We start from the raw sequence: 72,089 nt of genomic DNA on the forward strand, positions 1-72,089 counted from the left end.
TAAGTGGAAGAGAGATAGTAGAGTCACAGTCCGAGAAGGAGATGGAATGAGGGAAACAGAGGCTGGAGGGGTGATTGCTGGCTTTGAAGCTGGGAAGGTGCCATGAGCCAAGGAATGTGAGGGACCTCTAGAAGCTGGAGAAGGCAAGGAACAGATTCTTCCCTGAAGCCCCCATGGGAGGCTTCCCTGTAGCCCTGCAGCCCTACAGACACCTTGCTTTTAGCCCAGTGAGATCCATTTTGGACTTCTGACCTCCGGAATTAGAACAATTTTTTATCCTTTTAAGCCACTGTGCTTGTGGTAACTTGTTACAGCAGCAATAAGAAATTAATTCACATAATTTTTTGATAATTGTTTATCCACATATGTATAATAAGTGTACATTCATGTTTGAAATTAAAATTAAATCATTATAGTGTGTATGTATCACTTTTTAACAATTTCCAATTTACCCAACTTTTTGCTTAATTGATCAACCACAGGCTCCAATTTTTTTTTTTTTTTTTGAGTGACAGGACTATTATTCTATGTGGTAACTCATTTTATCCACAGTTTTGTGAAGTCCATATCACAATTGCTTTCAAAGTTCTAGTTTTGTCTTTGTCTCTGGCTTTCTGATTGGGGTGGAGGAAGTCATTTAATTTTCTTCTTATTTTCATTTATGAAAACTGGGGGCTTGGACTTTTACACTCAAACAGTGTATGATTTAAAAACTTTCATCAAATAATCTCACTTATCTTCTCTCACCTGTTTAATTTGTAGCTGAAACCCTTGGGTTTATCTGTGCTTTAGCTCTGATTTAACTTGAAATTAAAGTCTGTGTGCTTCACAGCTGCTGGCTGCCCTTAACCAGGGACTTACAACTGAAATGTTTGAAGAACAGTGGAGTCAAGAGACCAGGATTTCAGATCTGATTGACACTAACTAGCTGGGTGTCCTTTGACAAATCTTTTAATCTCTCTGGGCCTTAGTTTTCTCATTTATAAATTATGAAGTTGGAGTCAATAATTTTTAAAGTCTTTTTTAGCTTTACAATTCTATGACTCCATAATTTAATTCTAGAAAAATTCAGCTGTAAGAAATGCTAAATTTCTCATCAAGGTGGGAAGAAAAATATTGTGGTTTGTAGGATATGCATGCATGTTCCTGTATATTCCTATGAATATCTTTTCCAAGAAGTTGAAAACATGTATTTACATTCTGTAATTTACCTAATTTCCCCCCCTCCCCTTATCATACAAACCTAAAAACTACATTTAGACACAAATGCCTTTTTGTTGGAATGACCTTGTCTTAGCCATGGATACATGCTGCAAGACACAGCAAGTTCCCACTCGGTTATGGACATTGAGCTCAGTGCTAGAGAAGCTCCAACATGTCACATAGGAGGAATCAGACTTCAAGACAGATCCATTCTAGTATTACCTGGTAAGTGCTGTCACAGAAGGTAGTACAAAATGCAGAATGTGGGCAAGGGAAGAAGTGGTTAATCTCGTCTGTAGTAGTGACAAAAAAGGTTTTTGCACCTTTTTGAACAAAGGCTTTTTGACCCACAAGATGCATCCTGAAGGTTCTAAAAAATAAAAAGCAAGTTTGGGGGTTGGGAGAGTATTTCAGTCATAGAAAATAGCCTGTTCCAAATGCAGGGGTGTGAAAGGCATGGCATAATTGGAAAAAAAGGTGAAAATTTCATCATGTTTAAATAGAGAGCAAGTGTGATAAAGGACTGGGAAAGTGCATAGAAGATAAGACAGAAAAAGTGTAAGCTGTTTTCCACCAAGCTAGAGGTGACAAGAAATCAGCAAGTGTCTTCCTGGTGAAATGACATGATCAGGTGTTATTTATAAAGGGATAATTCTAGGGACGCCTGGTGTCTCGGCCGGTTAAGTGTCTGACTTTGGCTCAGATCATGATCTCACCGTTCATGAGTTCGAGCCCTGCATCAGGCTCTGTGCTGACAGCTCAGAGCCTGGAGCCTGCTTCAGGTTCTGTGTCTCCCTCTCTCTCTGCCCCTCCCCTGCTCACGCTCTGTCTCTCTCTGTCTCAAAAATAAATAGTAAACATTAAACAATTTTAAAAAAATAAAGGGATAATTCTAGCAGGTATTGGGCAGGTGCAGACTCAGTGCGGGAGGCTTTGTAGAAGGAAAGGGGAGAGGAAACTTCAAGAGATAGTGAACATTGAATTAAAGCAATGCTAGCAGCCATTTCAGAAAAAGAAGCCATTGGCTTTTATAAACGGGTATTCTTTCCCAAAGCACTGCCCCCTACCCCAGCAAGGGCTTTCGGGTCACAGAGCAAGTCTTAGTTTATTCTCCAGAACGGTACATGAAGAATATTTTACAATACAGAGCTCCTGACCATCAACACCGATAACACAAAACACATGTATTTTAAAAACACATGTAAACAGAATTTACAAGGATCAATGGATTATAAAGTGGTTTCTTATTCCCTCTCAAGGCTATGAATACATTGTGAAATCTAGGGCAGTTAAATACTGTATTTAAATTCGGATATGGTATTTACATATGTTACTTATTCTTTTTATAAAGATATGCCCTAGCGAAATTTAATCAGCCTTTGCAAGTTTATATACTGTGTCTGTTGGAAAAATATTTTAAATTAAGCTGTTGCTTTAACCTGACTAAATTGTCCAACCGACCTTACTGGCAAAGGGCTGTATTAGAATCAGGTTTCACTACAAGTGACAGAAAATTCAAATAACAATGGCTAAAACAGATGGAATTTCGTCTCCTAGATAAATAAATAGGATGTGTTAACACAAAACTGGGAGTAGATAGAGCAGTCATCAGAAACTGAGGCTCCTTCTATCTTACTGCTCTGCCATCCTTAGTCCATGACGTCCACTACATGATTCAAGATAGCTGCTAGTGCTCCAAGTATCATTTTCTCCTTTACCAGTAGGAAGGAGGAAAGAATGTAGACAAATGTACCTCTTGAAGGACTTCTCAGATCTCATGTGTGTAGCAAGGTTGGTGAAAAATATAATCATTATTCTAGATTGCATCGTTTTGACTAAAAATTGGAGAGTCTATAAGGAAGATGAGACAATATGTATTAAAAGATAACTAGCAGTCTCTGCTGGAAAGGGACATAGGACCGAGTGTGAAAACAAAGCAGGGTCAAAATTAATTGCTTTAGTAATCCAAATGATCATTTGGTGACCAGTTCCATAATTACAAAAAAAAAAAAATTCTTGGTAGTTTGGATACAAACTGCCTAGGAGATACATCAGCTGGGAGATTGGGAACTGAATGGTTTAACTGTTCCAACTTTCTCATCTTGCTTATATATATGGCATATATTTTTCTAAAAAAATGACAGTGGGTTGGTATGGCAGTTTGTCTCCAAGATGGCTGCCATAAATTCCTTCCTTCTATATATATATACAGATGGAGAACTCTTAAATTATTTGTGTTCTTTGGGGAAAAGAGAGATGATTGGTGATTTATATTCTTTTGGTGTTAAATATTTTATATTATTACATCACCTAACACCCTTGCCAACACTCACTCACCAACCACCACCCTCCGTGGCACCCCTCCTTCTTCTAGACTGATGAACATCATGCCCTGATGCTATCCCAGGTGCCTGGTGTCACCAAGCTCTGCTCACTTCAAAGGACAATTGCTGTTCCAACACCATTTTCTTCCACTTCATACTCTCTGTTTCCCCCCCGGGGAAAAACCAAACATCTTATAAATAAATTGGCAATTCTGGATAAAGAAGTACTCATGTTTGATCGGTCATATCTCTCTCTCTCAGGTCATGTGTAAGCTTGTGCCTAGGCTTGTGCCCACCAGAAAGGTGTTAGTGACTCAAATCAGAGACTGGGGAGGCTGGTTATGGGACATGACTTTGGAGTGTCAGGGCCTCATAGTGCCCTTAAATAGTTTTTCATGAGGTAAGGTGGGGGTCACTTTCCTGCTTGAACATAGCGTTGGCACATATGTAACACCCTACAGATTAGGTAAGCGCTATTAGAATTTTCAAATGGGGAAGAAAAGTAAAACATTAAAATGAGAATTGTAGGTGTGGCAGTTTGTCTTCCAGATGGCTGCTGCCATCAATTCCTTCCCTCCCTGTAGGATCAAACCATCCCTTCATGGAGGGGTGGAGTCTGTTCCTCCCTCCCCATTGGATCTGGGCTGGACTTAGGGACCTGCTTGATCACTGAACGAAACCTGGCAGGTTCTACCTGGGCCTTGGGAATGCTTGCTTTTGAAAGGCTTATTAGGAGGAGAACAGATGTAAGAAGTGTGACTGTCCTGTGACCACCATGCTGTGAAAAGCCCAAGCTATGTGCAGAGGTCCTGGAGGAGGAGATTCTGGGTGGGGGATGAGGGACTGACTATGTGCATGAGGAAGCCTTCTTAGAAATGGATCCTCCAGACCACCCACCCCAGCTGAGACCACATGGATCAAGATAAACCATCCAGCCACACCCTTCTCACATTCCTGACCCACAAAATTGTTGAGTAAAATAAAATTAGTGTCTTAATCCCTTAAATTAATCCTTAAATCCCTTAAATCCCTAAGTGGCATAAATAGATAACTGAAAAAGTAGGTTAAAGAAAGAATATAATACGGGGAAAGGGGGATGGAAGACAAGCAAGAGGTAAAATAAGGTTGAAGGATTCAAAAGAATGTAGAAAGCTGTGAAGTCTTTGGTATGAAGCTGAATTTCAATAAACGAGAAGGCCAGGTGATAGAGAGCCGGATCCATAAAGACAAAGTAGAAGAACTGTCTAAGAAAAGTACGTTAACATAAAGAAAGACACTCCCAAAAGGAAAATAAGAGTCTCAGGAAGAGGGAGAATTCGACTTGCATTGCAAAAAATCTGGTCATACTCACCCCAGAAGAATTGTGTAAAAACCAAAAATGTGTAATATGAAAGGGAAGCTAGGAGAAAGAAAGAAAAATCTCATTGACACCAACGTTCACATTCAATAAGTAACGTCTATCTATTGAAGGTGCATATGCGCTAGAAGTTGGTGGTTTATAGGTGGAGGAGACATAATTCTTGCCTTCATAGAGCTCACAAACATATTACATCAAATTTTTGTCCTAAATGACAACACAGTAACCCCTCCCATTATGAAGAAATATTGGAACCTCTAGTTGGTAGAGAATAGTAACATTTCTGCATGGTTAATATGAAGCCATATCCTTAAGAAGACTGACCTATGAGGGAGCTGTAGAAAAGCCAAGCCTGGAAGCTAAATCCTGACAATTGGAATGATCCTAATACAGGGTCATGGCTTTTAGGAAACCTAAGTTAAAGTTTGTTGGTAATTGATGATGAGAGTTCAACACTGGATACTATCATAAGGAAGTTACTCAATGAGCTGAAGGGGAGCCTGGTATTACTTTTTTTAAAAAAGAGAAGAGAGGATTAAATAAGAAATACAGAAATTTCCTGATTCCTTGATTCCTGTATTTCTGAAGGAATACAGGGCTCTGTATGTCCTGTATATATCCTCTGTATATCCTGGGCTCTATCTTAAAAAACTTAGGATATCTCTTGTCAAGAATCTCATAGTAAATATTATAGTGTATTGCTAGGAGCGCAAAAGCTACCCAGACATACCTTCCTTCATTTAAAAACAAAATGGATTTGGATTTTCCCATTCACGGTTGAATTTACTGAAAGTGGGGTCTTTCCATTTTGCAATGTAATGGGGGAGTAGATTTTTTAAACAGTCAAGATTTACACCACCAGTAAAGAACAAAAAAAGATACAGTCTCTGATGCTCCTAATCATTTGGCAGTTTTAGCCAGTTTCTTGCAGTGACCATATTTTTGCTTCCCTGTAACTCAGCCTAATCTGTTTTACAAACTTTTGTTCACTCCCACCTTCCCCCCTTCACTCCACCCATGGCCAATGTCCCTTTACCTGTGGCATTTTACACTTGAGGAGAGCTGCTAACAGTTGACAACAAAAGGACCGCTAATCGCACCAATTAAGAGGTGTGAATGTCACCCGTTACCTACCAGCTTTGTTACTGAACATGTTAATTAGTAATTGTACAGGTGCAGACTTTTAAGTTTACAAGGTTAACACTGATGCACAGCTTTGTTTTGGCTGTTTGTTTAAATATTGAAAAATCATGGGTAAAGGGCTGGTCTGTGTTGAAGAATGAACAGATGTCATTGGTGTACTTTCTCAGACAGAAAATCTTTAGACAGACTTAAAGCAATAAAAGTGACCTTCCAAGAAGTGATTCTTTGTGGTCAGTCTATCAGAGAGTACGTGTTATTGGTTTTCTTGCCCCCCGTGGAAGAGCAAGGAACTTGCCTTCACAGGACTGTGGAACTCTACTGGAATGTCATTTGAAGGCACTATACTAGAAGCATGTAGAGTTCATTAAGATAAAATCCCCTAAAGGTGTTTTCAGTAAGCCCAAAGTTTCTATATATTGATCTTTCTGAAGGCTTTACTCATTCATTGAGTCAGTGTTATAGATATATCTTGTAGACTTCTTTTTAAAAAAGTTTTGACTAATAAAACACCTGGATGAGGGAATCTGTCTCAGAATCACATACCATCAATTTGATAAGAACCAAGGGATCACCCTGACTAGCCTCTGATTAGGGAAAGTAACAGAAATTCATTTTACAGGGAGGAAAACTGAGGTCCTAGACATTACATGACTTGCCTGAGTCCATTAAACCAAGATCAACCTCAGTTTGCAGAGTGAGGTAGATATTTGGGAAGAGCTAACCTTCAATTGTTCTCTAGCAGAATGAGTAATTCCTGAGGAACTGGTAATTTTTAGCTTGTCCTCAAGCCTACTGAAATATCTTTGCTCTTTCCATGCATCTGTAAGAGCAACTGTTGTTTTCAGTCATTCAACGGGAAAGTGTGCGGTAAGGGCCTCTTCTATTTTTGTGGTAGACTCCACAACAAATAAAGAACGTCTCTCTGGCTCCTTGGAACCAAAACTGCAAGGTTTTGAGAACTGCTGTGCAATGGCAAAACTAGTTGATTGGTTTGGGACCAGTGCCCAGACCACATTTAAGGGAGTTGATGCAGGTCCTGGGTGACCAGGATCTCCTTGCCCCCTAGTGATGTGTCTCACTAGTTATCTGCCTTACATCGAGGGGGAAAGTGAAGGTATGAATAGCAGGATGTCCAGGCATATGGGCTGCCCTTCTCTGTGAACACAGGGCATAAATCTAACTTTTTATCCATGATTAAACAAACGAACACACTCCAAATTTTTAGCATGTGCCTGGCTCATTGTAAATGCTCAAGAAATGGTAGCCATTATTGTTAGCAGTTTATTAGCCTCTGAGGACATTTGCATCTTACATTTAATAACTATAAAAATAACTAACATTTGCATTGGACGTTAGCCTTTTCTTTTCATGAAGCTGGGACTCTTTTCTTCCCTTCATTTTGCATTTAAAATTCAATTTTAGGTTCTGGTTGTTTTGCAAAGACATGAAATGTATAGTGTAGAAAACTGTAAAAATTTATGTCTTATAATTAAAAATCTATAATCCTGCCTCTCGAGGATAACTGTTATTAACACCTGGGTATGTTACTTTAAGCACTATATTCTATACATGCATAAACATTTAAAAAATTAAAGTGGGAATTGATTATGCAAGCTGGTTTAGAAGCTATATTTTCATTTATAGCTGTATTTAAAACATTTTTCTTTAAAAATATGTTTTTATTTCCATTGCAGTTTTTGTTAGCTGAATATTTCTTTGTGTGGCTTTTCAATAATTTAACAGATTTTCTATTTTTGCATATATTGTTTGTTTCTAATTTTTCATAACTATAAGATACTGTAATGAGTAACATCCTTGTGGCTAAGTTTCTTTAGATAAAATTAAAAAAAATTTTTAATGTTTTATTTATTTTTGAGACAGAGACAGAGCATGAGCGGGGGAGGGCAGAGAGAGAGGGAGACACAGAATCCTAAGCAGGCTCCAGGCTCTGAGCTGTCACCACAGAGCCTGACGCAGGGCTGGAACTCACAAACCGCGAGATCATGACCTGAGCTGGAGTCGGACGCCCAACTGACTGAGCCACCCAGGCGCCCCTAGATAAAATTTTAAATGTAGAATTTTTAGGTTAATATACACATATTAGTATCAATTGCTGCATAACGAATTATCTCAGACTTAGCTCAAAACAACACACTTTCATGAGCTCAGTTGCTATGGGTCAACAGTTTGGATGTGACTCAGCTAGTGTATCTTCAAGGCACCAGTGAAGGTGTCAGTCATCAGTGCGGGTTGTGGTCTCACCAGAGGCTGTGCTTGGAAGTATCCACTTCCAAACTCACTCAGATTGTTGGAAGAATCCATTTCCTTACTGTTTTAGGACCCAAAGCCCCTGTTGGCTATGGGGTAGAGGATGCCTTCAGCTCCTAGAGATAGCTGAAAGTTCATTGTCATTTGGCCTCCTGACAGAGGCAGCCCCCAGCATGGCAGTTTGCTTCTTCAAGCCAACAAGAGAAACATACTCCAGCAAGACACATGTGAAAATCTTATGTAACATAATCATGTAATCACATGTATCCTCCCCCTCTTTTTTTTTCTGTATTCATTCTATTGGCTGGACATAAATTACAGGTTCCATGATACTCTGGGGGAAGGCATGACATAAGGGCATGAACACCCAGAAGCAGGGTCATGGGGGTCATCCTAACTATTTGTCCACTATACTACATGTTTAAAACTTTTGTTGAATATAACCAAACTGAAATATATCTGTATTAGCACAGAATTAGTGTGACCTTTTTTCTATCACTTTGGTTAATTTCTATATCATCATTAAAAAAAAAGAAATTACCAATTTGATAGAAATTGTGATACATTTTTATTTGAATATATTTGTTTATAATTGAAAATAAATGTATAGTCCTACATTCTTTGGTTATGTGTACATTTCTGTTTTGAGAATTGCCTTCCATGTCCCCTGGGTAGAATATTAACATTGTTTATTGTTATACTTGTGGCAAGTATTTTTCTCCCATATGTCTGTTGATCTTTGTTTTTTGGGGAGGGAATATTTAGGAATATGACTTATTGCATTGTAGTTAAATCAGACATTCTTTACCTTCTTGGTATTTCATTACCACCACATAGAGTGTTTTCCTGCCCCAGGATTACAGAAATATTCTAAAATATTAAAAACAAAGTTGTAAGGTAATCTCATGATTATTTTTTCATTTACATTTAATCTATCTGATATATGAAATAAATTCATTATTATTATTATTATTATTTATCACAAATGGTTGGTAAATTTCTAGAAGCTTATAAAAGACTAAAAATCCCAAAGGACCTTAAGCTTAAAGAATTTTTAGCATCCTGAGGGGCATATGGAATAGATATTTATTTAGAAATGGGAGCTTAGGGGCGCCTGAGTGGCTCAGTTGGTTGAGCATCCAATTCTTGATTTTGGCTCAGGTCATGATCCCAGGATTGTAGGATTGAGCCCCGCATTGGGCTCTTCACTGAGCATGGAGTCTGCTTAAGATTCTCTCTCTCTCTTGCTCTCTTTCTCCTCCCCCTGCCTTCCTCCTCTCCCCCCTCTCCCCCAGGCTTGTACGCTCTCTCTCTCTCAAATAATAATAATAATAATAATAAAATATGAGCTTAATCCTCCTTGTGGTACCTGCCTGCTCTATATGCTTTAAGGCCCCTCTGATATGCCATGAGTTTAGTTTTTGTCTGTGAATGTAGCAGAGGGGTGCTGCAATAAACCTCAGAGTGGTCACTGTGAGGTCAATCTGACAAAGTGTGGATGACTTTCCACTGGTCCCTCCTATTCTAGTATGGCAGAATCTGCTAACTATTCTACGAAGTGACTTATTCCTCTTTTTAAAAAAATTTTTTAATGTTTTTTATTTATTTTTGAGAGAGAAAGAGAGAGAGAGAGCATGAATGGGGGTAGGAGGCAGAGAGAGAGGGAGACACAGAATTTGAAGCAGGCTCTAGGCCCTGAGACTCAGCACAGAGCCTGACGTGGGGCTTGAACTCACAAGCTGTGAGATCATGACCTGAGTCAAAGTCGCATGTTTAACCAAAGTTGAATGTTCAACCGACTGAGCACCCAGGCGCCCCTCTCCCCTCCTTCCTCTTAACAACAAAACCTCTTGAGTTGTAGCAGGATTCATGAACAACCATTTATAGTCTACATTTCCCAACTTCCCTTGCAGCCATTCATGGCCATATGACTAAGATTAGGCCAAGGGATGCGAGTGAAAGTTATGTGTACAATTTCCTGCTTACATACTTAAAGCGACTTTTTCTTGATGCTTTTTTCATTTTCTTTTGTGCCGGAACACGCATGTGCAAGAGATTCACTTTGCCCATAAAGGCAAAGGCAACACTGTAGGGCTTTGGATCTCATTGTGCTGTCTCCAAACCATCAGCATAAACATCCCATGAGAACTTGTTAGAAATGCAGGGTTTTTTAATGTTTATTTTTGAGAGACAGAGTGTGAGTGGGGGAGGGGCAGAAAGACAGGAAAACACAGAATCTGAAGCAGGCTCCAGGCTCTGAGCTCTCAGCACAGAGCCCGATGTGGGGCTCAAACTTGTGAACCGAGAAATCATGACCTGAGCCGAAGTTGGACACTTAACTGACTGAGCCACCCAGGAGCCCCAGAAGTGCAGATTCTTGGGTCAAACCTTTACCTAATGAATCAGAAATTCAGGTGGGCTCAGAAAGCCCTCCAGGTGATTCTGATGTCCTAAAGCAGGGACTGACAAACTATGGCCTGTGGGCCAAAATCACTGGGGCAGCCTGATTTGGTACAGCTGGTGAGCTAAGAATGGTTTCCATATTTTTGAAGAGTTGCCACAAGAAGAGCGACAAATAAAAACAAGGAATCTTTAATTGAGACTACATGTGGGCTGCAAAAACTACGATATTTACTCTGTGGTCCCTTACAGAAAAATGTTACCAACCTCTACATGGAAGTGTCAGAACTACTGTCAGAGGAGCTGCTAAATCAATGAGATGGGAGGAACTTAGATTCAAATAGTTTTGTGGAGTAGACTTGCTCGTCAGTATGGCCAGTTTATCTCAGGACTGCTAGGCAAAGGAAGAATTAGCTGTGTCCTAAGTGACCCACATGTATGTGGGGTCTCGTTGTTACAGCAGCCGAGCCCGTACCCTAACTAATGGTTATTTTACCATTTGTTTTTACCCTAACAGGTAAGAAGCTGCTAGGTAATACGCTGATCTCCCTTTCCACACCTGTTAGCCAGTGGTCTGCAATTTGTTTTTAGTCTCCCACATTACGTCTTTCCTAGTGGCTGTTTAAAGATTCAGATGTTAGGTTCACCTAACAATCTTCCACATAACTTGAGCCCCAGAGGCTTCAGAAAAGTTCAAGGTCAAATTCAGTCTACCTGGCTGATGATACAAATGTTTTCTATTACGATAATTTCTTCAGAATAATCAGTAATCTCATAATCAGTAATCTTGTCTTTACATATCCTTATTCTGATATATTGGTTTAGAATGGTTGGTGTATCAGCGCTGAACAAACCATCATGACCTGTTTTCTGGCTGATGCAAACAGATTCACCCTTGTAAAAAATACACTGAGTGGCATTAGCTCTTAATAGATAGGATTTAATGGTAGTATCTGCAGCTGTCGGCTGTGGGATTTCTTTTTAAGAGCGCAGTTATGATTTAGGCCAGACACATAAGACTATTGCAATTAGGGAGGTAACTAAAAAGGTTTAAATGACCTTGTAGGGAGAGGGGTCTCTATTCCCAGCTGCACTCCCAATGCCGGCTAAGCATCCTGTCTAGATCCGGAGATGGTGCAACACCCCAGCCTTGGAAAGCATATCAGAGGGGAAGGAAGGGAAAGGGTGGTTTGAACTACAAAGTTCAGTTGGCAAACACAGCTCTTCTCTGTCTCTCTGGAAATTTATAAGCCAGCCAGCAAGCAAGGTGGCAAAGCCGGATTTCCAGTGGGAGCAATGTGTCCCCAGGTAAGACACTGCACACAGAAACTGAGCTCAGGTTTGGGGCAACCAGTGGGTGAGTGGGCAGAAGAAGAGGGTTGGGTTTGCAGGGACAGGCAATGGCTTCGCAGCACTTCATAAGCGCAGTTGTGGCCACAGGCTCGCTCGTGTCATTTTGTAGGCAGTAATGAAGCCTGACGAGAGGTCTCCTGCTTGCCGATAGCCGGCTGTTGTCCTAAAAATGCAAACCATCGCCTCAGGCCATGGAATCGGGAACAGGCAGAGGACAGAGGCTCCGGCTGGGCCTCCCACTGCTAGCTCTCCCTTCAGCACTCCCGACTTGGACAGAGAAAGCTGGTCTTTACCCTTGTACATAAGGACACAGAAGAAAGGGATTTTTTAAGGTGTCCCAGAGGCTGATGGTTTTAATCCAGACTTTTTGCTGAGCAGATATTAAAGATGGGGGCGGGGGGATGGCTACCACCAATCCTCACGTCCCCATGTGTTTTCTCATGCAAAATAAGCTTTTTGAACTTGCAAGCTGCATTTTCGCTTAGTTCCCCAGTGCCCCCCTCTCCCCCCTCCACCTCTATCCTCTTTGTTTTCTCTATAGAGTAGGCAAGTAAATCGGACCCTCCCTCAGCAAGTCTTTTAACGACGGCTCATTAATAATCGATGGGCCTGGCGAACGCAGGGGTTCACAGCTCCGGGGCGAGGCAGCCGCAGACCCCGCACCACGTGGGAGACCCCGGCCTGAAGGAAGCCCCCGGGCCGAGGCTGGCGCGGCGGGGCCGCTGATCTGGAGGCTGCGCCTAGACCCGCAGATCCACGGAAAGCAGGCCAGGTCCGGGGCTGCCTGCCTGGACCGAGCTTAGCCATGCAAACCGAGTCGTCCCTTTCCGCAGTGTTTGTTGTTTGTTTTTGTTTTGAAATGCTGCCTTCCTGCTTCCCCAGCAGCCTGCCGGTCCTAAGACTGCAAAGACTTCCTTGACTTGGGGAAAGGCAAATTTTGAGTGGTAACTTGTCCCCCATTGGCTCTGAGGGTCTTTGTTGCCCACTGCTCGTATTTCAGAAGCCCTCCTCCTCTCTTGTCAGTCTCCTTGGAAGCAAACCCTGAAGTTGGAAAAAAAAAAAAAATGCATGCTGTTTCCTTGTGTTTTTAGGCATCTATTATTTCTATGGAATTCTTGACAGACAACAAAAGATTAAAAAAAAAAAAACTGTCGATTTTTGCTGTCAAGGAAACAAGCTGTTCTCCCCATTTAAGGCTCCCTTGGTAAACCTGGTTAGAAACTTTATTAAGAATTGATGAATATAGTCAGTCTCTCACAGAAGTCACCTGGAGCTGTTTCTAGATCTACACTATACGGAGAGCTTGATGAATCCCTGAAAGTGAATCCCGGCTGGATGAATGACCCTGGTTTTCTGAAAGGCCTGGTGGAAAGGGGCTGACCCAGGTGGGCCTTTCACGTGGTGGATGCCCTTGTGCTGCTCTGGAATAGGAACAAGAGCACTAGCCCCTCACACCTGTGTAGCGTTTCCTGGTTCAAGAGCCCTTTCAAAGGAACTATCAACTTTGCTCCCCTGTAACCTGGCGGGAAGGTAGAACATGCCGATCAGGTGGGCCACAAGGAAGTGATAGGGAGACCTCCAACTTGCTGCCCCCTTAGGGTTGCAAGTAATGGTAGCATGTAACCCCTTCTCTATATGTTTCCATCTTCCTTTGACACATTTTTCTCTTTATTCACCATTACGTATTTGTTAATTACTTTCCTTAAAATGCTACTTTCCAGGGAAATGAGGCAGGTATTCTGGGTCATTCTCCTTGCTGTGTTCATATCCCTATTGATTCTATCTCTTCTTGGTTAAGAGCCAATCGGTCCCACGAACCCCTGTGATGTCAGTAGGACTTAATGAACTTGAATTGTGACCACAATTCAATTGGTAGGACTCTGTTTATGTTTACACAGTGGTTTTAACTTTGTTGTCTTAATAGACCCTGACAGCAGTAATTTGTATATCTGGACCCACAAAACGGAGGCCACCCCAGTAGCCTGGCCCATGTCACACATCTAAACCTAAGTCAGCCTGCACTTATGGGAAATATTTTGCTCTTGGGGAAACCTACCACCCACCAATCACAATTCTCCAACTCAGTTCTAGCTAGTTTAACTTACCCTAGAAAGTGGGCCCTCATGGGGTGCCTGGGTGTCTCAGTTGGTTGGGTATCCATGACTGATGACTGAGGTCATGATCACTCAGTGGGTTCAAGCCCTGAGTCGAGCTCTGTGCTGATAGCTCAGAGCCTGGAGCCTGCTTCAGATTCTGTATCTCCTTCTCTCTCTGCCCCTCCCCCACTCACATTCTGTCTCTCTCTCAAAAAATAAATAAACCTTTAAAAAAATAAATAAAAAAGAAAAAGAAAGTAGGCCCTGCTGGCTCTATAAGGAAATCCCCGGCCGCCTAGCCAATTCCGCCTTGTATCCGTGTTCTGCTTCTGATGCTCTTTGAAACTTGCTCTTGCCCAAAGTCCCTCGAGAAGAGTGGCCCACCATTTATGAGGCATGTACTACTCCAATTCATTAATTATTTTCCCTTGGATAACGAGTATCAAACTTGTTATTAAATTGTATTACTTTTGTTATTTGACAACCTTCATAGCAATCCCATGAAGTAGGGATTTTCAACATCCTTCTCAGATGAGGCAGCTAAAGCTCAAGAAAGTTACGAATTTTCTCTTCCCCCCATTGTCATGCTGCTACTTGCCTGGCAACTAGGGCATGTTCACAGATGTACAAAGCTTATCGTCTATTTGGGGGAAGCCTGTAAGCCAGCAGTTAAGCTGTGGTATGTACCCCCAGAATCATAATTCAAGGTAGAATTGTAGTCCTCTGAAAAGAATATGAGCTAAGTACTGTATCATTTCAGAGTAGGGAGAGATTCCTTTTAATGGAAGGAACATATAGAGTGGTTGGTCAAAGTCATGGTCCTTGGTATCACAGGGACTTGAGCTGAATCAGCTTCATTATTTGGTGGCTGTTGATATTGGACAAATTATTTAACCTAAGTTAATAATTAAAACTTAATCTAAGTTTTAGATTCCTCATCTGTAAAACTAAGTTTGTTATACTTACTGCATTTCCATGGGGATTAAATGAGATAATCCATGTAACTCATGGGGACTAGACAGAGTGAGGACTCAAAAAATGGTGGCAATTGTTGGAATACTCTGCTTGCTTGGGATTTTGACAGCTAGAGATGGGGCAGATGATGACATTTCTGTCTTTCTTTTCTTTTCTTTTCCTTTTTTTTTCTTCCAAGTGTGATGGAAAGAATTTTAAGAAGGGGTAAGCAGGTTGTATTTACATTTTATATAAATCACTTTCTGACATTTTCTGCTTCATAGTCCTAAAATTGCACTGTGGTACAAGTCGCTTGCAAAGAAGGTAATTACCAAGATAGTTTACAATTTGACCAGTACATTACAAAGCACTATTACCTCTTCTCTACAACAGTTTCAATAGATATTGTTGTCTCCTATTAATAGAGGAGAAAATAGAAGCCCAAGAAGAAAAATAACTTGTTTCCGGTCACACTTTTAGTAGCCGGACCAGATTCCTTCCTTTTTCTGATTCTTGTTCACGACTTCTTTCCTTGAAACTATTCTATGTCTCTTTTGCCTAACATTTTCAGTATACTAGGCATTGCTTCAAGTACATTATACATTTTAAGTCAACTAACCTGTACTGCATTTCCTTGAAGTTGGTACTTTTGTTAACCTACAGGTAAGCGGGTGGGGACAGGGAAGGCAAGTGACTTGCCCAAGGTTTCTTAGCATGTGCTGGACCTCTGCTTGGCACTGTTCCCATGAAATTATGCATCCCCTGGTTGCGTGCTCCGTGACCTCCAGTTTCTCTTCTATGATTCCTTCCACCTTGTTCCAAACCGAATAAGAACCAGCCTGAGGTGAACAGGTCGTCAATAGGTGTCTGCGACACCGGGCAGCTCACCTTGCAAGGAGACAACAGCCACGAGTATTTGAATTGCTCTGTTGCACACTTTCCAGGCTCCCTGTGACCAGGAGAGACATGGCTTAGCAGAGAGGCTGCACACGTGCAGGTGCTGGGGCAGCTGGGGTGGGGAGATCATGGGATTTGAAGTAAATAGAGCTGGGATGAAGACCAGTGCAGCCATGGGCACTTGCTCTTCCGGAACCCTAAGCAAATCGTTGACATTTTGAGGGGGGTCTATGCTATGTCTGAATTGCTATGTCTGAAAAAAACTGGGAGTAATATGAGCATTTTCCCACCTGCCTCACACATTGTTCTCAGGATAAAATAAAGCAGTGTATGAATATGCAATGTGAAGACTCTACATTGTATATAAATAGGAAGCACCAAAGGCCTCCAACCATTTTTAATATCAAATAAAATCCTGATTTGTCTAGTTGTCTAGAATGACGAGTGGAAATAATTTGTTTCTGTAACTGAACCCAGATTAGATCTCTGGACACCACCCTTCTATTAACGCACCTTGATTTTTGAATCCATGGAATTATTTTCACTTCCACGTCTTTTAATGATTGCATCACATTCCTTATTTTAGGAGAGAATCTGAACCCACAGGTCTCATCAGCTTAACACCTTTGTCCAAAGAAAAAAGAGGGGACACTTTCCTGGTTTGTAACATTAACTGATAACTTTAGTCAATGTGGCCCCCTCACCAGGGTATAGGATATAGGATAAGGTCACATTCATTTTGTTATTCAAATTATAGTAGCTGTGTTTCATCCAGTTTCCTCTTTCCCCATGGGGTTCCATGAAAAAACCAAGACCCTTAGAAATTTACTCAGTCCAAAGAGCTTAGTCTCCATAGATACATCACTTGACAAAGGAAGAAAGTAGAACATCTGGTCAAATGGCAGAAGAGCCCCTTTCTCTGCTGCTGTTGTTGCCATCCACAGCAAACCCTGCAAGTTGAGGAGCCGATATACTGCCTATTGACAAGCTGCTCTGTCAAGATTGTAATGGGGTCATGGTGGTTTGTCAGCATGAGGATCCGGGAAGGGAGGAGAGCCCCTTCCTGCCCCAGGATTCCTGAGCCTCCAGGGTGAGAGCCCCACGTGAGCAGCAATCTCAGTCCTCACGCCCACAGCACTGCCCTGGGGCTGCAATAGTTCCAGAGCCACCATCAGAAGGGAGTTGAGCCTTGGCCACTTTGGGGGGCCTAGGACCAGTCCTCCTCTCCAGCAATCCTGGTACCAGGGTTTAGTCACCGCTTTGGGACTCTCCTTTCCTTCTAATGACTTTCCTCCTCAGGGTCCTTTTGTTTCTCCTGCAGCCTAGTGCAAGGGTCGTCAAACTACAGCCTGTGGGCCACATCAGCCTGCTGCTGTTTTTGTAAATAAAGTTTTATTGGAACACAGCTATGCTCATTTGCTTACATATCTTCTATGGCTGCTTTCATACCGCGGAGTGGAGGACCTATGGTGACACGCTGTGGCCTACAAAGCCTAAAATGTCCACTACCTGGCCCTTTGTGGAAAAAATGTGTTCAGACACCCGTGACCATCAAAAGTGTCACAGTGACATTGATTATGGCAGTAAAATGTTCTTCTACAAGGTTCTGTAGTCAAATAAATGGAAGGATGTAAATGAGTGCATGTGTGAGGGATAGCGCCAATCATCAAAGCAGCTACACTCCAGGTTCTTGTCAAACCACCATCGGCAATTCTTTTATACTCTGTCCCCAGCCGCAATGATTTTTTCCCCCAGAACAAAGAAGATGAGCTCTAAGTTGATTTGAGATCTCCACTTCCAGAAATAGAAATAGGTACCAAGTTTTAAATAGAGAACAGCCTGACTCATCAGTATCCCAAACACACGCCCAGGGATAGGAAATGCTATCATAGGGAACAGCCAATGGCTTCTCAAAATAAATAAGTGCTCGTACTCAGAGTAGTAGTAGTCACGTCAGGTGCCTTTTGGACTACTAAAAGATAAAGAGACATGAAATCAAACTTTTTTGGAAGATTTTGTGAACAGTAATCTTTATATTGAAAAACATTCACGAGAAAAGCACTAGAGTCATGTTGACCCAACTAATTAAAAATGAGAAAATTCACAATGTAGTTGGCTTTTCCTCTCTTGCTTCATGAGCCTTGTTGTCCAACAGCCTGAGCTAAACATGCTGTGTCAATCTTCTCTTTTACATTTCCTGGGTGTTTTCTTCTGAGATTCTGCAACAACCCTGTCATTATTTTAAATATTTTTGCCTGTAAATTTCAGAATACTTGATCTGATTTTAATAGGATCCATGTGTGAAATCCTTTATTTTTTTTTTCATCTATCGTTCTGATTCTTTCTGCTCTTTAGTACAGCACAGCTTGGTAGCACTAGGTACGTCTTGTTGAAAGTATGTCCATAAATATGTCCCTTGCAGCATGGAACAGCTTGTTAAATTGGCAGTCCTCAGCAGTTTGCCTAGAAAAGTTTGCCTCACTTGCGATAGTCCAAATGTAGGGCAGAACACAGCGTAACTTTTTATCTAATTTTACCAATTGACATATTCTTCAAATTTTTAACTACCTCGTGTCTTTTCCTTACAGTGCCGACACCTGACTTTAAAGTGGCTGAATGTTCTCCCAATTGCCAAATGTGGATAGGGAAATTACCTTTTATTACTGGATATTAATCTGGGGAGAAATTAAAGAAAATAATACAATAATTTAAAACAGGATGCTAAATACACTGTGGGAAATGCATCCCAAATGGCTGGGGCCACTGATTTCTATTCCTTAGGTGGGATTAGTGTTGTTCTTCTTTATGGCAAGGGTGGGGCTCACTAATTTTAATTTTTCAAGTTTTGTTGATATCCTTTAGTGGTATACAGTACTTAATAATACCCCCTCCCCTCCTTGTTTTGGAGAAAGAGAGGGCGAGTGGAGGAGAGGGGCACAGAGAGAGAGAGAGTAGAGAGAGAGAGAGAGAGAGAGAGAGGGAAAATCTTAAACAGGCTCCATGCTCAGTGCAGAGCCTGATACAGGGCTTGATCCCACGACCCTGGGATCACAGCCTGAGCCAAAATCAAGAGTCAGACACTCAACCAACTGAGACACTCAGGCACCCCTAAGATACACCATTATTGAGACTGATACACTTTGGGATTTTATTGGTATGCTCTGATTTTCATCTCTCGCTGGTTAGGATCCTGTTTAGAACTAGGAGTGACAAATATAGAAGGACTTTCAATCCATAATTTAATGTCACAAGGATGAGCCTTCAATGCCACAGCCCTTTGCCCTCACCTCTGTGAGAGGAGGCCAGGTTCTCTCCCTCCCTATGTCTATAGAACATGGTCAGGCAGCACGTATGTCTTCAGGCCTCAGAACACCAGAAAAACTCCTTGTCAGCCTGTAATTACACTATTTACAATGTACCAAACCTTTTCCTGGGGGGAAACCGAACAACGAAACAAGACAAAACAAAGCACATATCTGAATGTGGCATCGGTGAAGGGACCCATAGCTTTGTGTTCAGTAACCCTGTTTTGGTGGCCACACCCTCCAGATGGCCCTAAGTGCTTTCAGGAAGTTGCCTGAAGAGAATGCATTTTCCATGCTTACTCCCTGTCTTCAGATTTTATCACTCAGCAGAGTATTTGCCTGTTTATGAAGAATTTATTAGAAAATATCATTGCTGGAACAATTCTTGAAGAAAGCCTTCTTAGAAATCCAAAGTGGACTTTTTAGCAAAATGACACATACTTTTCCACCTTCTTCTTCTTTTTTTTTTAATGTTTATTTATTTTTGAGAGAGAGAGAGTAAGCAGGGGAGGGGCAGAGAGAAAGGGGAGCAGAGGATCTGAAGCAGGCTCCACATGACAGTAGAGAGCCCAACACAGGGCTCAAACTCACTAACTGTGAGATCATGACCTGAGTCCAAGTTGGATGCTTAACCGACTGAGCCACCAGGTGCCCCTCCACCTTTTAAACATGCTTTCCCAGCTGCAGGTGAGTAAGGACCACTGCATTTAGATCATTTTAGTTTTACTGAAATTATGTGAGACATAGACTCGCCTTTGATTTTCAGAGGTGAACATTTATATTCCACACCTCTCTCAAGGGTAAGAGACAGAATCTGAATCTCTTAGTATTTCTTAAAAGTGGGGGGTTGGAGTTTTACTGACTTCAGAATCATCTTGGGTAGAAGTTACAAGTGCACATTGCTGGGATTCACTTCTAACTCACTGAATCAGAGCCACTAAGGTAGTATTGGGGTAATTCTGATGCATATGAAAAATTTGAGAGCATCACATCCATTGCCCTGTACATAGCTGGTGTTCAATATATTTGTGTGTGTGTGTGTGTGTGTGTGTGTGTGTGTGTGTGAAGGGAATAAAAATATTCCAAGGAAATTTAAAAAATTATTCAAATATAGTCCTGTTTAAAAAAGAATTAAATGTCCTTCAGGCTTTATGTTGATTTAACCATGTTAAAACTGTGACCAAAGACATTCTAAATTGTGGAACTGTGGTTGATAATTGAAAGAGAAAATCTCTTGGCATCTTGAAGAGTATTTTCTAATACTCTTAGAGGGGTCTGTAAAGCACATTTAAAATAACTATCCTGGATCACTTTACTATTTTTTTAATTAGAAAAATTTAATTATTGCCAAAAGCTATTTGCTGGAATTATATAAAAATGTTTACAGATGCCTTAGGAAGAAAACAGCAGAATGTGGAACTAATTGTGTTGATTCAAGATAATTATGAAACACAAATGACCATTACTTACAACAAGTCCCCTGACAACTAAGGGTTGACTCCAGGGATCAGGCTCAAATGAAGGAAATAATAATAATAATAATAAAAGAGCGGTGATATACTTATGTGGTAATAATCAAAGTAGAAAATGTGCCCTATTCCCAAGTTAATAAAGGCCTTTAGCGACATTTCAGTTTTTCAGTTATACAAGCTATATTTTCACTAAGTAAAGCTTCTTCCCCCACCCCCTAACTTCAAAGGAGTGTCTTGTTTTCAAAAATCTTGAATTCCTATCGCATTGACTCTTGGGAATATGAGGTGAATGAATTACGTTTCCTGACTTTCCCTTATGGTGGAGAGAGACATATTTGGGTATGAATTATTTTTATTTCTTTTCCATCCTAGATTTTCAGTGAGATTTCATGCCAGGGTTGCAGGTAAGAGCCCAGAAGAGACTTTCTGGGTGCTATAAGATGTCTTGGCACAAAAGACCTGAGCAACTATCATCGGGGTGTTTGCAGGTGGTCCCCAACCTGTGTGGACTTCTTGTTCTATTGTGATTTGATCATGCTCTATTTAGACTAAAAGGTAGAATCAAAAACACAGAAAAGGCCAGAAACTTCTATTGGGAATCACCACCAATAAGAAATGTTAGAGGACCAAACATGATTTTGAGTCTTCTATTGAACAATAACATCTTGGAGACAGACTCTAACACCTTTGTAGGAAAACAGTTAGGTTTCAATTTCACATTACTTAACTGAAAGACAAGCTGTAAATCAACATGTAAGTCACCAGATCAACAATGTCTAATAGAAATAGAAGGTGAGCCACAGATACAATTTAAAATGTACTGCTAGCTACTTCAAAAAAAGTAGAGAGAGACAGGTGAGAGTAATTTAATATTTTATTTAACCCATTATTTCCAGAATATCATTTTAACATTTAATGACTATAAAGATCATTAATGAGATATTTGATATTCTTTCATCATACTAGGTCTTCACATGTCACTTTGAATTAGCCAAATTTCAAGTGTTCAATGGCCACATGTGGGTAGTGGCTGCCATATTGGACAATTTAGCCCTGGACTGTTAATCTTCCATCCATGTATTAGTTCTCTAAGAGGGACTCTTTTGAAGGATGAATTATTTCAAAGGCTGTAAAATGTTGTCATTTCCATGTGATCTTAAGATGAGTATGTGTCAGTGAATGACCAGGAGTGACAGTGGGAAATGTGCTTTCTGTTGATGTATTTGAAAGTTACTCTTGGGTTTTCCCAGGCTGCAGAGGCTGACCTTTTCCAGCACTGTTACTTGTTCAGTTGCTGCACTTACTAGGTTGGGCTATCAGACAGACACTGCAATTTGCAATGTGCTATGGCTGTGCTGGACTGTTGGACTGTTGGATGATACTTTAAGATGTCTTTACTCTCTGTTAGTGGCTGTCTCACTGCAGCTTGCTATCTAGCAACTGCTTATGCCTCCTCTGCCAAAGATGCTGAGCCAGTGGACTGGTCTCATTCTAGGCTTTCACTATTGGCTAGTAACTGGACAGAGATCTCAAGGAGCCAGACATGGTGTTCATGGCAAATGTGAGTCTCATAGGCAGAGTGAAGGTTGAGCAATGCCATGACTCAGTGTTTAGACTTAATCTCAATCTGGAGTGTTACACATCAATAATATACTATTGACTTAGAAACATATCAGCTTTCTTGAACTGTTTTCATTTGTTTCTGGATTTCAAGTTCAGAAAGTTGATAATTATATATCATATAATTCATGACACCATATCATTGGTTTGCACAGGTTTCTGTCAACCAACTGACTGATTCACTTATATGTCACCTATCTCTCTATCAACTGTCCATCCATCTTTTTATCAGTCCATCTCATTTGATTCCCATTTTTCAACTTCTGTCATTCTGGTTCTTTCTCCTATCACAAACAGTCATATTAATATGTTTAATGATATCTTTTTGTTTTCATGTTTTTATAAGACATTTGTTCATGCATTCTAGTTTATACAAGTGTCATTATGTTACACAGATCATTCTATTTTCTTTTTATCATTATAGCCTATTGATTCTAAGACCTATCCATATAGCTATGTAAACATTCAGCTATTTGTTTCTAATTACTGTAGAATACTTCATAGTTGGTATCTACCATGTTTTACCTGTCCACCAGCAATAGACTCCATGATTACCTCACACCATGACAAACAGCACTGTGATAAATATCATGGAGGATGCCCCCCTTCCCCGCCCTTCCCCCCCCTGCCCCCACTGTATGAGAATATTTTTGAGAATTGTATCCAGGAAGAGTACTATTTGTCATAGGGAATATTTAATTTAACTAAGTACTACCAAGTTGCTTCCAGAATGTCTGCACTGGTCTATGCTTAAATAATCAGGCATATGAAGGTTTTCATATAGCCATATGCTCAACAATAATGGCATTATTCAGCTTTTCAATTTTAATCAACCTAATGAATTTCTTAAACTTTTTTATGCTATCATGTCAAAGTGTATGGTAAAACATAAAATTGGGAAGCAAACCGAGGTGATAAAATCCAGTTTTCTATTCTTTTTGAAAAACATTTGACCATGTGCTGGTTGATACAGGCCTAGAGACAAGTCACTATGCTTAATAAAAGTAGTGAGAGTGGGAATCCTTGTTTTGTTTCTGATCTTAGAGGAAAAGCTTGAAGCTTTTCACCGTTAACTATGGTATTAGCTGTGGGTATGTCATAAATGGGCTTTATTATGCTGTGGTACATTCTGTTTATACCTACTTTGTTGAGAATTTTTGATCACAAATAGGTACTGAATATTGTCTAATGCTTTTTCTGCATCTACTGAGATGATCATATGATTTTTATCTTTCATTTTGTTAATTTGGTGTATTGTGTTGATTGATTTGCAGATGTTAAACCATCCTTGTATCTCTGAATTAAGTTCCACTTGATCATACTGTATGATCGTTTTAATTTAATGTATTATTGAATTCAGTTTGCTAATATTTTGTTGAGGATTTTTGCATCTGTGTTCATCAGGGATATTGGCCTGTAATTTTTGTGGTGTTTTGTCTGGTTTTGGTATCAGGGTAATGGTGGCCTTGTAAAATGAATTTGGAAGTGTCCCCTCCTCTTTAATTTTTTGGCAGATTTTGAAAAGGGTAGGTGTTAAATCTTTGAATGTTTGGTAGAATTCACTAGTCTGATCCTGGACTTTGTTTCTTGGGAGGTTTTTAATGACTAATTCGATCTCTTACTAGTAATCAGTCTATTTAAATTTTCTATTTCTTCCTGACTCAGTCCTGGAATATTGTATATTTCTAGGAATTTATCCATTTTTTCTAGGCTGTTCAGTTTGTTGGCATAAAATTGTTTGCTTATGATCCTTTGCATGTCTGTGATATCAATTGTAACTTCTCCGCTTTCATTTTGATTTTATTTGAGCCTTCTCTCTCTCTTTTTTTCTCCCCCTTGGTGAGTCTACCTAAAAGTTTGTCATTTTGGTTGATCTATTCAAAGAACCAGCTTTTAGTTTCATTGATCTTTTCTATTGTCTTTTTAGTCTCTTATTTCTATTCTGATCTGTATTGTTTCCTTTCTTCTACTAACTTTGGGCTTCATTTATTCCTTTTCTAGTTCCTTTAGGTGTAAATTTGGATTATTTGTTTTGGATTTCTCTTATTTATTGAGTTATTTAGATTTCTCTTATTTATTGCTCTGAACGTCCCTCTTAGAATGGCCTTTGCTGTATCCCACAGATTTTGGTATGTCATATTTCTGTTTCTAAATATTTTTAAATTTCTCCTTTTATTTACTTGATGATCGAGTGGCTGTGCAGTTGCATGTTGTTTAATATTCAGGTTTTTGTGTTTTTTCCAGTTTTCTTCTGTCCCCATTTAGGTCTGTTAATATTTGCTTTCTAATTTTGATGGTTCTATGTTGGGTGAATATATATTTATAAATGTGTATCTTCTTGCTAGATTGGCCCCTTTATCATTATTTAATGCCATCCATTGTCTTTTATTACAGTCTTTGTTTTAAAGTTTATTTTGTCTGATATAAGTACGGCTACATCAGCTTTCTTTTAATTTTCTTTGCATGGAATATATTTTTTTCATCCCTTAACTTTCAGTCTCTGTGTGTCTTTAAATCTGAAGTGAGTCTCTTGTAGGCAGAAGTCTCTTTTTTTATCCATTCAGTCACAGCCTTTGACTGGAAAATTTAGTCCATTTACATTTAAAGTAGTTAGTAGTTAGTGGTAGGTATGTCATTTAACTTAACTTATTAACTTAACATTAACTTATTGACATTACAAAAATTTTTTTAATGTTTATTTATTTTTGAGAGAGAGAGAGAGAGAGAGAGATCAGGCGAGGGGTAGAGAGAGACACACACACAGAATCTGAAGCAGGCTCCAGGCTCTGAGCTGTCAGCACAGATTCTGATGCAGGGCTCAAACTCATGAGCCATGAGATCATGACCTGAGCCAAAGATGGATGCTTAACTGACTGAGCCACCCAGGTGCCCTGTACTTACTGACATTTTTAAAAATTGTTTTATGGCTGTTTTTGTAGTTCCTCTCTGTTCCTTTCTTCTTCTCTCTCTTCCCTTGTGGTATGATGAGTTTGTTCAGTGTTTTGTTAAGATTCCTTTCTCAATTTCTTTTGCGCATTTACTATATGTTTTTGATTTGTGGCTACTGTGAGGTTCACATGTAACATCCTATGTATATAACAGTCTATTTAAATTGATAGCAACTTAAATTTGAACACATTCCAAACTCTACATTTTTACTCACCCCATCCTCATATTTTATATTTTTGATGTCACATTTTACCTCTTAATCAACAGCCTGGTTTGTTCTTGATGTGTCCCTGTTGTTGAGGGTATGCCAAGACCTGTCTGTGTTCCTAGGGGAGGAATCTCATTTAGCACCTAGTTTCAGGCTGATGAGAAGCCAGAGCCTCAGGCAGCAGCTTTTAGAATATGCAAATATACACAGTCCTGTGGGCCCACAACTGTAAACCCTGTTGGCCTCCAGACCAGGAGATCTGGAGGTTGCCCATGGGTGATGGTTGCAAAAATTGGAACTCCAGATGTGTGTGTAAGCTCCTTTCTGAGAGGTATTCGCCAAGGGAGTGTGCCATGATGGTGTCACTCTGCTCACATTCCTAGGAGTACCTCCATAACCTCTAGATGTGTGAGAAAACGGAATCCTTGCTCCTTAGGCTGAAGGTACAGGATAAAAGAATAGGCCTTTTTCAAGGGAAGACTGGGGTTGTGTTTCAGTTTGCTGTCTGTGCAGAGCCCTGGGCAGGGGGGAGGGGCTGCCAAGACTATCCTTCTGATTGTTACAATCTCTTGGAGCTCAGGAACTCCAGCCCCCTTGGCCACAAGGGCCAGGCAAACATGGCATCCCCTGTGTGGTTTATGTGGACCAGCCATCTTCAGTAGGGCAGCTGGAAATATAGGGGCTGGGGCACATTCACCGGCTTCAGAAAAGGCAGTGGGAAAATGTCTTGACTGTTTGGCTTCAGCAATGCTGGAGGAGAATGCCTTGACTATGGGTATATGCTTGCCCCAGGATAGAGGTTGAAGAATGCCATGACTGCTCCTATTTGCCAGCCCAAGCCAGGGTGCAGGGTGAGTGTTGCAACTGCCCATGCTCACCAATGTTAGCAAGGGACTGGAAGAATGCTATTACAATCATTGGTGCTCACTTGCCCCAGCCAGGGAGCAGGGCATCACTGCAGCTGCCTCCACTCTCTGGCCTTGGCAAGGCAGCGAGACAGTGTCATGACCACTTACCCCTTCCTGACTCAGCGAGGCAGCGGGAGGATGCCGTGCCTGAATATACCACCAGCACTAGTGGGATAGGTGGAGAGCACACAAATGGAATCCACCAGTACTTCCATCTCTGGAGAGCACTCCCAACTGCCCCCTGCCCCTCCAGCAGATTCCCCCAGGCCAGAAAATGAATCTCCTTTATATACAGTTGAGGCACTTTTCAAATCAGTGCTTTTTCACCAGATCCTAGGGTGAGAGAGACTGCCCACGAGCTATTTAACAAGAGAATCTGTTTTTATAGCATTTTGCATCCCTTGGACATTAGCCCCATTGATTTTCTAAGCCAGACATTTTTGGGGGCTTCTATCTCTGATGTAGATCCCAAGGGTTCTGGTGTCTGATTTGGGGGACCAATCCCTCACTCCCCTGGAAGAAGTGCCAGACATGTGAGATCCCTCTTTACTCTGCATCGAGGCACAGGGGTAGGGTTTTTGGTGGAACTGTGTCTCTACCTCTCCTACTCATCTCGATGTAGTAGTCCTTTTATCCTCTTGTGGCGAAGCAGTTGAATTAGTTTTCAGAGGGAAATGATCAGTATGTAGCTGTAGATTTGATATGTCCATGGGAGGAAATGAGTTCAGAATCTTCTCATGTTGCCATCTTGAATCCCACTTCTCATTCATCATTTTAAATAGCTTCCTTATGTCCATGCACTTAACAAACTTTCAGTAAACATTTGTTGAGTGAATAAATGAGTAAATGAATGGCAAAATAGAGGGCTATTAACTTGCATGCCATGTAAAGGCAAAAGAGTGTGTCTGTTACTCTGTAATATGAGTGACAGTGATTATGGGAAGGTGAGAACAGGATCTAAAGACAGTAAATTAGAGGATATGTACAAAATGAAAAAATTACAAATAGCACAATTTATACACATATTCTCTTAGATATTTATTCATAATTAGGTTCATTGTAAAATAATTTCAGAAATTATCTTACACAGTTGGTAAACACTACTCTTTGGAGTTTTAAGAAAGTCCTTACCATTTGAACGAAAATACAAGGTCATTCCATAATTTGTTACCAGTATGAGATTCATCTTCGTGCACTCACTTCCCAACTGCACAACTTACTGACTGAGAACTACTGTCAGTTTTCCAGTCCATTCTTTAACGCCTTACAAGAGACCTTGCAAAAAATTCTAAACCTTCCCTTCCGACTTTGGATCACTCTCAGTTCAGAAGCTGTAATGGGGTGTGTGCTTCTCAAGGCCTAAGCTTTGGTCCTGCCCTTCAAAATCAGGCGTTAGCTCATCTCCAGCTTAGGGCGATGAGAGAAATTTCACAGTCAAAGGTAGATTGGTTAAAGCTAATAAGAGTCTAAAAACCTATGAAGACAATAGATAATGTAGCAAGTCAAAATTGCAGAAGTCATTACCACTGAGTATTCAGGAAGAAAGAGGTAGAGCTAAGCACATGGACCAGAGATGTGAGACACTTGCCTACCTTAGTAAAAATAAAGGACCAACAATACTAGATTCTGCCAGATGTTTGACATCACATCAGAAAGATGCTGAAGTTAGCACCACAACACACTTTGCTCACAAAGGTTGGCAGATTCTGGGATGAGAGATCCGGATGGCTGAGGGTGTGGCTAGTTGTGCTGGGGCCAGAAGCTCTTTGCCACTTGCTTACCTTCAGATATTTTGGGCAAACCTAGAACCATGCCACCTCCATTCAGGCAAAAATAGAGAAGGTCAGAAGGTTGTTTTGCATGCTTCCCTTCCATTATCTGATTGCTGAGCACCCAGTTTCTCCAGGTTTTCCAATTTTCATTGGAAAAGTCAACAAGTAGAGGCTACAGTAGAGCCCAAACAGCAAACAGCAGAATGAGCTGATCTGGTCTTTTTATCCCTTCCCAGACTGTGGCACTGATCCTGGAGCTGCACTCAGGCCGGGAGGGATATTCTTCCTTTGCCTCATTTCCTCACATCGTAAGGAATTAAGGGATAATATGGACTTTCCACTTTTATGGGTTGGCCAATACTTTAATGAGATCAGATCCCTTTGACTCTTGTTAAATTAGTAAATGAAAAAGTAGTTGAGGGGCAAATGAATCTCTTGTAGCAGTTTTGCCCTTCTAGCAGATATTAGTTAAGGGTTTTAGGGGCAACAGATGATTTCCTTTACAAATTTTTTTTCTTTTAATATTTATTTATTTTTGAGAGAGAGACAGAGTATGAATGGGAGAGAGGCAGAGAGAGAGGGAGACACAGAATCCAAAGCAGGCTCTAGCCTGCTGGGGGTGATTTTCAAAAGCAACTGACCCAAAAAATGTTTTCGGCAAGCCAATTCACAGCAAATTTTGGGCTACAGACATTATAAACTTATGATCGGGATAATGTCTGTTCTCCAGTTAAAAGTATGTGGTCAAGGGGCTCCTGAGTGACTGACTTTGGCTCAGGTTATGATCTCACAGTACTTGAGTAAGAGCCCTGCATAGGGCTCTCTGCTGTCAGCACAGAGCCCACTTCAGATCCTTTTTTCCCTCTCTCTCTGTCCCTCCCCCACTCACTCTCTCTGTCTCTCTTAAAATAAATAAACTTTTCTTAAAAAAAAGTATGTCGTCAATATATTGCATTATATGTTAATGTGTGTATCAGTATATGCCGATATGTATTAGCCTTACACATACAGATACATAAATAAGAGGGGGTGAAAGCCATAGCCTTTGCCTTCTCTATACCCTCTACAGAGAGATCCTAAGCAGAATCTTGGTGTTGTTCCATACACCAAGAAATGGAGAAGAGTATTAAACCATATTTAAGAATAATAATAATAATAAAAGGTAAGTGATCAAATGCCCTAAGCAAATAAGCCCATTAGTTCAAAATATTATTATTATTATTATTATTACTTTTCATTTTCCTTGGGCAGCAAAAGAATGACCACCGTCCTCCTCTGACCACCTTGCCACACCGTCTTGTTGTTATTTAAATTTGATACATAATGATAAAGCATCATCAAGGCACCTCAATTCATTTGACTTAAAACTCCCTGGTATTCTAAATGCAGTAGCAGTTTCCAACATGTAGTCCTCTGACTGGGATTTTAATGAAAGGATGTTCCTTTTCCTGTTTTTTTTTTTTTTTTTATTTGTTTGTTTGTGTGATTCTGTGAAAATATTTAGCCATTTTCAGCTTCTGAGATAGTTTTCCAACTATAAAATAAATATCTGGTGTCAAGCATTTCTGCTTCAGAATGAAATGAGAAGCGAAAGGCAGTATCCATTAATTTATAATTAAACTGGTTGGGAAAGGGAAGCACATGCTAGCAGATTGGTCCTCGGTGACTGATACGCTCCCTGCCACAGAGCCACTGCTGGAGGATGATTTATTATTTTTCCTAATGTTCCTCATTCTCGTTTCAGCCGAGAAGGTCACCCACAAAAGACAGAATCCAGAAAAGAGGCGACACAGTTTGACTTTGGGTGGCTGCCTTTTTTTTTTCTCCTTTTCTTTCACTTAAATTTCAGTATTTACAGCTTACCAGTCTTAAATTTGACACTCAGCAGACATAAACTGTATTCTTGAGAGGATTAAAGGATTATTCACTCACTAGCTTAATCAGATTAATCAGAGATTTTGAACAAGATATCTAATGCCATTCACAAGATGAGACGCGTGATCACTGCCTGCTAGTTGAACTTGGCTTGAGCAGGCACACACACACGCACGCACACGCACACACTCATGTACACACAAACACATACATTGATATTTTACACACTATGATATTATTATTTAAAAATACTTGTTTTTAAAAAATTTTTTTTCAATGTTTATTTTTGAGAGAGAGAGAGAGACAGAGCATAAGTGGGGGAGAGGCAGAGAGAGGGAGACACAGAATTTGAAGCAGGCTCCAGGCTCTGATCTGTCAGCACAGAGCCGGAGGCAGGGCTCGAACCCACCAACTGTGAGAACATGTGAGCCAAAGTTGGAGGCTTAACCAACTGAGCCAGCCAGGTGCCCCCAAAATACTTGTTTTTTAATCATAATCAATTAGCTTCTAATGCTTACTTTATCTAATGAGAGAAAGAAAAAAAAAAGGTTATGTGCCTCTATATTTTCTAATGCTATTTAGATTTGAATTACTTTGTTCATTATAGGTTGAATTTATTTTTATAACTGCCTATTTATTGTCATATCATTCTTTAAAAGAATCTCTGGAACTTTTTAAGGAAAAATAATTATTTCCATTTTTTACATCCATAGGAAGTAACCCTTGAAATCTGAATATTACTGAATTAAGTTACAGTGTGAGAATAAAAAATAACCTGAAAAATAGATTTATTTGTTATTAATAAACAATAATAATTATTGTTTTTCCATTCCTATTAGGAGCTTAAATTCTATTCTACATTTATTTTAATAAGCTCCTTTTTCTGCAGGAACAGGAGGCAGCAAAGACCCTTTGTACTGCAGACATATTAAACCAGGATGGGACCAACTGTCCCATTGTAGGAACTCTTATTTTAAAGCAGCCTGAGTTAAGCAGATTTTGTTGGATTTACTTTCATTTGGGTCTTATGCTATTTGGAGGATAGAAAATGTAATATTGGAAGTATTCTCAAAGATAGGAAGAAGCAAAATTAAAATGTGAGCCCTATGCGTCCACTCTATTAATCAAAATCACCTGATCTAGGAACTCCTGAGACCCTGGGAGCAGAATTTAGTTATTGCTCCATATTGGCATAGTGGTTCAGAAGGCTGTGGATTTTGATGTTCTTGCTTCCCAACTAGAATCTTATCTCTGACGGTTATACAATTATTATGAAATCTTCATTAATCTGTATAATGCTCATTAATGTTTGGTGGTGATGCTGTCTCAATATAGAATATGAATACCTGATATTTAAGCTTGTATTGTGTCTCCGATGTTTTGAAGTCCTCTCACAGATTACAGCAACCCCATGAAATAACAAAGCATTGCAATACCTATTTTATAGCTACAGAGAGAAAAAGTGCTTTATCCAAGGTTAAGCAATAGAATTAGGGCCAATATCCAAGTCTTTTAGTTTTGAGTCCAAAATAATGCCACTCTTTCTCCTGTTGTGGAGGTGTTGTCTCAGTAATGGCTGTGGGTTTGGATGGCTCCAGCAACACCTACCCTGCCCAAGGAATATGTGTGTGTGTGTGTGTGTGTGTGTGTGTGATGGGACACAGCTTAGTAAGTTTATAGGTATGGTTTGCAGCAATGAAATAAAATAAACAATAGTTCCAACTTAGCAAACACTGGAAACCAAAAACAGCCAATAAAAGTGAACAATGAATTTTGGTCAGTTTCCTGGGCTTTTGAGCTGCAATGAGATTTTATGGCTACGCCACAGCCAAAAGTTAGCAAAGGATGAAATCACAAGCCACTATTTCACTACTCATTGGAGCAGTCGGAACGCTGGCTAACTTTTACAGTGTTTACAATTTGCGATGCACATAACCTATATTATCTCATCTAATCCTGAGGTACGTTCCTCGTTGTCATCCCTTTTTCAGGTGGAGAAACTGGAACACAGAGAATTTAAGTAACGTGCACAAGGTCTCAGGGTTACCAAGTGGCAGGTGGAGCCTACAGCTGGACGCAGGATGTCTGTTCTTCATCACCGTGCCCACTTCCCTGCCATCAAATATGCATTTACAGTTCTGGCTGCTTTACAAAATATGATTTCTACACTGACACCTAGTAATCTTCATTGTTGCACTGTGTATGTATTTGTAGTCCTTTTACCAGAAATGGTGACGCCTGTTCTGGTTTCATTTCAGTCATAGCATGCTTTAAGGGCTTAGTCCGCACCAGATACATGTGAGATGTTTTCTCATTCATCTCAGTTAATCCTCACTTGGGAGATTGGAATTGTTTTGCTCATTGGCAGATAGAGAATGTGAAACTGGGAGAAAGTAAGCAACCTGCCGAAGTACAAGGCCAAGTAAAAAGGCTGCAGTTCAACCCCAGCCTGATTCCATGCCCTCTTGGCCTCTCCCTGCACCTGAACATGAGGCCGCAGTTGGGGGCAGGGAGGGGGGTGGGGGCAGCGCACTGAGCTTTTCAGCCTAGCCTTGCTAGAAGGGACAGAACCAGCACACAAAATAAAAACATTCCAGATTTGCAGGATTACCTTCTCCCCACATGGGGGCCAGGAAGTCTCCTCTCTCTTAGCATGTTTCATTAACACTAAGTAATCAAGCCCAGTTTCCCTTTCCTTTTCCTGGGCCCTCGTAATCTTTTTCACTTTATAAAACTACATTTTTATTTTTAATCAAATGCACTATATTATTTCTGATTCTCTTCTTTCCTTTTGGAGAGGGTGAACCGTATTTGGTTTTCAATTTGCATCCCTGTAAATGGTTTTTGCTCCAAAAGCACAGAACAATGTGATGTTACAAAGATCAAGATCATCTGTTTAACTAGGGTAGAGCTAATCCCAAACTTATTCCTATCTGTGCTGGGTAGAAAAAGGATAAACATTGGGGAGAATGCTGGTATTTTTAAAAATCCATGTGCTATGTTCAGGGACCAGGAATTATTTTAGACAGGCATGACTAATTTTTTCTTGTGTTTAACTATCATTTGCAAAATATCTCAAGTATAGTGAGCACAAGAGCCTCTCAAATACACACATTTCCTGCACATATCCACACCTTCACACAGTGTTATGGGCACACATTTCCTCAATGCCCCAAAGTGAAAAAAAAAAAAAAAGCTGGTTTAAGAATAAACCTCTTCTCTGAAAAAACATTTGCATTGGATTAAAACCACACTAAATTTCTTCTTCTAAAAATATTTGGTAGTGACTTTATTCTGTTAAGAGCGTTGTTTTATTTCACAGAAAATGTAAATAAAGCCGTACCATCATGGAAGTTGATGGGTTTTATAAATGAACTTACAAAAATGAAGTTGGTCTGTTTGATACATTATTGTCTTTATTCAAGTATCCACTGGAAAGGTCCCTAATATGTCAACTAACATGGAATGGAATAACAGTGGAATAACTTTGGGCTTGGTGTAGGAAGTTATTTGGATGCAATTACTTTTTGAGGAGATGTAAGCAGCTTGTGTGTGTGTGTGTGTGTGTGTGTGTGTGTGTGTGTGTGATTTCTCATAGTCACTTTTTTTTACAACTACTCTGTTGTAGCTTATTCTGCACTCCCAATAAAAGCTAATACTTCTGGAAGAGCCAGATCCTTGAGAAATGGTGTGTACGAGATTGTGGACTTAGCATTTCATGGAGAGAGAAATCCTGTGCCGTTTTAACATAAACCAAAGAGATTACGTGACTTAGTGGGCTCTGGGATCACTTATATTTAGTGTGTGAGCAAAGATATTGGATCTCAGTAATTGCAACCATTGGGTTAACATGGCAGTTATTCGAAATGAATGACTCATGTAGGTGAGCCTTCAAGGTTATGGGTCACTGAAAAGCTTTCCCTAGATTCTGCATACAGCTGCTCACTGATCGGGGCTTTCCTACATTGCTGGGGTCTCCTGCTGGCAAAGGCCAAGCTCTTCTCTCCTTCCCTCTCTCTTCTGTGTGTGTGTGTGTGTGTGTGTGCATGTGTGTATGTGAGAGAGAGAGAGAGAGAGAGAGAGAGAGAGAGAGAACGTGTGTGTCCATGTGAGAAGAGACTTCTCATCTCAGGTGTACTGTTTATGGAAAGAGCAGTGAAGACAGGGGACGTGGGCTTCTTAGTGAATCTGCTTATAAGTATTTATTTATTTATTTATTTATCACACGCCTGCTGCTGCTGGAGTTTTGGAAATGTCCTATATCCCGTCCTGGGTAAGTATTTATATGTAAAAACCAAAATATACATTTAAGATGTAAGTGCTCTACTATATGTAAGTTACACCTATGTAATCAAAAAGTTGAGAATCACTTCATTTACAAATAACGTGTTATTTTGTCAGTACTAATTTTTGCACGTGTTACAGTTTCACTTAGTTTTCTTTTGGACCCTCTCGGAATTCCTAACAGTAAGTGACAATGGTGGTTTGGGAGAAGATGCACATTTTTTTTTTCAACGTTTATTTATTTTTGGGACAGAGAGAGACAGAGCATGAACGCGGGAGGGGCAGAGAGAGAGGGAGACACAGAATCGGAAACAGGCTCCAGGCTCTGAGCCATCAGGCCAGAGCCCGACGCGGGGCTCGAACTCACGGACCGCGAGATCGTGACCCGGCTGAAGTCGGACACCTAACCGACTGCGCCACCCAGGCGCCCCAGAAGATGCACACTTTTAACAGCCACCGGTTGCATCTCTGAGCTGCGCTTGCTCAGCTCTTCAGACGTGTCCCCAGCCTTCCACATTATGTCTCTTTCGCAATGGAGAGTTTGCTGAAAGGAATTTTTCTAGAGTTCCATCGTACTTGGGGTTTTCCATTCTTGGTAAACAGTGCCTCGGTCCCTTATGTTTGACACACAGGTGGTCCCCTTCCTGCGATTATTGTAGAAAAACAATGTAGACTTGTAAAATATGTAAAACGAACCAGAAATCCTTAAATAAAAAAGAATGAGGCCAATACAATGGAAGCCATGATCCCAATAACAGAAAATAGGATCATGTCGCTTTATTTCTGAGCAGCCGGCCCTCCTGACCTCTTAAAAAAGCAACACATTAATGATGCATTCGCAAACAACTTGTTTTTACCTGGTGCTGACAGTCAGGCAAGTGGGAGGTTAGAGAAAAGAAGGGAAGGCCAGGCAAGGGGATTGCTTTGCTGTACAGTCTTGGTTTCCCGGCCTTGGCTGATGGAATTATTGTTTATTTTTTTAATTTTCAGAGGTAGGCTGATGACAGCTGAAGAAGACTGTATTTGCTGAGGAGCAGCATGATGGTAGAGAGGAGCAGAGCTCCTGAGGGAGACCTAATGGTTCCTCTCCTTCCTGCACGGAGATAAAGACTTATAATAAGCGTGCATGTTCACCATCTGGCTCTGTGCATGTGGTCCTTATGGAGGGGAAAGCAGCACAATCTGTAAATGATCAGGAGCCATGGCGCTCTCTCCAGAGAATCCACGATGCAATCAAGGTGACAGATGGCATGGCCACTGCTGTGGCCTCATGGAGAAGATCAAAATCACCTTCAATAAACTCTGACTGAAATGGGCATGAGCACCTCAAAAAAGTCAGTTTGTCAGTCAAACTGCGACAGCAAGCTGCATTGGGGAAACATAGCGGCCAGCTCTCTGTTTTCAATCGTTTCCGTCTGACTGGGCCTGAACTATGATCTTTCTCAAATTGTCCTTTCTGTTTAGCTGAAGCAGGCCAGCAAATTGCCAGATTCATTGCTTTATTGAAGAAAATTGAAAACACGATGTCCTCAATTCCGGGGACGCGCGACTGGCAGGTGCTGGGACACCCAAGCGCTGAGAGTGGATCCCCGTGTCTTCAGCCCAAGTTTGCTCAACTTTAGGCAGATTTTTGGATATGAAAATAAAATGCAAATATGTGCCTGGCCTGAAAAGATCAGCTGGCAATGGATATGTGAAGGGTATTAGATGTCCAATAAATGTGTGTAGAATAAACACATGCTTGAAAGGAAAAGGAGGAAGGGAGGAAGGAAGGAAAGAGACGAAGTCTCCGTGTTGTTGGTTCCATGTATTTTGACAGCAGGCTGCCTTGATGATAGATTCGCTATCCATTTCCTTTTCTGTGCATGTTTATCGAATATAGATTGCTGTGAACTTGAAGCCTGGGACATAAGATCGGTGAAATACAGGTGTAACATTTTGTCCTAAACAAATTGTATAGAATTTGTAGAGGTCAACGAGTTCAGACAAATTTCCGTTTTTGACCCCCTTCCTTCCACAGCTGAAACATTTTTGAAAGGTCCAACTGCTCATAAAACTAGAGGGGGATGAGTAAAAGTTACCTGTAGTGGGAGAAAAATACTGTACTGTCTTTTTGAGAGGTAAGGGCACTGATTTCGGGTCAAAGATGATGGATCTTAATGAAAGGACTCTCCCCCTCCCTCTCCCTCCTCCTCCCTTGGCAGAGTTCCACTGTTGTTCTTCCTCCCAAGCTCCAGGAAATGTACATTTCAAGCAAAAGTCGACTTTCCCAACCTTGTGGTTTCCCCAGAACCCTGTATCTGTTCTCTGATCCTGGTGTTTTATATTATTAAGGCTGTGAGGAGATCTCACAATTCCAACATCCCATTGATTTTCCTACTCGAGACCATAATCTTCTAGTTTGCATACTTGCTTTATTTAAAATCCAAATCCTGCTCCTGCCCCTGTCCCCATACTCCATGTTGTAAATTATTTGCTTGACAGCTGAGAAATATCTTACTATTGGGTCCTGGATTCTCATAATGGCTTTCTTTTCCCTCATAGTTGCTTCTGAATGCTAATGTCCTGCTGTAGAGATTTACAAACAACTGAAGGACTTCATCTCTAATCTGTGTACACAAAGCGAGAGAAACTATGAAAAGGGGCTCATATTTTGAGTAACAGAAATTGCAAGAACTTCATACAAGGACTGTCTTTTCACAGAACATGTAAGTGTAGCTGACTTGTTATGTGTCACAGTTCCATGTGGTCTCCTGGGAGCCAGGGACTAAATTTATTCAGGAGGAAATATCTATGGAGTGCTGAACACCTACTAGGTATAGCCTGTGTCAGGAGCTGAGAAATAAAACTTCATAAAGAAAAGTAGGTATCACACAGCACTTTTATGGGCATTCTCCCCTCGGGCTGGCTCTCTGCTGAGCCCGTTTGCATTCTCATCAATAATAGCTCTTGTGGAACACAGGACCCAGACGTGTGGGCTGGTGGGAGCATGCTGTCCTGTCCCTGGAGACACTGTGTGTATTCTCCATCCTGGCCTTTGGCTCTCTGGAATGACAGGCTCTGTAATAGACATGTTCATCAACACGGCCACAAGGAGGGGTGGCAGGATGGGTCATTTCTGTCTATCGGTAGCAGTTTCTTCCCCCCAGACTCCAGCTGCTCACATGGAGTTATGCTTCAGAAAGGCAAATGGGTCTAATCCTTTCCTTAAGGAAAAAGATTATGTGGGGAAATTCAGCAGGGGCCAGAAGGTTGAAGTAGCCTACACTGGAACACGAATGTTGCGAGGCAACCAGCAGGAAATTTAGTAATCAGAGCTCGGCCTAAATTCAGATAATTACGTTCAAGTTCTCTCTGGCATGCAGTGTCACCTGATCGTATGCAAATTGTGTAACCATATATCATTACTCTCTTTTATGTCCTATCATTCCTAAATAATAAATTGCTTAGAGAAAGTTTTTTGTGGTAATTTGCAAATGTGAGTCTGAAAGCAGAGCTTTTCCTTTATAATGCTGCACATATACCCTTGCTCTCTCGGCCCGTGGGTGCGGCAGGTAAGAAGATACGCAGATCTTCAGATCCCACAGGCTCTGAAACTCACAAGGAGGATGGCTTCTGGTCAGAATATGGACAGTAGCTGCAACATGGACTGAATAATTTTTAATCATGGAGAGTGCTTTTTATTTTAATGTTTTGAAAGATTGACACAATGCTGAAAGGAGAGGCTACACAGAAATTTTAAAAGGTGCACACAAGAAGATAAGCAATCTGTTAAAAACTCAGATTTTGAAAGCATGCCATTGGCCTGAAATGGCCTTGGGGTAACAGTAATAAATGAATGTTGATTTCCCAGGCTCTCTGTGCACCAAGCCGTTTGGACTTCTCAAGAGGACAATGCTGTCTTCTTTCAAAAGAGGGAGTAGATGGCTTGCTACCAGTAAAACAGCTCAGACATAGCTCTACTGATTTGGGAACAAAGAAATGGAATGTGGTTTTGTGTGTGTAGGATGTCATCATATGAGCTCACACCAGCTCTAAATTGGGTATTTGGAGGCTACTACATCTTTTGGTCAGATTTCAAATCAAACCCTCAATGTCTGCATTTTTCTGTTCATGCTTCTCTGAACAAGAATGATGGTGAATGAGGATGCCACCCTGTACCTCAAATGTTTCTCAAGCTGCTGGTGTGTTTTGGTTCAGCTTTCATGATTTTTTATACCAGTTTGTGACTTAAAAAAAAAAAAGCTCTCAGCAAAATATTTCTGTTATAGTATGATGTTGTGCTTAGAAAGGTTAATAAACGTTTTACAGAACACATTCATGTTTCGTTCTACTGATTGCTTGACACTCATTTTAATCTTCCTCAGGCTAGCAGTGAGCGAATGGTTCCTGTTTCCCATTAGATTCCTCCACCCTCCATAACGAATGAGCTGTTGATTTGATTTCAATGAATTCTCTTTGGTGAACAATTCACTATAACAAATGCTTTCTTTGGCCATAAAACCATTTATCCTCCATACAGAAATGCTATTTCTGGGGCATTTTGTGCTGGTGTAGGGCATAGTTCTGTTCTTGGGGGTTCTTATAATCAGAAACAGCCCACTTTCCATTCTTCCCCATGACACTTAAAAAATTATTAAGGTCATTTTTTCCATGCTTCTCCATAAGTGTATGAAGACTCTAAAGCAGCAATGTCCAAGAGATGTAGGATGTCATCTACAAATGTGAGTCACGTAAGTAATCATTCCTTTTCTAAGAGCCATATTTTTAAAAAGTAAAAAGCAAATTAAATTAATTTTGATAATAGATGTTATTTAATCCATTAGATAAACAAAATGTATTGTATCCATACAGTAGAATATTTTTTAGTCATAAAAGGAATGAAATTCTGATCCATGATACAACATGGATGGACCTAGAAAACATTATGCTGAATAAAATCGGCCAGATGCAAAAGTACAAATTGTATGATCCCATATGAAGTATCTAGAGTTGTCAAAAATCAAGACAGAAAGTAGAAATGTAGTAACCAGAGACGGGGATGGGGGAGGGAGGAGAAATGGGAAGTTAGTGTTTAATGGGTACAGGGTTTCAGTTTGGGAAGAAGAAAAATTCTGGAGATGGATGGCGGGTGATGGTTGCACAATAATATGAATGTTCTTAATACCACTGAATTGTTTTTAAAGATTAAAACTGTATTTTGTATTATGTATATTTTACCATACATACACACACACACACACACACACACACACGGATCAGATCATGCCATTCTTTTGCTTAGAAACCTCCTCTGTCTTCCCATCACTTTATAAACTATTTTTAAAAATTTTTAAATCTTTATTTATTTTTGAGAGACAGACTGCGAGCAGGGGAGGAACAGAAAGGGAGACACAGAGTCTGAAGCAGGCTCCAGGCTCTGAGCTGTCAGCCCAGAGTCAGATGTGGGGCTCGAACTCACGAACCTCGAGATCGTGACCTGAGCCAAAGTCAGACGCTTAACTAAGCCACCCAGGTGCCCCTCCCCTGCCCCCTCCATCACTTTATGAACATCCGAGTACCCTTTCCATGAACTTTGCATTCCTGTGTCCCTGGCTTCTCCCGCTACCTTTTCCTGACTTTGCTACCTACAGGCCATGTGATCTTCTGTAATTTACTTAGCCTGCTTAAGCTTCAGCTTATTTATATATAAATTTGGGATAATTTTAATCTGTCAATCACATGGGATTAGTGAGCATTCAAATAAAATAACACATGTAAAGTTCTTAGCACAGTACCTGCCTGCACCTAGTAAAGTCTAAATGCAGGCTTAGCTATTAAACTGTGTAGTAGTTATGTGTATATTTTCACATCACATGTTTAACACATTATACATGTATAATTAATTACTTTAGAAGACCTGAATAAAGGATACAGCAGGCAAATTAGTGATGTGTGAATAGAGAGGGGGCAAGTATATGTTAACAGGGTTATTTGTTGAAGAGTGGTCAATGTAACCATACTGACCTAAGCTTTAGGACAACATCGTCTAACACATAGATGGGTACAAAGCTTTCTGTAGAAAAGATTACTCCCGTGGAGCCAGCATGTCACAGTGGTCATTTCTGTTGATCTGGTCGTCGTTTTTCATGCATGTTGCAGAGCATCAACATTGGCTAAAGAAAACTGAGCCATATCAGAAATATCAGAAATTTTCAGTTTGGCACTTTCCTACAAACAATATTTAGAGGGAATTCATTGTTTCACGAAATGAGGCAGACATCACTTGCATTCACAAATAGCTATTCCCAAGGGAAGGTTCATTTGCATCACTGGGTCCACCTTGACCCCTCCTTCCACTTCCCCCCACAGCCAAGATCTGGGCCAGTGTGGAAGTGGTCTAACTGGCTCACCTCTGTATGTGACCAAATCATCTTGTTTTTACCAAGATTAAAATTGGAATCAGTAAGATGTGGTTATGTCAATCTTTTTCTTTTTTTCTATCCTTTTCTTTCTTTCTTTCCTTCAAAAACTTAGAAGCAACACTTTGAAACATTTAAAGCATAATCACTCTGTTTTCTACTACATACATGGTGAATGCAATCCATCCCTGAACATCTAGAATCTGGAGACCTTTGCTATCCGTTTTCTAGGGCTCCTGCTCTGTTCTCTCCTGTTCCCTGGCTAGCAACAGGGAACAATAGAAAAACTCAAACTAGTTCAAATTAATTAACAGGTTTTGGGGAAAAGGAGAAAACATACTTAAAATGAAGTAAGTTGTTGTTCTATGATCTTTTGGAGTCCTAAGAACAGCATTTGGTTTAAACAGCATTTGTTTTTAAAAAAAAAATCACCACACACACAAAAAAATGAAGAAAGTGCACTTTCAGAACCTTCCATAGCCAATTCTCTGGCCAAGTAACTTCTCTGGGGCTCTAGGTTTCCTTCCCAGTTAATAGTAGTATTGCCAGTTCTATAATATAAGAAGTGTTAGCTATACTGCAACTTTTATCACCTTATAAGCTAATAAAGAATAAGACATCCAGAATGCAGGTTTGAATTCATTTCCTACTTATCTATTATTTTTACCATGAAAGGATTGGAAAATTATTTAACGTAAGGGATTACTATCTCACAAGACTATTGGAATAATGGATTTGCATGTGGGTGGTAGTTGGGCATGATTTTACATTACATATTATTCTGACAATTCAACTTTGAAATAATCCATTACTAGTAAGAAGCTGTCAAGCACACAAAGGGTTTGAAACTCTGAACAACATGCAGGAACAGTTATTAAGGGCTGAATTCGATGAACAAAGTGAGATCTGTATTTTGGCTATTTTACATTATCTCACATTTGTTTTTTGTTTTATGTTTCTTAAATTTGACAATAATTGCAAAAAAAAAATTACTGATCCAGACTCTATTTTGCAGATGACTAGACAGTTTCAAGATACAACTTAAATTTTATTTATTCTGATTGCTATGTTGGAACAAAATGATAGTCAATAAGTATTTTATCGGAAGGCTATAATTTCTATAATTCTTTGGAGACTTCATTATCTGAAGATATGCTATGTGGTCAGGAGATATAGGGAGGTATTTATGGAAACCTTAGATATAGAATCAATTATTAAAATTTTATAAAAATAAAACTCCAATGTTGGGTGTAAGAATATGAACGGTTGGTTTTTTTTTTTTTTTTTCAACGTTTATTTATTTTTGGGACAGAGAGAGACAGAGCATGAACGGGGGAGGGGCAGAGAGAGAGGGAGACACAGAATCGGAAACAGGCTCCAGGCTCTGAGCCATCAGCCCAGAGCCTGATGCGGGGCTCGAACTCACGGACCGCGAGATCGTGACCTGGCTGAAGTCGGACGCTTAACCGACTGCGCCACCCAGGCGCCCCTGAACAGTTGGTTTTATATTTTCAGTTGATGACTGGGTTTTACATGGGACTGTTGAGTAACAGAATAATGAAATTTGTGGGTTTCCTGAGGAAATTATTTACTTTTTATTTTTATCTTGTCAAAGGAAAGGTAGCCTTCTTGTCTGTTTTGCAAATAATGAGAAAAGTGTGAAGACACACAAACACAGGAGAAGAAGCCACTGGGTCTAGATTCAATAGGTCAGACTCAATTTTTAGAAAGGATTTCTCAGTTAGGCTTTCTCTGCCTAACAGACGCAGAGCCTTAGGCAAGGGACTGCAGGTATCCTGGCCTCCAAAGACTTTTCTTATGTCGGTTGTGGCTAGATGTGACAACTCAAGGTGCACAACTAAAATTTGTAAAGGCTGCCAGAAAAGCCACAACAACAATAGCATGCCCCTACTTAAAATATTTAGGTCTATAGCATATTCAGCTCCTCTGAATAAGGCTTCACTGTTTCTACAGTTTCTTCCAGTGTCCAATGCAGGTGGGGACTGTTGAGTCGTTTGTACCTCAGCCACAGTGTGGCGGAGAAGAAATACCCCTTTGTGCAATAAAAGGCGTTTTCTCCAGCAGAGCATCCTTTTGTGAGCACATCATCCAGATGGCCATTTCTGTCTGTCTCCAGGGGTGAACCAAGCAATAGAGCAGCATAAAGAGGATTAAAAACACTATTTTCTCCAACCTCCATTCTCCCCAGTGTCACTCCATTTCCTCTTTCAACACATTAAGCACTATTAGCAACTAGTTTCATAAGATTTTACTTTATTCAAAATGTTTCTTAGGATTGGAGGAATGGATGTCCGAAGTCTGTAAGGCATTTGGCTTTCCTTTTTCAGACATAGTTAACTTCGTATACAGGAGGATGGTACAAAGAAGAAAAGTTTGAATAATACATGATGAGTCATTTCTAGTGAGTTAAGTCTAGCCCAAATGTTTCTAGGTGTACAAATCTTCAATCTTACTGCTATGTGGTTAGCTCCTGGTTGCTCCTGGTTAACTATTAGAATGAGGAACATGCACCAGAAAGAATGCAATGCATTAAGATAAATATTAAAACAAAGTAGATAATGGCCTTAATAAATTCATAGCTTATATAGTATGTCACACATTTTATGTCCTTAATAGATTTCCTTTGTCTTACAAACAATAATTAAGCAATATTATAAATATAAGTAGGGAAATATAAGAATGAAGCATCTTACTGATACATATTATTCCTATTTTAATTATTCAACTTATTTTATTATTTAAAAATTTTTTTTTACATTTTATTTTTACTTTTTTAAATTTACATTCAAATTAGTTAGCATATAGTGCAACAATAATTTCAGGAGTAGATTCCTTAGTGCCCCTTACCTATTTAGCCCATCCCCCTCCCACAACCCCTCCAGTAACCCTCAGTTTCTTCTCCATATTTAAAAGTCTCTTCTGTTTTGTCCCCCTCCCTGTTTTTATATTATTTTTGTTTCCCTTCCCTAATGTTCATCTGTTTTGTCTCTTAAAGTCCTCATATGAATGAAGTCATATGATTTTTGTCTTTCTCTGACTGACTAATTTCACTTAGCATAATACCCCCCAGTTCCATCCACTGGAACTGGTAGTTGCAAATGGCAAGATTTCATTCTTTTTGATTGCCGAGTACCATTTTATTTATTTTTGTGAGAAAGAGAGAGAGACAGGGCATGAGCAGGGAAGGGGCAGAGAAAGAAGGGGACACAGAATCTGAAGCAGGCTCCAGGCTTTGAACTGTCAGCACAGAGACCAACACGGGGCTTGAACGCATGAATTGTGAGATCATGACCTGAGCCAAAGTCGGATGCTTAACTGACTGAGCCACCCAGGCACCCCTCAACTTATTTTAGGTGATTAGACTGAAAAGTACATATCTGACCTATACATCCCATGAATCTTACTTTATTATGAAAGGACTATATTACTTTTCTGATTCAGACGATTTAAAAATATAGAATATCAAATTAACCACTTGAATAACACAATGAATTTTGGAATCATATAAAATAACTTAAAGAATCAAAAGGCTAAATTTACATATGAACATTCTTTCCACCAATCCCCAGTTTATAACATCAGAGATATAGTTTTCTTTCTTCCTCTGCTCCTTATCACAAGAAGAGGATATGAGGGTGGAGTGGGGACCGAAGAAGATAGAGATGAGAACTAATTTTGGTAAAGGACAGTGACCAAGAGCAAGAATTGTAAGTTCTAGACTGGGCTCTAAATTCTAAATTGGACTGTCCAGTCTTGTGTGAGCCATTGTCTTCTTTGTCTATTGAGATAGCAGCCTTGTCTATTGAGTAGCGCAGGCTTGGAGAAATACATATACCTAGGTTGAAATCCTCATTTCAGCTCTTACTAGCCACATGACCTTGAGACATCCTCACCTTTTAAATGTGGATGTCAATAGCTATGCTCCAAAGTGGTTGGGAGAATCCAATGAGATTATATTGGTAAAACATCTAACATAGTGCTTGTTACATAGCACATACCCAGTAAGTACAGCTCTTCATTATTTTCAAAGGAAGTGGTTAGATCAGTTCCCTATGAGTGGTAGTATTCTGTGATCCAGGAGCTGGTTGCTGGCATCAAATTTTGGCTCGGGTAATCTGCTGACACCCTGCCCCCACCACATATGTGGTAGCCATGCACTGGTAAGAGTTCCCAGTCACACACAGCAGGTCACGTTCCAGACAAAGACATTGGCTCAGCTTAGTTTAGTGCCTAGTATGGAAGCAGGACACCCCGGAAGTGTGTAATCACAGTGTTACACAGAGCTGTGTAAACGTGCCTCAGCCACGTTTTAATCCTCCACCATGACTGACTAACCTATTTTTTTTCCCCAAAGCTGCTATAAAATCAGAGAAGGAAACGAGCCCCGAATCATAGCCCTGTGGTTCTCTGTCATATACACTCTCTTGGTTTCCATCCAACCTTATTTTAAATATCCCTAGGGATGCGTTTTCATCACTTTTCTTGCCATATTTTTCTTAAATAATAATTTTTACTGTCAGAAAGTTTTCTCTCCTATTCAGGGTAAAATTTTCTTTCCTTCCTTACACTTCTAGCTATCCTGTCCTAAACCTGATTAAATAATTCTTACTGCCTGTTCAGTATTTCTCCTGTCAGATTTTTGTAGTCAATTATTGGTCCCCCCTCAGCCATTACTTAGCAACACCAGACATAATCTTTATCTTTAATCATTTCTCATAACTCACTCCTCCATCACCACCATCATTATTCTCTCCTCTGAATTAATCCATCTGTTCTTCTGAAGGTAACCTCAGTGTCTTAGGAGCATGTTCCCTTGAAGTGAAACACATACCTATATTTATTTCAAATTTTACTGAAATAACATAACAGTACAGACACTTTTGAAAATAAAGAAAAATTGACATGTTATTCTAACATGATGGTTATTGTTACCTTTGTCTTTTCCATTTTTTTTTCAAAGGTAAAGGTGTGGAAAAAATGTTTACTCATATAATGTAGGTGGGATTTAAAACAGATGCAATTATTTAGAAGTTGATTTGCGATATATATTGAAGCTTTTACCTTATGTTCTTTGATGGAGCACTTCTGCTCATAGAAAGGAGAAAAGACCTTTACATATGATTTGAAGTAAGTTACTGCGAGAGTGCATCTTCTGGAATCTCACTTGTTATATTTAGGCAAGATTCAGGTAAAATCTAACAAAGCAACGTTATCTTTCCTAAGACTCTGTGGAACAGAAATGCCTGTAGATTTTGTTGTTACCGTTGTGAAGAAATGGACATTTGTGATAGACATTAGCCATGAGGAGAGTCTAATCCTGGCCCTCCAAAAATTAGGTTTGAAAAAACAGAGAGGTATTTTCATACTATGAGAAAAGTAAAGAGGCATGCAAATCCCCTGTCTCCTCTTGAGGAGAGGGGCTGGAGCAAGCTGTCAAGCACTCTATAGATGGTGCTCCTGCCTGGAAGAAACTCTATAGGAGAAGGCAGTCTGGGAAGTGCATCCTTTTGGGAGGGGGTCACCGTTAAATCCTAATAATGTGCTATCACATCTAATCATTGCCAGTTACAAATTTCTTGGAGAGAACCTCCCATCCCTCCTACTACCAACTTTATTAGAGAATTCTGCTAACTTGGCTGTCTGAGAAAAGTTTTCCACAGAAAAAATAAGAAACTATCCCTATAGCCCAGCAATACAGTGGACTTGGGTATTGCCAGTGTCAATATAAATCCTGGAAGAAAATCAGTGTGTCTTCTCTTCAAGAGGGAAGGAACCAGCAAAATAGATTAGAAGGGATTGTGAATACTTTTCTCAGGCCAGGTGAACCAGAGAGAAATGTGTTCTTAATCTTACTGCTTTCTGGATCTGTGTGTGTGTGTGTGTGTGTGTGTGTGTTTGAGGGGGGGTGACCAAGCAGCTGATTTAAAAAGCACAATTAGTTGTGTGGGAGCACATGGGCATTGATTCACTTTCTCAATAATGCATTCATTCAACAATCACTGTTGAGTGTCTATTATATGCCTTGTATTTTCCTAGTGCTGGTGATGCAGCAAAAACAAAACATATTCAAGTCCTCCATTATGGAGCTTACTTTCTAATAGTAATTGGAGGTAGATACAAACACAAGGCTGCATTGCCTTCACAACTGAGTTGTAAGGGATAGATATGCAAGAAAACGAGTGACAGTAAAACTGGGCACAGTGTAAGGAAGGCTGGAAAATAGCCGGACTGGAAGACATCTGTATGGAAAAATGTCATGGGAATTTGGGCTTTGGACTGAGGTCATGTGCTGGATGGGGTGTGATGTAATCTCTTCTTATACACTGCCAAATCTTCTTTTAGTCCAGAGAAATAACAATTAAAAATTTTTTAATGTTTATTTATTTTTGAGGATGAGAGACAGAGTGCGAGAGGAGAGGGCCAGAGAGAGAGGGAGACAGAATCTGAAGCAGGCTCTAGGCTCTGAGCTGTCAGCAAAGAGCCGGACGTGGGGGCTCGAACTCTTAAACCGTGAGATCACGACCTGAGCCAAAGTCGTTTGCTCAACTGACTGTGCCACCCAGGTGCCCCCAGAGAAATAAAAATTAAATGTTTCCTGAGATAACATTTCTGTGGACTGTAGTGACAGTACCAAGGTCTGCACTGTAATGGCCTTGAGAGTGGGAGGGCGAGTAAGCAGCCGCGAAGGGAAGTACACATCTAGGTAATATCCGCCTCCATGCTGCGTGTGCCTATAGTGAGCTTAGAAAAAGTTGTTAACATGTTATCTCTTCATCTCTGGGCATTTGGGGACGTTTTTACCTGTTTTACCTTCCAGCATTAATTTTTTTTAAAAAAGAGTAATGGCATCTTAAAATTGTGTTTACAATTTTGGTATCACCTTAAGATTTCTATGGTTCCAATTTTTACCCCCTCATTGAACATTTTGTTTTGTAACTCGTTCTAATTTCAGAATAGGGGAAGGGAAGGAAAACTAAGATAAAAACAGAGAGGGAGGCAAACCATAAGAGACTCTTAAATACAGAGAACAAACTGAGGGTTGCTGGAGGGGAGGGAGGTGGGGGGATGGGCTAAATGGACAATGGGCAGTAAGGAGGGCATTGTTGGGATGAGCACTGGGTGCTATGCGGAAGTGGGAAATCACTAGACTCTACTCCTGAAACCGTTATTACACTGTATGTTAACTAACGTGGATTTAAATAAAATTAAAAGCAATAAAAAAGAACAACGCAGTTTGTCTGCATGTCACTTTGTTCTGTTTCTTCCTTTACTCCCAGAGGGTTTTCCTAATTTAATTTTTATGTGAAAGTTCAAAACTCTGGTGATTGCTCCATAGCATTCAGTTCGGGGGTCCCCAACTTAAAATGAATTTTTTTCATCCAGAAAAATATAAAAATGATTATGGGGTGAGGAAGTAAGAACTCTACTGAAAGAGTCTAGGGGGTGAGATCATATTCGTAAAATACACACGAAAGATTTGTTTAATCCATTGTGCTTCACATTTTGGTCTCCATTTCTCAAGAAATGTATCTGCATTTGGAACACTTTTCCTAAGAATTCTGGTTAGAACTATTCTCAGAACCTCTCTTTTAGAAACTGTTATTACTCTGTCCTTATTTATGTTAACACTAGAACATATGTGTCCAATATTATATTTGTCTTGGGTACGGAGTTTGCAGTTTACATGAACAAATGAATAAATAATGGCTCAAATGTTTTTATATTGAGAAAAGGCTGATAACCAGATGTTTTTAGTTTGTACTCATAAATAAATAAGAGGAAATTACACTGCAGCCTAAAATATTTTGGTTTTATACAGTGTGGAATTACTAATAGATATGTTTGTTCAGTATTAGAATGGGGTCATTGTGTTTCTGGAAGAAATCTGTGTGAACCATTCAGGGTGTTTCTCCAAAGCTGCAAATGGCCTCTTCTATGTGGCAGAAAACTGGTCTTTCCCTGATGCTCTGACTCAAGTGTTTTTCTTACAAATAAAATTGTTAGGCTTCTGTCCTTTATTCTATTTCTTTTTCTACTTTTTTATGCTCTTTCCTCATATCAATTTTTAATGTCCATGAGAAGGACATATTTTTGTGCACATAAAGATTATTTAGAATTATTTTATCTAGAACGATTATATCTTATAGTATTTTTTTACTGGATAGAGATTGTGTGCAAGTGAGGGCAGCAGGGCAGAGGAAGAGAGAATCTTAAGCGGGCTCCTTGCTTAGCACGGAGCCTGACGTGGAGGCTTGATTCCTAGACCATGAGATCATGACTTGAGCTGAAATCAAGAGTCTGATGCTCAACTCAGGCTCTGAATTACTATTCAGTGTTTATTAACTTAACATTTGGATTTTCATAATAAACAGAGAGCAGTCACCCATACTTTTTATCTGATTAAAATTCAATGGACAACAAGGACCCAAGCAATGGAGGGACCTGAAGTTTATAGTTTATAAGCTTCGTGGTTCACCCAGATGAGGTGCCACTCACGAAGGCTGCAGGTGAATGATTCTGATATAAGTCCTTGTTTGCCAGGAAGTTCCAGATTGTGTTTTTATTCTTGTTCAAATTTTAGTAATTCCCTTGTCATTCTGTCCTACTTTACATGACAAATTTATATGGTCACTCTATTTATGTTGACCACACAAACCGAGCCCAGCTGAGACGTTTTGGGTTCTAACTTGAGCTTCTTTCTGCATTGCCTTTCTGTCCCAGTCTTAAAGTGAGGCAATCACATTGACCTACTTGTAGTGGATTGTAAGGCAACTTCCTGTTGTATGTTTTCCTATCATCTTAAAAGTCATTATTTTTGTATTACATAAATTAAGACAAAAAATTGAAAAGGGGCACCTGGGTGGCTCAGTCAGGTGAGGGTCCAACTCTTGATTTCAGCTCAGGCCATATTCCAGGTTCATGGAATCAAGCCCCATGTCAGGGTCTGTGCTGACTATGGAGCCTGCTTGGGACTCTCTCTCTTTCCCTCTGCCTCTCTCCCTGGCTCACACTTTCTCTCTCTAAAAAAAAATTCAGTGAACAATGAACTAAAGTTTGAGATTAAACTCCCATAAACAGAGTCTAATTTATAACTTAGTTACTTAAATTTCCTGAAACATTTAAACTATGTACCTTTTACTTCAAGATTACATATTTTAAACCAATTATTCAATTACCTACTTTAAAATAGAAGTGAAAGGTAAATCTGTCAGAATTTCAGTATGCAGAATATTTAACAATTTTGGATGTATTAATGCTGAATTTAAAACAGAATTGTCATATATACATTGGTTTAATTTCATCAACTATTTTCTTCTAAATCTTTTTAAGATTGGAAATATGGGGGCACCTGGGTGGCTCAGTTGGTTAAGCGGCCGACTTCGGCTCAGGTCAGGATCTTGCGGTCTGTGAGTTCGAGCCCCGCATCGGGCTCTGTGCTGACAGCTCAGAGCCTGGAGACTGTTTCGGATTCTGTGTCTCCCTCTCTCTGACCCTCCCCTGTTCATGCTCTGTCTCTCTCTGTCTCAAAAATGAATAAATGATTAAAAAAAAAAAGATTTGAAATATGTACTAAGGCAATAGTTTTATCTTTTCAAAAAAGGTAAAGTATCCCCAAACTGGGAGAGTTACCATCCCAGAAGAAATTTTGCACCTGCAAAATGAGTAGAGGTTTTTCTGGATTTCAGTTACCTATGTTGGGTAGCAAACTACCCTTCAACTTACTGATATGAAACAGCCATTTTACTACACGCCCTGATTCTGTTGGTCAGGGGATGGCTTATTTCTGCTCCATAGAATCACAAGGTCTGAGACCTCAGTTCTGAGGACAGGAATGGCTGGAGGCAGGAATCACCTGGAGGAATGTTCAATCTCATGTTTGAGTCTGGTCTGGGGTCACTCACAGGCAGGGTTCAGCTGTGATGGTTGATCAGAGTACCTACACATGGCCCCTTCATGTGTCTTGGGCTTCTTTAAAGCATGGCATAGCAGCCCAGTTCTGGGCAGAAACATCCTGAGGGGGAGTAAGCACCCCAAAGGAGTCAGGTGGGAACTGTGTGGTTATTTATAATCTAACCTCAAACATCACATAACATCAGTTTGTGGTATTCCATTGGTCGAAGCAGTCACATCCCTGCCTAGGTTCAAGGGAAAGAGTGATAGACACCCATCTCTTAATGATAAGAATGTAAAAGAATTTGTAGCTATTAAAAAAATTCCCCATTCTGCCAGACCTTTTTGATGGAAAAATGAGAACTTAGACTGCGGATATCCAGAACAACCATTCTCCCACACAAATGGGAATACTGGGACCATTTTATAGTTGCTTTGAAAATAGAAGCCTCCAAGTCTGTAACCCTTAGAAGGAGATTTCACAATCCTCAGAGTTCAAGATAATCTTTTAAGTGTTTTTCTATCATTTCTCAAACCTGATTCGAGCAGATGCAATTCAGTAACGTCTACCCTGATTGTTTACCCACCCAAATGTACTGCATGAATCTATTTTCTCTCTTGATATTGGTCATAGCATTAAGGCTATTCTAATGATAGCATTTTTTTCTGAGAAAGAAGTTGCTAGAACTTCTACCTTCTTTGGTTTCTCCTTTCCCCATTTATTTCCTTTTTTTCATTATCTTAGACACATAATCATCGACAGTACCATCATCAACATCCCCCAGCCTACTTTTAAAAGTTCAAAGCACCTCTTATGTTCCTTTCTCTTCTCCTTACATCTTTCTATTTTTGCTTGTCTTGTTCTTATTGTAAAACAATGATTCTGTATCATATATCCTTCACCACCATTAAAATATGTGCCACCGAAAGGCTGTGCCAATTTTTAGCAGTGTGTTCTCCCCAAGATTTCTCTCATTTATTAAAGTGAAATCAGGGAGGCATTTGGGAAGCAAATGGCTGGACTGAAGACCTCCCAGGAGCTTTCCTGCCCTGTGAGTCAAGAGTCGTAGGGAGGTTGTGTAATAGTCAAAAAAGTAATAGCCTACCCTTTCACAGAGATGTTTATTAAGGAGTAAATTATCCTTATCCCCAAGTCATTTCATTATAGTTCTTAAGAGCATCGTTTTCAGAGAAACAAAGTGAAATTGCAGTTAACTAAATGCTAGCATCTGTTTAATTGTTTCAAATCTACAAAATGCGGTGATTCGTAAAAATTCTCTGCCATGATGTACTGTTTATAAATCCCTGCAGCTGTAATCATAATTTATTAATTAATTCCCTCATTTATTTGTGTTTTTTGGTAAACATTTATTAAATAATAAATTAATTATTCATTAATTCACCAAGCACTGTACCTAGGTAGTGGGTTACAAAGAAAAAATAATTGAAGGGACTTTTGTTAAACTATTTTACTTAAATATAAAATAAAGCTATTTAAATAAAGTAGCTTTTGAGGTTGCCCTTAATACATGTTGGGTCTTAGGCTTAGTGCTTTGATACTGAGAATACAATAGGTGTTTACAATAGTCAGAGTTTAACCAGAGAAACAGGCCTGTAGGAGATATACATTAAGAGATTTATTGTGAAATGTTGGCTCACATAATGTGGGGTCTGGCTAAACAAGTCTAAAATCCAGAGAGCAGGCTGTCAGAAAGGCAGGATGGAATCCTTAGGCATGGGCTATAGTTGCTGTTATAGGCAGAATTTCTTCTTCTTCAGGGAAGCCTCAACTCTGCTCTTAAGACCTTTCAATTGAGTGAGTCAGGCCTATACAGATTCTCTAGGGTAGCTTTCCTTATTAAAGTCAACTGATTATGGACTTAAAAAAATTTTTTTTAATGTTTATTTGTGTGAGAGAGACAGACAGACACACAGAGTGTGAGCAGGAGAGGGGCAGAGAGAGAGGGAGACACAGAATCTGAAGCAGGCTCCAGGCTCTGAGCTGTCAGCACAGAGCCCAATGCGGGGCTCAAACTCATGAACTGTGAGATCATGACCTAAGCCGAAGTCAGACCCTTAAACGATTGAGCCACCCAGGTGCCCCTGATTATGGACTTTAGTTGCATCTATAAAATACTTTCATAGCAACACCCAGATTGGTATTTGATTGGATAACTTGAGGAGTGTAACCGAGCCAAGTTGATATTTAAAGCATTTTATCCCTTGTCAACATGCTGTCCATTCACATCTCTTTAAGCCATACTTAATCTACAAATAAAGACAATAAAAAGTCATACTTCTGCCTAACATAATATAACTATCACCTGTCAAACCAAAAATGTGGTTACCCTTTACTCTGAAGAGGATGTAAAGTATTTTACTCTTCTTTGATATCCCATAACTTAAACACTGTGATATAAAGTTAACTGTTATTAATACAGCTTATGTTAGATGATAAGGGTATAAGAGAGGGAAGAAAACAAAAATATTTAGTATATATACATATATATGCACAAATATATTTATAATAAGTAAGGAAGAGATATTTATAACTATTATAGTTCTTATTTCTGCAACTGAACATACAGTTGTAGCTGGAATTTACAACTACCTTCTATCACCCATTCCCTTTGCCCTTAGGAAATACCTCAGCTGGCCATGGTTTTTTGCCTGGTGAGGTGACTCAGACCTTCATTCTTGTATCCTCTGAGTCATTATTAGTTCTGCCTGAATTGTTGTCATTTTCCACCCTAAGGTGTAGTTTTCCACACCCTAAGGGATCTCCTATATTCTTAGACATACTCTTCCCTACCTCTGTTGTGTAGTAGCAACCCAATGTCTCCTTGGTAAGGAGGATTGTCTTTCAAACCAGTACAGTAACCTCCTTCTTGACCCATTCATTCAAAGGCATGAATAGCCCAAAGTAGCCAGGTGGCAGTCTCAGTTCCCAGTTTAGTAGAATCATTGTTGCATCTCCCAGTGGAAGCACTCTTCCCTGGGGAAATAAGGCCTCTAGATAACCAGAGTCTGAAGTTGTGTGACACGAAGCACAAATTTTGCTAGTGGATCAATGGGATGGATAGGAGGAAACTCCCATTTCCACCCCTTGATTCCTAGACCGATGAATCCTGGCTATGGGAGATAGAGCACTATGTATTGGATACAGATTTAGAGCATATGCAGCCTCCTGGAGAACCTTGCTCTGGAACTGCAACATTTTTCTACTTTGTTGGCTCTGAAACTGGGTTTGTAAACTGTTTTAAGTCTGAGAATTGACTGAGGGGCCATGACTCTGCTTTGGTGATTCAAGTTAGACTTTTGTGCATTAAACCCAGAACTCTTCTGTTTATATAGATCAAGTTAGAAATTAGTAGGCTGTCAACTCTATATTTTTTAGGGAACACCTTGATCAACTAGTCAACACTGTAAGTCTCTGCAAGTCAGACTATTCTGCCAACCTTGTCTGTCGTAATTAAGGGCCACAACATGGCCCCTGCCATCCTGGGACCTCAATTATCTCCATTGCATTTAGGGTTCTCATTTAGAGTAGAAGGCCCCACTGTAATTTCTGTCCTACAGAAGAGAGTGACCATGGACCTCTTCAAGAATTCTTGGGTTTCCCCCCCCCCCCTTTCTCAGTCATGATGAAAGTATGTCTCTGGATGCTCCCATGGTGGGTGTGCATGGCTTACAGGATAAATCTGCTCTAAGTGCTCTTCCACATGCTAGCTCTTTAAAAATCTTATATCATTATTTACTGCACTTTTTTCAAAAGGCACAAGAGCCAAGAGAAGTTATTGTAATTTTCACTGGAAAATTTTGGAAATGGGATTATTTGATCTCTGGTAGGTTAAATAAAATTGTGGAATGACTTGACCTTCTACTTTATTAAAGTGACAGAGTTGAACATTCCATCTTGTTAACAATTCAGGAGAAGAAGAAGAAAAAAAAACCAAGTAGTTGGGGAAAAGGAGGATATTTTTATTTATTTTTTCCTTTTCCTTAATCACATGCTTTAGTTTTCTACTTATATTTTTTTCTATAGAAGCAATTTTCTGGACAGTGAACTACTTCATTTAAGAATTATGATTAGGTTCATGATTGTCACTGACTTCAGATAATCTGATCTCTTACTTTTAAAGGTAGCTAGGTTTGTTTCATACTTCAGTGGTAGGAGCTCATCATGTCCTTTTGGCATGTCCATCAAAAGGATATAGGGGATTTTTTAGATTTAAATTGAATGCTGGGAAAAAAGTTTAAACTGATACAGACAAAAAGCTACCCATTAATAGCTTTTCACTGTAAAATTGGGCTTATTTTATTTATTTGGATTCATAACTATATTTACTCAGAGCTATACAATAAAAAGTTGCAATTTAATTTCAAGTAATTTCTTTAAACTTTCTCACAAAATTTGTTCTTAAAATCAGAAATTGTATCCTAAGCTCTAAATATATACATTTGTAGAACTCTTTTCTTGCTCTTGAGACTGGAATGTGCATTACACTTAATAAAATGTTTTATCTTCCTATGTGGCTAACAAATAAAGACCACCTGCTTCCAATGTATTTGCTTTCAGGCTATACCAACACTGCATCTGAAACAAATTATAGTATTTTCCCATTTAAATAACGAAATGACACAATAAGTGGTATTTCATCACTTTTTTATGCTATTGAAATGATACTGAAATACTAGCAGATGGAAATTCATAAGTGCTGAGATAATTATATATTACTTATTATATTATTCTGCTTACTAGCAAGTGGTCCCATCGAAACATGACCCTAAGTGCTAAGACTATTCCCTAAAATTGGTCTTGCCCTAGATATTAACCCAGTGGCTTTTCACTACTTTTAAAAGTTTTCCATGGTTGTGATCTCTCCTCTTTAATTTGTGATTTTATCTATTTGGGTTCTCTCTTCTTTTTGAGAAGTCTGGCTAGGGGTATTATCTTTCAAAAAATCAGCTCTTAGATTCATTGATCTGTTCTACTTTTTTTTTTTTTTTTTTTAAATTTTTTTTTCCAATGTTTATTTATTTTTGGGACAGAGAGAGACAGAGCATGAACGGGGGAGGGGCAGAGAGAGAGGGAGACACAGAATTGGAAACAGGCTCCAGCCCAGAGCCTGACGCGGGGCTTGAACTCAGGGACTGCGAGATCGTGACCTGGCTGAAGTCGGACGCTTAACCGACTGCGCCACCCAGGCGCCCCTACTTTTTTTTTTTTAATTTATATTATTTATTTCTGCTCTAACCTTAAGTATTTCTCTTCTTCTACTGGCTTTGGGGTTTCTTTGTTGCACTGCTTCTAGTTCTTCTAGGTGTAAGATTAGGTTTTGTATTTGGGGTTTTTCTTGTTTCTTGAAATAGGCCTGGATTGCAATGTATTTTCCTCTTAGGACTGCCTTTGCTGCATCCCAAAGGGTTTGGACAGTCATGTTTTCATTTTAATTTGCTTCCATATATTTTTTAATTTCTTTTTTAATTGCCTTGTTGACTCATTCATTCTTTAGTAGGGTATTCTTTTTTTTTTTTTTTCAACGTTTATTTATTTTTGGGACAGAGAGAGACAGAGCATGAACAGGGGAGGGTCAGAGAGAGAGGGAGACACAGAATCGGAAACAGGCTCCAGGCTCTGAGCCATCAGCCCAGAGCCTGACGCGGGGCTCGAACTCACAGACCGCGAGATCGTGACCTGGCTGAAGTCGGACGCTTAACCGACTGCGCCACCCAGGCGCCCCAGTAGGGTATTCTTTAACCTCCATGCATTTGGAGGCTTTCCAAATTTTTCCTTGTGGTTGATTTCAAGTTTCATAGCATTGTGATCCAGAGGCATCACAATCCTGGATTTTAGCATGTACTGCAAAGCTGTTACCATCAAGACAATATGGTATTGGCACAAAAACAGACACCTAGACCATTGGAATAGAATAGAGAACTCAGAACTATACCCACAAATGCATGGCCAAATAATCTTTGACAAAGCAGGAAATAGTATCCAATGGAAAAAAGACAGTCTCTTTAACAAATGGTGCTGGGAGACCTGGATAGCAACATGCAGAAGAATGAAACTAAGCCACTTTCTTATATTATACACAAAAATAAACTCAAAGTGGATGAAAGACCTAAATGTGAGACAGGAAACCAACAAAACCCTAGAGAAGAAAACAGTCCACAACCTCTTTATCCTCAGCCACAGCAGCTTCTTGCTAGATATGTCTCCAGAGGCAAGAGAACTATTGGGACCTCATCAAGATAAAAAGCTTCTGCACTGCAAAGGAAACAATCAACAAAACTAAAAGGCAACTGATGGAATGGGAGAAGATATTTGCAAATGACATATCAGATAAAGGGTTAGTATCCAAAATCTATAAAGAACTTACCAAACTCAACACCTGAAAAACAAATAATACAGTGAAAAAATGGGCAGAAGATATGAATGGACACTTTTCCAAAGAAGACATCCAGATGGCCAACAGACACATGAAAAGATACTCATCATCAGGGAAATAGAAATCAGAACCACATTGAGATATCACCTCACACCAGTCAGAACGGCTCCAATTAACAACTCAGGAAACAACAGATGTTGGCAACGATGTAGAGAAGTGGGAAGCCTCTTGCGCTGCTGGTGGGAATGCAAACTGGTGCAGCCACTCTGGAACACAGTGTGGAGATTCTTCAAAAAATTAAAAATAGAACTACCCCATGACTCAACAATTCTACTAGGAATTTATCCAAAGGATACAGGAGTACTGATTCATAGGGGCACATGCACCCCACTGTTTATAGCAGCGCTTTCAACAATAGCCAAATTTACCTATATTATCATATTATATATATTTACATTTACTTATATTTGAGAGACAGAGAGAGACAGAGAACAAGTGGGGGAGGGGCAGAGAGAGAATGAGGCACAGAATCTGAAGCAGGCTCCAGGCTCTGAGCTGTCAGCACAGAGCCTAATGTGGGGCTTGAACTCACAAACCGTGAGATTATGACCTGAAGTCGGACGCTTAACCTACTGAGCCACCTAGGCACCCCTATATGTATGTATATTTTTTTAATAAAAATTTATATATTTATCATATGTTTCTTCATTGTGCATTACATTGAAAGTTTGGTTAGTGGTTGTGCACAAAAATTTCTGCAGCCAGATTGCCTAGGTTTGAATCTCACAGCCACCACCTACTAACTGTGTGACAAAGCATTTTACTTACTGGCACTGTGCCTCTATTTTCTCATATGGAAAATGATATAATAGTACCTATACCAAAGAGTGGCTTATAGTTCAAATGAGTAAAATATGTAAAAACCTTGGAAAAAGTGACTAGCACATAATAAGCTGTATCTAGTATTACATGTTTTTATTTTTGTCTATTTTAGATTACAAAATAAAATTCATTATTTCTTGAATATGAACTAAATATAAGGTGCTTTAATATGCTGCTTTCTAATCACACAAGGTAGAATTCATTATTTCATTTTTCTTGGGGGTTTAGAGTGATCTAGTCACCTTCCAAAATACAGAGCAAGTTACATGACAGAGCCAGGAATCATGCTCAGTATAATCTTCCCTCAAAACAAGGATTTAAAAGTTCCCCAAAACTTAGAAAAAAAAGCTGATTGCTCTGTGGCCATGCTAATAAGTAGCCATGGGAATGTATTTTAAGTCTATTCAATTAATCAGTGATAACTCAATTCAGTGAACATGCTTTTGCAAGTCAATTCAGTATCAATCTCTTGCTTCTGTGATTTAGAGATAGTCTTAGCCTACAAAACAAACCACTGAGTGCTAATCAGTCAACCACTGCCATGCATGAGTAACCACACTTCTACTGATAATTCCAACCCACTTATGCCTCTGAAAGTCCACCAGTCCCTAAATTCTATGCTTCTCCAAAACCCAAGTAAGATTAGCATTCTGCTCAGAGAGAATGTGCAGACCAACATTGTTCTTCCTTACTACAGTAAGCAATAAATTCAGCTTTGTTTATTTTAGGAGTTAAATGATGGTCTCATTCTTTAACAATTCAGAAAGTGCCACTGACATAATTTTGAAGAGCCCTGCATGGCAGCATTCTATGCAAACCTTACTGGGGCCCTTGTGCCCAAACTCCACTCATCCTTCATAGCTGCTGCCAGGGATGTGAATCCATCAATGATCTGAATTCTGACTAGTTTCACTGAGCTCTTCCTGATGAATTAGTTATGTTATCCTAGGACTTGTAGCCAGGTAGATCTTTGGATATGGCCATTAGACTTAGTTCTTTGTGTTAGGTAATTGGGTCTCAGTTTTTTCTTTATTCAGTAATTCTTTGATTTGAAGAGCACCATTGGGAACAAGGTAACTAGACTTTTTATTGTGGAGTTATACCGTTTCAAAAATCTATTTTCCATTTCCCTGCTGTTCTTCTGTTGCTTCTTTGCTTTTGCATATATATATATATATATATATATATATGCAAAGTTTCTTTCAAAGGGTTTGTTTTTTTTTCTTTTAATTTTTTTAATGTTTATTTATTTTTGAGAGAGACAGCGTGTGAGCTGGGGGAGGGGCAGAAAGAGAGAAGGAGACACAGAATCGAAAGCAGGCTACAGGCTCTGAGCTGTCAGCACAGAGCCGGACAGCAGGGCTCGAACTCATCAGCCTTGAGATCATGACCTGAGCCGAAGTCAGATGCTTAACCTACTGAGCCACCCAGGGGCCCCTCAAGGGGTTTGGTTTTTTGTGCAATGTCTTGTTTTCATATGTGTAAGAGAGTGGATTGAGACATCTGTCTGTTAAATCTCCAATCCAATCCAAGTAGGTCCTGTGTTTAGTGGTTCACTGAACTGGCAACACATTTGCAGAAAAGAGTGTCCAAGCTATGCAGCTCTTCTACAAACCTGTAATGCATGTACTCCTTGTCTTGTGAATTTTTGAAAGATGGTAATTTTCTTTAATTTGTAATCCTTTATTAATCCTACAGCCCCTTCCTCACCTCTGCTTGGTCTGTGGACCTGAATTATCATGAATAAGCACATATTGTTGACCAGCTATCATGGCTCTTCTTTCTAGTTGGTCCTGGATCTATTTATGCTAAAGTCTCAAACTTCTCCTAGAAAAACTTCTACTTTCCACATACAGGGGTATTATAAACCCAACTGTTGCACTTAATTTTTTAATGTAAAAGAAGTGACTTCAATAACAATGTCAAAATAACATTTGACATTCAAATGTCAAAAATCAGTAAATTAATGTTTAAGAGGATTTCTGAACACTAAGTAGTCAATAGTTAGCTTTTCAATAGATACACTAAACCTTCTAAACAAAATCCTGACTCCAGTATAGTTTTTCTCAAACACTTTGAAACCTTCTTGCATCCTTGCATCCCTCTCTTTTTCTATCAGCTCTACCTAATGTTCTATTTGAGATATATTTTCTTCAGGGTTTCCTAAGGAAAGAATACTCACATTGTGAAATTGACAAAATGAATGTAGATCTATAGAAGCTGAATTAAAACCTTTTCTAGAGTTAATAGCTATAATTAAGGTGTTTCCTAAACCTCAAAAGCATAGGCGAAGTTTCCTATAGAATTCAGGACTTTGCTAGCTACTTGTTTTTCTGAACTGAAGATCTATACTAACTAATCAGTTAATTTTTAACTCCTCAGTTGGTAAAATATTTAAGAGAAACAGAGTAGAAAAGAGAAGACCTAAAGAATACTAGTGTGTAAAATTTTAAAAATAAAAGTAGGAAATTCCCTAAGTCTTTCTTTTAATAAAAGATCAAACTAAGATTCAAACATTGAATAAAATAAAGATAAATAATAGATTTAAGAAAACTTTCATGCTGTATTCTGGGGTAGACCCAAGTTCTGAATAAAAATAGCCTTTTCCTCTATTTTGGTAAATGCTTTCAAATCTGAATCAGGGGATTTAATAAGAAAAAAGTAAATTAAAGTCTGAAATTGCCAACTTAAAATATATCCAAAAGGTGGCTAGGCACTTCTAGATAGCCTTAAAAATAAGCAAGCTATAAATCAATACAGCTAACGGCTCTCTAGGTAAAACAACCCAAATGGTTGCTTTTTGTTTCCTAAAACTATAGAACCTACAGAAGAGAATACACACAGATATTATAAGCAGAAGGGCCATTGCAGAAACCAATGCTTGATATTGGCTAATAAATAAAAGGATATTATCTGAATCTAATCATTGATGCCACTCCTTGTGGTACATTACAAATATTTCCATCTTTCTCTTAAACTCCTAAGAGGTATTGTATTTACCTATGCATTAATCCCACTTTCTTTTTTAGATGGGTTTCACAATATCTACCAGCAATTTCATTGCTATAGAACATCAGAGCCTTCAAAGTAAAGTCTTAAAGTTGTCTGAAAAAAGAGAAGCAAATTGATGTGTAATAAGCAAAAATATTTTTTTAAGAGAAAAATGTTCTCTTGAAGTGAAAATGACTGCTTGTGCCAGATGGTGGAAAAGATAATAAAAGACAAATTTGAGTAGTAAATTGCAGAAGACTTATGGGAAAATAAACTTTAATTCATCTTAGTTGGTTTGAATCAATCCAGTAGTTAAAATCTCTAACAATTCTATGACCTAACCTGAGACAGACATTTGAAATTATCAAAGGAACACTTTACTTATTCTTTGCAAAACAACACTTACACATTTAAATGGTGGAATCTGCTTCCAGACCAAATGTTCTGAAGTTTCTATACATGATATGACTATAGAATATGAACATTAATATACTTTAACTATATGTGATTCAAGAAATTACCAAAAAATAGTTATGGTCTCAGAATTCCTATGGGCAAAAGACACCATAGGACAATGGCAGGTTAATTGCATCAGAATTTTTAAGAATCCAAATGGATTCTTCCTGACTTATATAAGCCTTTCTTTCTGTACAACACGAAAAGGTTAAGCCATGCTCCAGAGTAATTGACTTAATAACATGGTACACATCAAAGAATCCACAACTATGAAATCTACCCTTAATTCCTTAGCCAGTGCTCAGAGCCCCTGCCTCAGGACAAATACAGGCATCAACTAAACTAATGAAAGCACCTGTAGAATTTAGACTAGACCTTTAAATCTACTATAACCACAGATAGGAAATCCTTATTGCTATTAGAAACTATCCAACATCTTCATAGTAGTTGAGTAACTATGAATTATTGTTACCATCTGCTGGTGTTAACACTTTTAATCTAGAAACCCCCAAACCCCTTACTCAATGGAGAAGAATCCATTGTATTTCTTTAATTCGGGGAGTATTCATGTCTAGAACAGAATTTTTGGGCACTCCAACACCAAATGGTGATTTGATGGTTCTTTTATTTACAATAAAAGAAAGAAATATTAGGCTTCATTTTAAGAAGTAGTCCAGTTTCTCTTGTAAAATCTAAGTCCTTACCAGAAGCCAAGTTGTTCAAATGTCTGACCTATCTGGCCTTCTTTATGGCATATGAAACTACTAAAATAAAGTAGTAAATATAAAACTAATAGCTGGTGTATTTTAAAATAATCCCCTTATTTTAAAATTCTACAGAAAAAATAGTTCTTAAAAATTTCTTTATGTACTTTTCAATAACAAACAACATATCTATTAATGAATAATTAATAGATGTCATGATGCTACCTAAAATGTTTGCTGTCAAAAGTGACTTATAAGAAGTGTTCCCAAACTAGATTGTGGTAATAGTTGCAAACTCAATACATGTACTTAAAGCCATTGAATTGTATACTTAAAATGAATGAATTTTTGTGAATTATACCTCAATAAAGCTGTTTTTAAAGTAAAGAGAGAAAAAATGTACTATAGAAAGTTGTATGCTATACTCTAGATCTCATAAAAATACTTGTAAATACTATTTAAATACTTTAGAAATAGTATATAAATACTTTAATAACCATAAGCCAAACAAACTGTTTTGAATGAAGTCTCTATACAAGGGCTTCATTTCAAACAACAAAAATAATGAGTTCCTCGGGAAATTCAAGGATTATTCCATCAGACACACATAGAATATGGCCTGCTAAATTCTGAAAGGACACTTTAGAAATGATCAGGTTGTATTATTTATAAGAATAAGATTTTGCAAAACTTGAATAGCCACCAGAAGCCTCAAATAAAATCTCAAACATACACTTGCAAAAAATCTTTCATGAAACACAACATCATGTGAGGACAAATTTGCTACAATATTAAACACTGGGATCACTTTTCAGAGTAGCAGGGGACATAATTTTTTATATAAGTTGCTAAATTAATCTGGAAAAGCTATGGAGGTAGAGCATGGACTGGTTCCATGCCTAAAGCACTCTTTACATACTTCCAAATAGACTTCATACAGTTGCTCTCCTCTATGGGTTCTGAATATGTACTAATAATAGTAGACTTGGTTTTGGTTTGTTTGTTTGTTTGTTTGTTTGTTTCTTCTGAATGAATCCAAGCATTTTTCTATTGAAAACCATGGCTAAAATGCTATTGGCTTTTGTATTTCCTACTTAGAAGTTCCGTTTTACTGATCCATTCAGATGGGACACATCTAACATACAACATGAAATAGGTATAGCTATTCATGTATCTAAATGATGCAAGGCTTTGCTCCTTACTCTGAAATCTGTCTCTGCTACTCTCAATCTTCTGGGAAATGCAAGGAATTTAGCAGCTATGGGAAGTTACAACCACCACAGAGCCTAAACAGAAGTTCTCCAGAAGTAGATCATCTTCAGTGGTTGATGGCTGACCCAAGAACCTCAGAACAAGCTGATGATCACGTGAAGTAGGAAACTTCTGCCCAAGACCATTGGAACAAGACTCTTCTACATGTTACACTTAATCATGTATACTCTTGTTTATTATTATTTTTATTCTACTTCTTCTTTTAAAATTTTTTAAATGTTTATTTTTGATAGAGAGAGAGACAGTGCATGAGTTGGGGAGGGGCAGAGCGAGAGAGGGAGACGCAGAATCCGAAGCGGGCTCCAGGCTCTGAGCTGTCAGTTCAGAGCCCAACATGGGGCTCCAACTCATTGAGCCACATAGGCACACCTGTTATACTACCTTACCAGTTTAAAGTTACTGCACTTCTGACTTAGTCCACCATATTCCCCTTACTGATAACAATGACTCGCCTAAGTGTACGCTTTAGGTAAAATGTTGCATTAACATGGCTCTTGTTGGGCAGGAGTTGGCAACTATTTTCTGTAAAGGGATAGAACAGTAAGTATTTTAAGCATTCTGAGTTACATACAGTTTCTGTCATGTATTCTTCTTTTTAATACTCTTTTAAAAATGTAAAAACCATTCTTGGCTTGTGGTCTGGATTTGACCTGCGGGCCACACTTTGTCAACCCTTTGGGGCAAGTCATTCAAGAGGTGTGACTAGACAACACCATTGATGGACTGTATCTTTTTACAGAAACCAAAAGCGGAAGGAAAACTTCCCCCACCTCCTCCTTTTTTTTTGAAAGACTCCATCCTTAGAAATCAAACAATTTGAGGTGACCATCAAAAACTGGTTCCCTCATATTGGATGACGGTAAATAGTACAGCCTGAGGATAAAACAGAGCAGTTTAAATTCCTTAACTAAAGTAGTCATGGGTTACAAAATAGTCATAGATTTTCTTTTGGTCAACCAGGGAAGAATCATGCCGTTGCTCCCTGAATTAACACTACTCATAAGAAAAAAAAAAAACTGTAGCTAAGCTGAAGAAAAGACAATCTGGATATTTCATATAGGCAAAGGTAGTTATTGGGATTGATCTCCCCACCTTTTTAAATATAAAACTTCTATTTATTTGTCTCACTCGGTTCAATGCCTGTTACATAGAATCTTAAATGCTTCTAGACCTTGTCTTGACAGGTGATTCTACAAATGATTCAAGCAAAAGCAAAATAAAATCACCCTGACCAACTCTCAAACCAAAAACCAGATATCTATCAACAAAACTTTATTTTTAAGAATTCTTCACCTGTAGTGAAGACCTGACCAATCACTGATAATCTCTCATGCAGTTTTGCTCAAATGAAGACCAAGAGGGGAACCAAAAGAGAACAGTTCCCACAAACTTAGGAGAAGACTGTTTTGCGGTCACAGCCACCAAAATCAGTGTGAAAGCTGTCCACCCAATCAACACCAATCTACACTAGTGAATAGGCTTGTGCAGGCTGCCCTGTGAATATATATAAATACATCTAAGATATACCTGTGCACTGATCCAGTTACCCTTAACCACTTGCTTCTTAATTTGATTTCTTTCTTGGGAATGTAAAAGTTGCCTGAATTTCTTTTCACAGAAATAAAAACTTTCCTCATAGCTTATCAGGCAATTTGGCTCCTCTCCCCATTAACCCTTCACAAACTTAAAATCTTTCTTGGGATTAGAGTTTCATCACCTTATTATACAGATCTTATTTTGAAGAGAGACTAAAGTTTGTATTTCATTGTGTTATATATTTACAATAGCTATTTATAATTTATGGTGTACATTTTATTCATTCTCCTCTTACATAATCGACTTGGCCATTGTGATTGCTAGACCTCTTTTGGATGTGCAGGTATATGTATCTTCTTCTGGTTGTCTGAGGGAGGTTCATTTTCTCAGTCCTTCCTTAACTGAACATGGCCACGTTGTAATTTGCACATGTGATGGCTTGGCTTAATATCTAATTTTGTTTTAATCAAGTTTGCTTCTATTTGTGTTGAGAAGGAGATGTCTGAAGAGAACCTTATTTTGGTTCTTTTGTAAATTGTCCAACATGGTGCTGTCAGGATTTCTCCTTGTTCAAGGACAGGGAAGTAAGGCAGCGAGGAGAGAGACACATAGGGGACTATCCCAGGGGGTGTGCTGTACTGAGTGAGGAGTATGCAAAAGACAGGGGCATTCCTGGGGACCCTGGCAAGATGCTGCATCACAGGCCATCAGTCCAAAGTAGGCACTTCAGCATCACAGAGAAGTCAGGAGTACAGTTTAGGCAGGCTAGAGCTTTGCACAGTGTGAATGGAAACTAGGGTTCCCACGAGTCCTTGGGGCCAGGTTGAGGGGGGCAGTATAACTGAGCTGAGGCCTTGGGGTCTGCTGTGGCAATGGGTGAGGGGACCTTCAGAAAGGACTGGCCCTAGCAGCAGGCTGGGGAATTTCGGAGAGTCTCTTGCTTAGGTGAGGCATAGGCAGCCAGAGAGAACCAAGGGGCCTGTGCATTCTTTGGCCCCAAACTTCAGCCATGGTACCAAGAGGGAAAAAACGACCAAGCAAAGGCTATCACTCCAGAGCTTGAAGGAATGACAGGAAGGAAACCAAGTGGATCCCAAAAGCCCTTCTCAGCCTTGGGAATAGAGGAAGTCCCTGTTGAGGTAGCAGGTGGAGGGGTGGGCAGGGGAAGAATCTGAAAAGAATCTGTTCCAAAGTAACTGAATTAAACTTAAAAGACTGTTCAACTTGGTGAATCAGATTCGGTTTTTCGCCAGATTGGACTAAATTTATTCCACAGCAAATTGTAAGAAATGGAAGATACTTTTAAAGGAACGCATGCTCTGTATCTTTGTAAAACCAACATCAAAAGGCAAGTTTCCCTACATTCTGAGTGTGCTTTTTTTCATTCATTTTTTGGGGGGCTCAGATTGCTCTTTGGCTTGTGAGTTCTCCCAATAAAATATGCAGTCTATAAATATCTCTGATGATCATCTCTGTGTCGAGTGTTGATATCCTTTCTCTGGTGTTTTTCTGTCCTTTAATGCAATTGACTTCTCTCTCAGACGTTCCTTTTTATTCCCTTGTTTTCTTCTTTATTCTGGGTGAGTCTCCCCTGTTTGTCTTCTATCATAGATTTCATTTTTCTGCAGCATCAATTGTACACTTTCTTGCCTCCAAAGTATATTTTAATCCTGTTATTTCTTTTGAACACTAAAAAAATGTTTATTTTGGAGACACACACACACACACACACACACACACAGAGGGTGAGCGGGTGAGGGGCAGAGAGAGAGGGACACAGAATCTGAAGCAGGCTCCAGTCTCCGAGCTGTCAGCACCAAGCCCTATGCGAGTCTTGAACTCACAAACTGGGAGATCATGACCTGAGCTGAAGTTGGACACTCAACCCTCTGAGCCACCCAGGCACTCCCGCTTTTGAACATTTTAAATAAAATTTCCAAAATATTAACAAAAAAGAATAGCACAATAATGTGTAGCGGCTTGTGTACCAGTGACGTAGCCAGGGGAGGTGAGCTGCCTGGATTTCTCATCAAGAGGGGACTTGGGCTTCAGCTGTAAGCAGCTGGCCGAAATCTCCAGATGTAGCACTTTTGGGGTTTGCAACAGCATCCATGGCCAGATCCCTCTTCTCCAGGGTAGTGTCCAGCCATTGAGTGACCACAACAGGGGTATGAGGGTCTGCCGTTTCTACCCAGTGTGGGCCTCCTGAATGAGCTCACCCACTGGGTTGGCCAACACTGTCAGATGTGCATCACATTCTGAGACTCCCCTCCCCAATTCTGCCTCCTTCTGCCTATGCTCTCCTCGCTGTCAGATGTGTATCATGGCCCATCCACAGGCTTTCCCTGACTAATCTTGCTTCAGCTCCCTTTATCTTTCACATGGATTACATCTCCCAACTCTACCTCAGCATCTGCCTCTGCATGACCCGCCACTCGTCAGCAAAAATTTAGAGTTCACTGCATTCATGTCAGGTGCCCACTCTCTGATTTTCATTTCTTTGCTTAAGTATTTTAAAACAGATCCCAGGCATTCTGTCATTTTATCTCTTTGTACTTTGTTACATTTCTTAAAAATATGAAAAGTGTATTACACATTCATAATGCACGCATTACATTATTTCTTAATATCATCCAATACCTAATACACCATCAAATTTTCCCAGTTATCTAAAAAACTTTATGAATTAAAACCTATGTATCATATTTTTATGTATCCTAAGTCTTTTACTGCTATTATATCTTAAAATCTTCATTTATACTTCAGCTAACTCACTTAAACTCTCTTTTTCATGACATGTTTTTTTTGTTTTTTTTCATTTATGGTTTCTTGGTTGTTGTTTTTTTTTTTTTTTTTTGCATGGTTCATAATCTTCTATAGTTTATGGAGGACATTAATAAGATGTCTTCTAAAATTTTCTTCTTTTTAAAAAGAAAATAAGAATCAGAAATATGATTCTCTTAACCTTCAGAGAAATGATTCCTTTGACTTAAGCCCCTACAAAGTGGATAATTTTTCTTTTGTGTTTATACATATTGAAAGGGAAGAGCTTTATTTATTCCTGAAGTTTCCAACAGAGTAGAATAATCTAAATTCCTTTTCTATAAACTCGGGCTAGAATTTTTCCCTCCCAGATTTAAACCTCAAGTTCCAAATTGGTGGAATTTACAATGGCTAGTTGGCATTCTTCTAATGCAAGTCTCTTGGATTGAGTTTGGATCCAAACTCTGAACTCTGATTCAGCTATGGAGACATGTCAAAATGGTTTCCTCCAATCTCTTCAAAGTGAATTGTTCTGCTTGATTCAGAGGCTAGGGTACGTGATGGTCTACAGTCCAGGACTGTGTTGATAAAGTCATCTTAATCAACATGCAATTAGTGTGCATTCCACCTGGACTTTGACACGTCATTTTCTCTTATAGCTAGTGTCTGATGCAGTTGCCAGTTTTTGTCTTTTTTGATATCTTCATGGGTATTTTAATGGGAAGTTGAGCAGAAATGTTTCAGGCATGGTTCCATTTTAACCTGGATGTCTATAAATACCATCATTACCCTTTATTTGCAGGATTCTGCCAGAGGATAGAAAAGTAATGTCATAAATGAAATGCACAATTTAGAAGGAAAAGCTGTATACATTTGTATTTAGGAGCAAAATGATAATGCAAAGGAAAGAGAGAATATGATAGAAATAGGATATGTTGCTTTCTCCATTACCTTCATGAGAGAGGAGGAAAAAGCAAAACATAAATATGAATACAGATAGGACTGTATCAGACGCAACTTTGAGACACATGCTAAGAATTCATCTAATATTTCAATTGGAAAAGTGTGGATGGCTCTAAACTGATTAATTTCCACCGAAACTATGTATCTAATTTAGGTGGTCATTACATGCTTCTAATTAACTGATGATTATGAAATGCCTTATGATAGTGCTTGTCAATGGACAATACTTTTTCTAAAAATAAGTGGTGTGCTTTATGAGCACATGATGCAGTTAACTCTGTTTTCTTGAACAAGAGACTTTTAATGGAAATACTTGCATAAGATTAGATACACAACTTCTCACGGAAATATTTGTATCTACAACATATTACTACTTATAACTTTTAATTTTATTTATTACTTATTTATTTTTTAATTTTCAAAAGGTTAAATAAAACAAGATTTAAGGAAGATATATATTTAACTGTTACCTCTTTTTTTTCTTTTAAATGTGATTTTTTTTCTTGTTTTCAGAATTGATGAATGTTAAAGTTCCTGAAGTGTTTCTTTTTTGAGAAATTAAAACAATTTTTAAGTTTATTTATTTATTTTTGAGAGAGAGAGCATACATGTGAGCATGCTTGTGAGCAGGGGAGGGACAGAGAGAGAAAGGACATGAGAGAGGAAGAGAGAGAATCCCAAGCAGGCTCTGCACTGTCCATGTGAAGCCCAACTCAGAGCTCGAACTCATGAATCATGAGATCATGACCTGAGTCGAAATCAAGAGTCAGTTGCTCAACCTACTGAGCCACCCAGGTGCCCCCTGACATGTTTCTTAAAGGTAGTTTATCTTTCGTCTTTCTTTCCTTTTTCTGGCAATGGCACCAAGGTTTTTAACTATTTGCTTCATACTTCTCTTAAAATCCTGATTTTTTATTTTGAGAATTCCCAATTGTGATTTTTCTTCTATATTGCTTTTCACACAATTTGAAACATCCATTTGTTTCTCCATGTTATTTGCCAGAATTAAATCCCCATGCATTCTGCTTTCTGAGTAAAATTAAAATTTGAAACAAAGTGCCCTTCAGTGTATCACTTATCATTGCTCCTCACAAAATTAAAAAGGTAATTTTTGGGAAATGATACTGCTGGACCACTTGTAGTTCTTTCTACTTTTTCCTACCAGTCCCAGAATTTATATGGTTTTATAGCTGCAAAATATGTCTTTTTATTTTAAAAGGTATGGAGAATTGTAATGATGACAGTTTTATATATCAAATGAAAGTGCAAATTATGTGTTCACACACTTGTGTACACAGTGACATTTGCTGAAGGAGATCCATATATGTATATTTAACACACGATTATACCTGAACTACTTTATATTCATTTGATATCATGACTTGGCCAATTATCTAACCTAATGGATGGAATACAGGCTCTAAAAAAATTTAGAATGGAGATCTCTAAATAATTGCCCCCAATTAAAATAAATACACATTTTCTAGCACCTCATAACTGCATGTACTCAAAGACATTTCAGGATAGTGGCCTTGAATTGAGGTGGTGAATATTTATTAGTGCTTGGATAAAATTGTATATACAGAGAGAGAATGAGAGAGAGAGAGAGAGAGAGAGAGAGAGAGAGAGAGAGAATCCCAAGCAGGCTCCACACTGTCCCTGACTTGGGGCTTGAACTCATTAACCATTAGTTCAGGACTTGAGCTGAAATCAAGATTCAGATGCCTAACAGACTGAGCCACCCAGACGCCTCTAGTTTGTTTTCTTAAATAAACTTTTGAGGTTAAGTACAGATTCACTTGCAGTTGTAAGAAATACTGTAGGGATATCCTGTGTACCCCTTACGCAGTTTCCCCCAATGGTAACACTTGCAAAACTATAATACAAAACAACCAGGATATTGACATTGATGCAGTCAAGGTACAGAACAATTTCATCACCACAGGATTCCACATGTTGCCTTTTTTTTAGCCACATCCATTTCCTTTTCACTCTCTCTTTAACTGGGTCACCCCCTAATCTGTTGATGTCTGTAGGTCTTTGAAGAATGTTATATAAATGGAATCACACAGTCTTTAACTGAAATCGACTTTTTTCATTGAGCATAATGCTCTGGAGATTCATTCAGGTTGTTGTGTGTATCCATAGTCCATTCCTTTTTGCTAAGTAGTCTTCCATGGCTGTAGATAAACTAAGGCCATTCAGTTGTTGAGTACATCTGGATTATTTGCAGTTTGGGGCTATTAGGAATAGAATTGCTATAAACATTCATGTATAGGTTTTTGCGTGAGTGTAAGTCTTCTTCTTTTTTTTTTTTGGAAATACATCCAAGATTGTAGTTGCTAGGTCATATGGTAGCTACATGTTTCTTTTCTTTTTTCTGTTTTTTTTTTTTTTTTTACAAAACTGCCAAACTGTTTCCTGGAATGACTAATCCATTTTACATTCACTCCAGCAATGTTTCTTCAGTTCTCCATATTCTTTCTAGCATTCAGTATTGTCATTATTTGTGACATCCATTTTGATGAGTGTGTAGTAATATTTCAATGTGGTTTTAATTTTGAACACCTTATCATGTGCTAATTTTCTATTTGTAATTCTCTTTGGTGAAATGTCTCTTCATGTGAGTTGTTTGTTTTGTAATTAGATTATTTTTATTTTACTGTTGAGTTTTCAGTTTTTAATGTGTTCCAAATTCTAGTATTTTTTGGACATGGTTTGCAAATATTTTCTGCCATATTTTGCTTACCTTTTCATTCTCTTAACAAGATGTTTTATAGAACACAAATTTTTAGTTTTAGTGAAGTCCAGTTTATCATTTTTTTCCTTTTGTGGATTGTGCTTTGGTGTCAATCTACAAACTCTTTCTTTAGTTCCAAATCTCAAAGATGTTCTCCAATATTATTTCCTTAAAGATTGAAGGCTTTATGTTATATATTAAATTTCAAGATTCATTGTGAATTAATTTTTATTAAGCTGTCAGACTTAGGTTGAAGTTCTTTATTTTTTTAACCTGTTGGTATTCATTTGCTCCACTACCGATATTGAAAGGTCTTCTTCCATTGCATTACTTTCACATGTTTGTCAAAAATAAGTTGGCATATTTGTAAGGATCTACTTCTGAGTTTTCTGTTCTTTTCCATTAATCTATGTGTCTATCCCTCCACCAACACAACATAGTCTTAATTACTGTACCTAAATAATGTTTTAAAATTAAGTCGATTGACTCCTCCCACTTTTTTCTTCTTTTCAAATTCTTTGAGGTATTTTAGTTCCTTTACCTTTTCATATAAACTTAAGAGTAATATTATCTATATCTACAAAAATCTTGCTCAGATATTGGTAGGAATTACATTAAATCTTTATATCAATTTGAGTATAATTGACATCTTTACTATGTTGAGTCTTCCACTCCATGAACATGGT

At 39.0% G+C, this 72,089-nt stretch overlaps 1 long non-coding RNA gene and 1 pseudogene across 1 annotated transcript; one reads left to right on the forward strand and one right to left on the reverse strand.

The window, feature by feature from the left end:
• The window catches only part of LOC123586645, a 7,561-nt pseudogene extending 5,998 nt beyond the window's left edge, over positions 1-1,563 (reverse strand).
• A 9,966-nt stretch (positions 1,564-11,529) lies between these two features.
• On the forward strand, positions 11,530-38,705 carry LOC123586148. Its single transcript, XR_006706628.1, has 2 exons — positions 11,530-12,003; positions 35,379-38,705. It is a non-coding gene; the product is annotated as an uncharacterized LOC123586148 (long non-coding RNA).
• The last annotated feature ends 33,384 nt before the right edge of the window (positions 38,706-72,089 follow it).

The sequence above is a fragment of the Leopardus geoffroyi genome, chromosome C3, assembly GCF_018350155.1.
Source record: "Leopardus geoffroyi isolate Oge1 chromosome C3, O.geoffroyi_Oge1_pat1.0, whole genome shotgun sequence".
NCBI classification, from domain to species: Eukaryota; Metazoa; Chordata; class Mammalia; order Carnivora; family Felidae; genus Leopardus; species Leopardus geoffroyi.